This window comes from Lutjanus erythropterus, chromosome 19, assembly GCF_056507025.1.
Source record: "Lutjanus erythropterus isolate fLutEry1 chromosome 19, fLutEry1.hap2, whole genome shotgun sequence".
Taxonomy (NCBI): domain Eukaryota; kingdom Metazoa; phylum Chordata; class Actinopteri; order Lutjaniformes; family Lutjanidae; genus Lutjanus; species Lutjanus erythropterus.
The window spans coordinates 20,029,213-20,101,301 of NC_139335.1; the positions used below are offsets into that span (position 1 = coordinate 20,029,213).

Genomic DNA, 72,089 nt, shown 5'->3' on the forward strand with positions numbered 1-72,089 from the left:
CTCCTTTACATTCAGCACCAGATACCACTAAATCTTTTTATTTTATTTATTTATTTTTTTTAACTTTTTAATACCTTTAAGACCTGTGTGATCGATTGTTACACCTGATAATCTGGTCCAAACTAGTTTGTTGTGCGGTTATACTGTACTGTACTGTGAAGCAGTGTGTTCATGACCTGTTATAACGCTGCACTCCTCACATCAAGGAAACTCTCAACAACTTGGATCAGCGCAAATAGCTCTTGATTGATTTTCTACGAGACGACTTCTCGGTAACTTGAAGGCATTATGCTCGACGGCAGCAGCCTGTAAGCCTGTGTGTGTGTGTGTGTGTGTGTGTCTTAGAGACATGTGGACACAGCTGAGTGGTCCAAGTGGGCGGACCTGACAGTTTACAACAGAGGGAGCGCTTCATTTCAGCACCAAGGACAGAGAGACCAGGAGACACCGCACATTAAAGACCCGGACATCAGTCCTGCAAACTGCTCAACAAGAAGACATGTCCTCTCAAACATTTGGATGGATTTAGAGCTTCAAAATAAGGTTTCCACTGTTTGGGGTGAAATTCAAAGTGTTAAATACTCTATTCAAATCCGTTTTCTTCTTACACTTGTCTTCTTTTCTTTGCAGACTTGGAGAATCGATCCACCTGCTCATGACTCATGTGAGGAATATCAGTCTCATGTCTGGAGGACGGTCCGGTTTTGAGTGAAGAGGGGGAAGAAGAGCAAAAAGGGAGTCTGATTCTCAGTCGGAATACCGAGTTCTCCTAATCATGAATATCTATAATTTCTCCGGCATTAACTCCACCGATGAAGCACAAGCTTACCCGTACTCAATGACAATAGACGACCCTCTGTACAAGCAGTACAAGCCCCCAGTGAAGGACCTCATCGCTTTGCCAAAGGCGGTGGTGTATCTGCTCATGGCTGCGCTGGTGGTTGTTGGAGTTGCCTATGCCATTGTTGGACATCTCATCAAGGATCTGGCCATTGACATAGCAGGTATTTCCATCTGAATTATAATACATAACATAATTACAGATATTTTAGCCAACAAAACTATTTAATATACAGACTTAGAATGAAATGTATGGATTATGATTCCAGTTTCTCACGCAAAACTGCACAATAATAACGCAAGGGCATCATGAAGTATCCCTTCATCAACACCACCAGTTATGTCCCAAATGTGTCAGTATTTAGGTCGGAAGAGTTTGTATTCATACTACTAGTAGCCAAGGATGTGACTAAAACAAAAATGCGATAATGAGAGTGATAATAATGCCACGCTATGACTTTCACAATACGATATTTATCACAATATTAAAAAACAAAGACAAATGAGAACTTGAAAAAGTGCATTTTATTAAATAATCTGATGTGCAGCCTTCTGCATTTTTATTTGTATAAAATTACTTTCTTACTTTATTTCACCATTTATCCAATAATTAATTACATTTACATTTGCTTATTTATTACTTTTGGCTAATTAACATTACTTTACCCATTTAATTTGAGCTATTTCACCTTTTCATGAAATACTAAAGGATAACAATTTATGGCAAACGGTTTGTTTAAGCTAACTATATGAATAACTGATCCATAAATGGTATATTTCAATAACTATTTCAACCGTTTCAACCAGTAACTGTTTATTGTAACTGTAAATATTTAGCTAGCATTTTCCCCCAATTAATGTTAATTTTAACTAAGCTAACATTATTTTACCATTTATGCATATATGCTTTTAGCTTTTAACTTTTTCAGAGGAGCCGTTTTGACATGAAGCACAGGTGTTACCAGTTATATTAATTAAGGCACCATTCCATTCAGGTTGAACAGCTGGTTCACTGGAGAGGAAAACCATCATCTCTCCTTGACCTTAACCAAGTGTTTTCTGTCCCTGACCTCAGCCACATTTTAATTATAGGGTGGTCCCATTGTAAAACAATTTTTGTACGTTCACAATTAAGAAACAGCGTGTCAAATCTTATGAGAGTGTTTCACAAATCAAGGGTTCCCTTCTAGACAACAGCCACTTAATTACAAAGACCTTAATTAGTATCGTTTGTGTTTAACATCCCTCCTTTCATCTCAGTGAACAAGGTTTATTATTTGAACTATTCATTACTTTAGCTAACTATTTCATCTAACACTATTCATTTTGCTTACTTTTTCAACTTACTTTAATTTAGGCTATTTTACCATTTATTCAATTAACTATTTGAACTGATAATTTATTACTTGTCGCTATCTATTTCAACAATTCGCAGTTATTCATTACTTGAAGCCAACTATTTCAACCACTTAATTTGAGCTATTTGAACATGTATTCGGTACATTTCTTATTCTTCTCTTTAATTAGTCAAGCTATTTCACAGTCTTTACATATACTGCACCAGCAGAAGTAAGCTACTTTTGTGGTATTCAATTTTTAAACTCTGCCTCCCTTGTTAAGATTGTGTTTTGGGTCCGACCGGCGATGAGGACAACAACAAGGACAACAACCTTCAGCACATGGCCTCCAACCATCCTCCTCCACTGCATCCGTTTGCCCACAATGCCTTCCACGTGTGGGACCAGGACGACGTGGTTATCCCTCTGCCCCATGAGGAAAGCCCCCAGACCAGCCCGCTGCTGCTGGCCGCCATCCCGTACATCCCGTCTTTCTTCCCACACTTACACAGCCCAGCAAGTCACAGCTCGATGACTTTCTCAGCCAGCCCGGGGCCAACCAGAGATGTCAAGGACATCCCGAGGGAGATATGATCATGGACAAAGAACGTGATCATGAACAGCCTTGACAAAGAGCAACCAAGTGTTTGAACTCCAGCACACATAAAAACATGCAGACACGACTCTGATGTGTGTTTTGTGGCAAGTAAGACACTGTTGTCATGTGCAATGTGTAGAAACCCCAATGACTCCACTGTGCCGTCTTGTAAATGTTAAATTGTGTCTCAAAATTATGCAACATGACTCAAGACTGTTGTCTCTCTCACACATCATATAGACAGAAAAGTCAAAGCAAACACCGTGAGAAGAGGTTGCCCAAGGACCAAAGGGATTACCAGAGAAGATCACTGGATATTGTCTCTGTGTGCCTGAGCTTCAGAGAGAAGCTGTTTGACATGCTAGATTAAGTTTAGTAAACACTTCATGTTGGTTAACGCTGTCATGAGTACACTCTTAGAAATAAGGTTTCCAAAAGGGTTCTTCCCAGAACCATTTATCTCTGTAGAACCACTTTTTTTTTAAAAACATAAAGGTTTGTCAGTGGTTCTTTGTAAATCTGCAAGTTCCAATCAGAACCCTTTTTGGAAGAAAGAGTTCTTCAAAGATCATTTTCTGAAAGGTGTTAAAAGATGTTTTTTAAATATAAATAATGGAAATTGTAACAGATTGTTAACATGATGGACGGCCACAATATACGATCTATGAAATTCAATCATTTTTAGAATACGATATGGTTCTTCATAGGACCCTCAGAAGATGAAGTGAAACCCTTATAAAAATCAGTCACCCCGGGAATGTTGAGATCGCAGCTCTGTGAAATCTGCACAACCTTGAAATTTTGTCCAATCACCCAAAATCTTTCACAAATTTGACCAAGTATTTTTCCACCAACACATGTTCATCTCAATGAACCAACTCAAGTTTGTCACTGTTATTGACATTTATTAATACTGTATGCATTTTTATATCTTCTAAATTTACACTTGCTGTTTCTGTGTTTGAGCTCTTGACATATTTTGCTGCTTTGTGGAACCAAAAAAGGTTTCCCTATGGGGACGAGCCAAAGAACCCAGTATGGTTCTAGTTGGCACTTTTATTTCTAAAGAGTGGTACCTACTGTAGTTTTTCTTTGTGGATGAAATAAAGATTTTTTTCATCAAAGCTGAGCGAGTGGCTCTGAATATAAGCGTGGAGCTCTCAGTATACAGTGTGTCTTATGTGTGGAACTTTTATGTGTTCCTTATACTCTGCTAAGAGGCACAGGAGATCAGACTTTTGGCGGAGGTTACGACTGCACATTGTCTGTACTACTCGCATCGACAAAGCTGTTTCCAGCCTGTAAACTTACCAGCTGGCTGCCTCACACACACCAGTAAAACGTTATTTCAAGACACCGAGGGATTAGCTTAAGAGGGAGACTTAACGGAGTTCCTGCAATTCGACATGTACACAACACTACTTAATCCTACTGCTTTTATGGCAGGTGACGTACAGTCTGGTATGCAGAGCCCATCAGCGCAGCTTATAGCACAAAAGTGTACCGTGTGGCATGCTGGGAAAATGAGCTAATTTCCCATTTAAAACCAGCTCACAGCAGCTTCTATTCTTAGACACCAACCGGGGTGAAGATCGTATGAAATCACTTATTCTGCTGCTTTGTTTGGACTGTTTTACTCAGTTCAGGACTCAATTAAATTCAATTTTTAAAGCTGCAGACTGAACCAAGAAACTCATTTGTATTTACAATTCCCGTTCAGTTAATGGCATGTGGTGCATCGAGAGCTTAGTAAGTTAATTTGAGCTCTGAACTTTCTTTGAACTTGAGTCTGGACCAGTGAAATGAAGAAATCAGGGTCACAGGGTGCTTATACAAGTTGAACTGTATTCAATATGTGATTTAAGAATTTCAAGATTTGCAGATATAAGCATCACTGCAAGTGACAGCTACAAAAGTAATTACATGGGATGAAGGATTACATGATGCAGATAAAAATGTATTTCAACATATTTCCAGTCCAAAATCTGTTCACACATTCTTAGTAATGTCTATGAAGAAGCTTTTGTATGTTAACGCAGTCCCAAATATTGAAGTTAGGAATGAAACAATGTGTGTTATACATATGGGCATATACCCACAACCACTGTCCAGCAACACACAGTGGGCAGACACAGACACAGGGTTAACTTTAATACTACATCCTTGGAATTACAACCAGCCAAACTGTTCAAGCACATCCAAACACCACAAGCCTACTGGATATATAAATACCGAAGGCAATTCTTATTTATTTTGGCAGACAACAATTTAGCAACATGTGTAAAACATGTCTAAAATGTTGTTGAAATATTTTCACAAGCTCAGTTCATCAAAGTTGCTGTCTGAGCTTGAAGGAAGTCACCGTGTGTCTGCTGCAGTAGATGGAAACAGATAAAGTTAGAAACAGATCAATAAAATGTTCCTCAACCAGCAGCTACAAACCTGAATTTAAATTCCTACATTATTGACATTTTGGCCTTCATTTCTGCCAATGATTTTCAGTTGCAACAGACCTTTTTCACTGCAGACATTTTGACGCTCGGGTGTAATTTATAACATTAATAGGGCTGTAAAACAAAAAGTGGTGCTTTCTGGTGCATTTACAAACAGCTTGGATAAATCCTACGCATTATACCTTTAAGAAAGCCAGATGAAGCCATTTCTTGTTTATGACAACAAACACTTTTTATTGTACCATTGTTACATTCCAAAAGTAATATTTTTTCCTGTACATGATGTAAAAAACTGCTCTTAGTGTGTAACAAGCTCAAGACTTCCATTGATGTTTTGCATGGAAGCACAGTATCAAGTTCATACAATGGCTGCTCCTGTGTAGTAACAGTTTATTGTGATCTGTTGCCTTGACGATGGAGAAAATCAAACCCTCTTTCTGCTACAGTTGCTTTCAGACCAACTGGTTTTACTGGCCAAGCTTGAACTGGCAAGATTAAGTAGAGAGTGGAGCGCTTTCTCAAAGGAGACGTAGAAATTGTTGGTATAGGTAAGTAGGGTCCATCCAAAATAATAATGATGAAGGCTGGGTGAACCTCAGGACTCGAGTCGACAGATGGGACTGTCGTAGACCATCTGGAGGTTCACCTTGTGTCCCACCAGCTCTCTGATGTTGTTGATGCCGTATTTAATCATGGTGGGTCTGTGGGTGAGATGAGAGGGCTGGGTGAGTGACAATTCTTGTTACACAAAACGCAGCCACGACAGAGTACAAAGTATTTGTGTTGTGTGTAATTCCAGGTCTGATGGGTCAGGGACAAACAACAGAGGGTTGGGTGAAAGAGGGAGGATTACTCATCGTGGATTATGGAGCCTTTTCCCAGCCTGCTCGCTCCATGGTTATTAGCCACGATGGTTGTCCCCAGTTAAACCTCACTTTTAACTACATTTAAACCCAAAGTAGCAGTTTGATCAACAAATGAGCCAAAAGACCAAAGTTTAAAAAAACCACTTAAACCCCCAAAACAAGGAGTTTGGGGTTCAAGTAAAACTCATAGACCGGGTTTGAAAAGTGAAGCCAATGCAGAAGTGCTTTAATTGTATGTATTCTTTCTTTAAAATTATGTTTTAATGGCTTTTTAGCCTTTATTATCAGGCCAACATTAAACAGACAGAAGATTGGGGAGAGAGTAGAAGGGAAGAGACGCAGTAAAATGACTAATTCTCAATTGATTTATTACAACTTTATGGTCTCTATCACTAGTTTTAAGTCTTCTTCAGTTCAGTGTGATGTTCATTGTGAAAAATGATGGTCCCATTTAGAGTAATATAGACTATTAAGCAGGGTATGCTTTAAGGCAGGTCAGGTCATTCTCAGTCCAGTCAACACAGAGGGATCATAAAAACTCAGAACAAACCATCAAACTAGGCAGTGCTGATCAATTATGGATCAAGATTCTGTTACTACATTACCTATTTCTTGCTTAAATTGTTTTCAGAAACATACAAACCCCAATTCCAAAAAAGTTAGGACGCTGTGTAAAGCTTAACAATCATCAGGGGTAACTGTCACATTTGTGAAGGTCTCAGATTTTACAGAACTTATCAGCTTCTTTGGAATTGGAATTTTCTCTTTTACTGTACTCTTTAGGTGTAATACAAAAAATGTCAATTGTGATTTAAAACATGTATAAACCAGACAATAAACCTCAATATGTGAAATGTGGGTCAAACTTGAGCTCAGTGGCTACACAGCTACAGGACTGATGACGTCTATAGACGGACTGAATCTCTCTCAAAATCACAAATGGTAGATCTGAGAGATTATCGACAAGATAAAGTTTTCATTTTCTAAAGCTGACATGGCAGTAAAAAAATGCAGGTCACTTCTGATCTTTCAGAATCACTGGTGCCAGTTTGTATTTTCTTTGTACACAAACAAAAATTCATATTGTGTTTCTGCAGCTTCACGTGCCTGTCTGTGTGTGTGTGTGTGTGTGTGTGTGTGTGTGTGTGTGTGTGTGTGTGTGTGTGTTCACCTTTCCAGCGACAGCCCCCAAGCAATAACTGACACGTCCTCAGGCAGACCCATGGGCAGCAGCATCTCTGGTCTGAAGACCCCCGAGTTTCCCACTTCCACCCATTTTTTAAGTCCTGTGTGTGCAAAAAGAGAAATGACACACAATTGGTACAACAAACCAAAACCACAAAACAGAACCGTTCTACAAAAGGCAGGGAGCAGTAACTAGGTGGCATAACCTCACCAAACCACATGAATTCAACCAGAGTCAAAAGCTAAGATGGAACTTATGATTTGTGGAGCTGGTTATCATTAGAGGGAATTAACAAGATGTCATTCATTTTTCCTTGAAAGGAAATAAGTAAATTTAATTTTGGCTTTAGCTAAAGGTAACTGTGGTTCTCTCAAAGCAAGCTTTCACTTGATATAGATTTTAGAACATCAGATTTAGGTTTTAACTCATGTTGCCTTTTGTCTTTGTGCGGCAGAGAAAAGATATTTTATTTGTTTCTTAGGCATACCAACCCCCTGTTTATTGTATTAATTTTCTAGCACCTAGCAAAAAACAAAGAAAAGCCATGAGATGATTGAAACTAGCATACACTGACAAAAAAAAAATGTAGTCAGTTAAATAACAGAGCGTCAGTGGTAGTAAATTATCTAGAGCGGTTGAACTGTACCTTCATGGTAGCTGAACACTTCCATGCTGGGCTCTGTGTAGGGGTTGTAGGCAGGCTTGAAGCGGAGTTTGGTAATTCCTGGAAAAGAAACAGCAAAGGCTGGATTTATGTGGCTTGATAAACACATCTAACGGCAACAACAACAACAATCAGAACAACTTGTGTAAAAACACCGCAGAAAATGTTATTTGCAGGTATATGGTAGCTGCCTGCTTTGCACAAATGCAGTGTTTAAGACTTAAGAATTCACAGCTACCCCTCAGAGCGTTTGAACTTTAGCCACATTATGAAGGCCATAAACCTGCTGACCTAGTTTAGTGAAGAACTGGTGCAGGATGCCCATGAGATCTCCCAGTGTGAGTCCGTAGTCGGCCACCACGCCCTCTATCTGGTGGAACTCGGCCAGGTGGGTGGCATCTAAGGTCTCGTTCCTGAACACCCGGTCAATGGAGAAATACTTGACGGGGGTGAACTTCTCCTGGTGGATGGTTTGACATGTGGGTGACGAGACAGAGAGGAAGAAGAGCTTCATGGTCAGCGACAGTACAGGTGTAGCACATACACTGTATGGTCAAAAGTATATAGACACCTCAACTAGAGAGGTGAGAAACAGTGATCACATTCTCCACCATTTTCTGACAGTTTGCATGTCTATAGGTCCTGCACAAACAGGTCCTGCTGGTTTTATCACAAAAATGAGCTGAAACCTTCAAATACTATGACATAAAAAAAAAACTGAATATGTGTGTGTGAAACTCACCTGTTGTGCAAGTTTATACAACATGCGTGCGCTGACTGCTGTAGTGTGAGTGCGGAGGATGTTTTTCTGAGCCTCCTCTATCTTCCAGTCGTACTTGTACCTGACAGACAGCAAGATATCAGAGCACGTTGTCACAAGCTTCGTTTAAAGTTCATTAATGTTACCTGTGATCTGAATGTGTGATTATGTCTCACCCCTGTGAACCAAAGCCTCCCTCTGAGTGGACCTTCTTCACCCTCTCCAGGTAGTCCTGCGGGAACTCGTGAGCGAGCGCTGGGTCTGGACAATGACATTTGGAATTAACGAACATCAGAAATGACTAAGAGCGACAGCACTGAGACAGAGAAATGTATGACACGCACCAGACAGGAAGAAGGTGTCGTGCTGGTCTCTGGCCGGGTGCTGCTGGGGCTGGAACAGGGAGTCAAAGTTCCAGAAAGAGCTCTCTATGAAGTTGTTGGTCGGCATCTCTGTGAAGCTACAGAAAGCAGAGAGTCGATTTTATGTGCTTTTTATATGTGGGAAACGGCTTCTTTCACTGTGATGTTTACAGCAACTCACCCCATCTCCAGGAAGATCTGCCTGAACTGTGTTCGCACCTTCAACAGCGGGTGCAGGTGGCCACAGTCGGGGGCAACGCCCAGGGCCTCAAAGTTGTAGGGCTTGAATTTCTTCTCTTTCCAGCTGCCACTGAAACACAACACATACAGGCCTCAAAAGGAGCAGTCAAGAGGAGTCTGAAGACTGCAGCTTTCACTTATGCTGTACCAATTAACAACAGCATCCTGACTTCTTCATTAGTCAGCAGGTTTTCCACAGTCAGGTAACAAAGACATAGTATTTCTGCCAATTCATTTAATTCATCTGCAGCTTAGATAATCGAGAACATCAAATCTGTCATGAACAGTTTCACTGCAGAGAAGTAAAGCTGCATCAATTTGAATTTTGGGCATAGAAAGAAAAGAACATCTGGATGCTGCTTTTAGCTAAATCCTCTCTACGATACGATTACATGCAAACCTGAGACCAGGCATCATTTTAATGCCTTATCCTCATGAAAACTGTATAAGCTGTATTATGAGCATGCCCGTTATTTATTTATTTATTTATCCTTATTTTTTATTTCAAAGGATCTCACAGAAACAGCGAGTAATACAGGGTGCCTAAAAGTTTCATTAACATACATTATGCGAGTTTTGAAGGAAAGAAAGTAAGATAAAGAAGGAAAATCAGTTTTGTCAATGAAATATATGATAAATTAGCAGTTAGTTTGCATGACTTCTGATCAGAAAAGCAAAATAAAGATGTACAACTGGTTATTAGATAACAGTATTTCAGCAGTTTGAATCGTTTTGTTCTGCCCTGCCTTTAGGACAAAGTCCTCGTCTTTGGACTCATCCCCTTTTATGGACAGACGTCTCTCTGTGTCCCCTGTCTGAGGTCCTGCACCCCGTCACTGACAGACAGAGGAGGGCAGATGGGACACATTTTACAGTCTTATTAAGCAGAATTCATAAAACATACTTTAAATGAGACTGAAAGGGCTGCAACTGTACTCACTTGGCAATCATCTCAGGAGTGAGCTCCGTCTCCTGTTTAGTGATGGTGGTGCTGAAGGAACTGCCCTTAGAGATCCAGTATGACTTCACCGTCCTAAACACAGAAAATAACATGGGAGGACAGGAAAAGACATGATGAGTGGCTTAGTGTTAAATGTGATCCTCTTCATATACCTGACTTTTACATTACAAAGTAAAGGACTAGAAAGATTTTTCTAACTTGTTGTTGATTCAGCTGTACAGTAGTTTTTGGTGGTGCTGTATTTAAATGAATGACAGTGTTTCTAATATCTTTTAACATGAACATAAAAGACATTGAAGAAACACGTGACATGTTTGATGACTTAATAAACCTCACTACAGCTCAGTTAGTGTTTTATGCTCGGTGGTGAATATTTCCTCATAATATCTTCCCTCAGGAGAAAGATGCTCAGTTAGATCAGCTTAGTACTTCCGATATCTCGCTTCCAGTTTATGTAAGATTGCTCTCTGAGTAAGAGGATTTGATCATAACCTTGGTAACAATCCAGAGGATATTTCAGTGAGTTATCCAAAATGTCCTCGTCCATGTGCATTCTAATTTAAAGGTTATTCATTAGTTTTGCATCAACATACTGACCAACCGTGCCCGTGACATTTTATCCAACAGATTCATACAGATTTATCCAGCAGTTTATCTGCAAGGTGCCATTCATTTATGCAGATTGCAGGATATCTAAACGACAGACAAGTTCAGGACAATCTGTGGTAGCTAAGAAAGAAAACTCACAGAGAAGGACTCGGTAGTCAGGAGAGGATGTGAAATTTTGAGAAACTATCGATCTGTATGAGCTGGCTCCTTCGTCTTGGAATGACACAACATAGTGAAATACTTCTTATGTATAACCCCACACGATTACGACAACAACAGACTGTTTCAAACCTGTTGATCCCCGTACTGTAAATGTAATAATAGAACCTTCATTTACCCACTCCTGGAGCTTTTTGAGGTCTCAGCAGCATGTCACATGTAGCTACAGCCCTCAGTTTAATCTGCTAGCTATTTTAATTTAAGTATTTGAGTCAAATATAAGACTGTGTTACAAAATGGAAGGTCATTCACAAAGTATCTGCCACCATGCAAACTGGTAAAGAGCTACATAACGACTGCTGGCAACAGGAACAGGATGCATCAAAACAATTACAATTTGTTCCCAGCAGACTATTCAATGAAACTGTTGTTAGATAGAGACCATTAATAAAAATATAATTCCAACCTCATGCTGCCTTGTGACCACAACAAAGCTCCTACTGCCACCTACTGGTGGACAAAGGTACACAATCAACATTGACTGTGTTTAAAAAGTGTTTGGGGACTTACACTTCAGAGAGCAGTTTTCTCTTCTTCAGCTCGTTCTTTTCTTTCTCGTCCAGCTGAGTTGTGTCGCCCTGCTTAACAAGAAGCAGCTTCTCTCTGACCTGGTCTTCGATGCTCTCCACCTGAGGATCAACACGTAACCACACGTACGCACCTCGTTTAGAACAGGACTTCAGATCACACAGAGCCATAATAACAGGTTGATGTAAACTTGACACATACGGTCCTGAATATCCTCGGGCCGCCCTCGTGTGCCTTGTCCACTCTGATCCACTTGTTGGACATGGCTTTGCTGAAGCCGATCTTCCCAAAGGACAGTTTCTGCACAGGGGCAAACACAGAGGGAGCAGCAATGTCACTGAATATAATAAATAATATCATACAAGATAGAAAAAACGTAGAAATACAACAGTCTCTGCTGTCCACTCTGTGTTTATATCACTAAAAAAGCATTGAAGAGAAAATGCAACACAACATATTAAATAAATTCATGCATAAAAGTCAGAACTGATGCACAGATTGTCCATGCTTTACTTAGGTCAATACCTTGTACTGTAAAACAAAAAGAGTAGGATTAATTTTCAGAAGGTCTGTGAATGTTCCCCACTTCTTTTCTTATATTTTTCCTTTATTGTAGATGTTAAGTATTCAATTGATGAACTTGAAAGACCTTTTAACCACTGGCTAAGAGGTTTTAGTCTGTTCTATATTGCATTCGTATGTTTGGTGTATAGATAACAAAAATATCATTTTATTATATTCATTAAAGGTACTGCATGCATCATTTTTCAGTCTGATAAGTTAACTGAAGTAGAAGAACATGTGTAAAAACAGTCAGTGGATGTTGTTTTCTGTTTAATTGTTACCCAACAATGCATTTTCCAAATGTACATGTTCACTGGGCAAAATAAGAAAACTGATGATGAGAGTTTTTTTCTTTGTTCTCTACAAATTCATCATAATTCATTGGGATGACAGCTCTTACCACGGGCAATTAAATTTAAAGAGTTGATTAAATGTAATTTGGTGCTTCGTCACATGCCCAATGTTGAGCAATCGTCGCAAACAGCAACTCCGATATTTGTTTCAATTCATTAAAAAACCTCCACACCGCTGTCATACTTGCATAAAATGCCCATAATTAAAGTGTCATCACAATGGGCAGTAATCTCAGTTTTTTGAAGATGATGTTTCATTTCAAGGTTTTATCTGATGACACTGATGACATGCTGATAATACTACTGCTTCAAATGGCTTATTTTGGTTGACCAACAGTAAACACTTTTTGCTAAACAAAATACTCAAATAATCATTTAGTTATCAAAAATTGTTGTGATTAATGTTCTGTAAATCAACCAATGGATTAATTGACTGATTTACTGCTCAACATCAATTATTCCCTCATGACAGGGGTATTCAAAACTGGGGTTCCAGGGACTAAAAGGGGTCCTTTAATGGGTATGGGGGGCCCCAAGCAATTCATAGAAAACCTGTAATATACTTGGAGAGCTATTGAAAGAGCAGATATCCTTCCTCTCTGTGTTTATATCAGGATGAAAGTTCCCACTAGTTTCATTATGTCAGTTTCAGTCCTGCAGGTAAAGTGTCGCTGTGGACTGCAGACCTGACCGGTCCACCTGTAACACTCACCATGAGCTCACTCTGTGCCAGACCCTCCAGCGGGATGGAGCTGAACACCCGGGCTTCATGGCTACCCTGCTCGGCTATCTCCGTGCCCTCCGCCGTCAGCTCCCAGTGCTTGGAGGACCGCAGCTCGGCAGAGATTATCTGAGCAGCAAAAAAAGACACGTACCGTAAATATTCATCCTAACTGTCTCAGTGAACTGCGTTTCACTTCAATACATGACACACAATGCTGAGCCTGTCTGTTTGACAGTTCTCATCTCTTTAAACTTGACGTCCTGATTGCATCAGTCACACTCAATGAACACTGTTGACGGTGACAGACTGACTTCCGCCGCCGCTCAGTCCGGGACACTCACGTCTCCGAGGGCCTGCAGACTCTTCACGGCTCCGACGATGACCTGGTGGTCCACCTCGAGGCTGTTCGCCACTTGCAGGCTGTCCACGCCATCGTCCACCTTCTCAATCCGACGGAGAAGCGTCTCCACCACACCGGTGTCCGCCATGCTGTAGCCCTGCGAAGACCGAGAGAGACCGGAGATGACGTAGCGTTCCAAAAGGCCGAATGTATTAGAGTAGAGAGACGTCAAAAGGAGTACCGTAAATACTGTCATAGTATGGCAAGCCGTTTTAACATTTAATAGCTAGGCTGGATATGTATTGCAGATATCTGTAATTCATTTCTTCCTATTCAAAAATAACATTTCAGATATCCACAAAGTAATTCTTCCTATACACAATTATCATTTCAGATATCCACAAATGTAATTTTTTTTACTAGGACAAATGACGTCACTTTTCCCCCATTCATGTGTATGGGGTTTGTCATTACAGATATCCGTAATTAAATTGCAGATATCCACAACTCGCATTGCAGATATCTACATCTGAATTATGGATATCCCTAATTCCATTTAAAAGATATCTACATCTGAATTATGGATATCCCTAATTCCATTTAAAGATATCTCCAAATGCCCTTAATTCAAGATATCTGCTTTGTTTTTTTTTTTTTGTTTTTTTTTTGTTTTTTTCTCTTTTTTTTTTCGAGATATCTTAAAATGAGTTTTACCTAGCCAGAATTACATTATAGATATCTTGAGTTGGAACTACGACTAGTCAAAATTATGTTGCAGATTATGGCAAGCCGTTTTAACATTTAATAGCTAGGCTGGATATGTATTGCAGATATCTGTAATTCATTTCTTCCTATTCAAAAATAACATTTCAGATATCCACAAAGTAATTCTTCCTATACACAATTATCATTTCAGATATCCACAATGTAATTTTTACTAGGACAAATGACATCACTTTTCCCATTCATGTGTATGGGGTTTGTCATTACAGATATCCATAATTTAATTGCAGATATCCACAACTCACATTGCAGATATCTACATATGAATTATGGATATCCCTAATTCCATTTAAAGATATCTACATCTGAATTATGGATATCCCTAATTCCATTTAAAGATATCTCCAAATGCCCTTAATTCAAGATATCTGCTTTGTTTTTCGAGATATCTTAAAATGAGTTTTACCTAGCCAGAATTACATTATAGATATCTTGAGTTGGAATTACGACTAGTCAAAATTATGTTGTAGATATCTCTAGCTGGGATTATGGATAGTCATAATTCAGATGTAGATATCTATAATCGGGTTGTGGATATCTTGGAATGGATTTTGATTAGAGATATCTCGAATTGGAGATATCTTTTACCTGCAATCTACCTAGTCAGAATGTAATTGCAGATATCTTGTATTGGAGTTTTGACAAGGCGAAATGACATTGCAGATATCTGTAAAAGTGGGAGGCGGGAGCAAGTGGGTGGTAGGAGTGGCTTGCCATGTGTATGGCTATAGGGCTTCCTATTCAATCAATCAAAACCCTTCAAACCAAATTCCTTGGCGATAAACTTGTTCTATTTCGTGGCATTTTCTGACAACCTTGTTCACAACAGCAACCGCCATTTCTTCTACTTTTTCTTCTTCATGTGCATTTCTTCTTCTAACACTGTTCAATTGTTTTGTTTACTGAGCCAGTATCCAATGGAAAGCTTGCCATAATAATGAGCAAACGAATGGGAAGCCTTGCATGCGCAACGTCTTGCACAACAATTCTGACTAGTCATAATTACGTTTGAGATATCTTTAATTTTCATTCCGCCTAGTCAAAACTGAATTACAGATATCTGTAATTGTCATTTAGGATGTGTGACGAGTCGAGTGTCAGTTTAAGTGACGTCATTTCGGATATCTGCAATTCTGTTTTGACTAGTCAAAATTGAATTGCAGATATCTCTAAATGTACTTTTGACTAGTCAGAATGAAGTTATAGATATCTTCAATGAAAATATTTACTAGTCACAATATAATTACGACTAGTCAAAATGAAATTATTGATATCTATAATGTTAATTCCGGATAGTCATATTTAGCTATTAAATGTTAAAACGGCTTGCCATATGCAGATATCTCTAGCTGGGATTATGGATAGTCATAATTCAGATGTAGATATCTATAATGGGGTTGTGGATATCTTGGAATGGATTTTGATTAGAGATATCTCGAATTGGAGATATCCTTTACCTATGGCAAGCCGTTTTAACATTTAATAGCTAGGCCGGATATGTATTGCAGATATCTGTAATTCATTTCTTCCTATTCAAAAATAACATTTCAGATATCCACAAAGTAATTCTTCCTATACACAATTATCATTTCAGATATCCACAATGTAATTTTTACTAGGACAAATGACATCACTTTTTCCCATTCATGTGTATGGGGTTTGTCATTACAGATATCCATAATTTAATTGCAGATATCCACAACTCACATTGCAGATATCTACATCTGAATTATGGATATCCCTAATTCCATTTAAAGATATCTACATCTGAATTATGGATATCCCTAATTCCATTTAAAGATATCTCCAAATGCCCTTAATTCAAGATATCTGCTTTGTTTTTCGAGATATCTTAAAATGAGTTTTACCTAGCCAGAATTACATTATAGATATCTTGAGTTGGAATTACGACTAGTCAAAATTATGTTGTAGATATCTCTAGCTGGGATTATGGATAGTCATAATTCAGATGTAGATATCTATAATCGGGTTGTGGATATCTTGGAATGGATTTTGATTAGAGATATCTCGAATTGGAGATATCTTTTACCTGCAATCTACCTAGTCAGAATGTAATTGCAGATATCTTGTATTGGAGTTTTGACAAGGCGAAATGACATTGCAGATATCTGTAAAAGTGGGAGGCGGGAGCAAGTGGGTGGTAGGAGTGGCTTGCCATGTGTATGGCTATAGGGCTTCCTAGTCAATCAATCAAAACCCTTCAAACCAAATTCCTTGGCGATAAACTTGTTCTATTTCGTGGCATTTTCTGACAACCTTGTTCACAACAGCAACCGCCATTTCTTCTACTTTTTCTTCTTCATGTGCATTTCTTCTTCTAACACTGTTCAATTGTTTTGTTTACTGAGCCAGTATCCAATGGAAAGCTTGCCATAATAATGAGCAAACGAATGGGAAGCCTCGCATGCGCAACGTCTTGCACAACAATTCTGACTAGTCATAATTACGTTTGAGATATCTTTAATTTTCATTCCGCCTAGTCAAAACTGAATTACAGATATCTGTAATTGTCATTTAGGATGTGTGACGAGTCGAGTGTCGGTTTAAGTGACGTCATTTCGGATATCTGCAATTCTGTTTTTGTCTAGTCACAATTGAATTGCAGATATCTCTAAATGTACTTTTGACTAGTCAGAATGAAGTTATAGATATCTTCAATGAAAATACTTAATAGTCATAATATAATTACGACTAGTCAAAATGAAATTATTGATATCTATAATGTTAATTCCGGATAGTCAAATTTAGCTATTAAATGTTAAAACGGCTTGCCATATTTACCTGCAATCTACCTAGTCAGAATGTAATTGCAGATATCTTGTATTGGAGTTTTGACAAGGCGAAATGACATTGCAGATATCTGTAAAAGTGGGAGGCGGGAGCAAGTGGGTGGTAGGAGCGGCTTGCCATGTGTATGGCTATAGGGCTTCCTATTCAATCAATCAAAACCCTTCAAACCAAATTCCTTGGCGATAAACTTGTTCTATTTCGTGGCATTTTCTGACAACCTTGTCCAAAACAGCAACCGCCATTTCTTACTTTTTCTTCTTCATGTGCATTTCTTCTTCTAACACTGTTCAATTGTTTTCAACTGAGCCAGTATCCAATGGAAAGCTTGCCATAATAATGAGCAACGAATGGGAAGCCTTGCATGCGCAACGTCTTGCACAACAATTCTGACTAGTCATAATTACGTTTGAGATATCTTTAATTTTCATTCCGCCTAGTCAAAACTGAAGTACAGATATCTGTAATTGTCATTTAGGATGTGTGACGAGTCGAGTGTCGGTTTAAGTGACGTCATTTCGGATATCTGCAATTCTGTTTTGACTAGTCACAATTGAATTGCAGATATCTCTAAATGTACTTTTGACTAGTCAGAATGAAGTTATAGATATCTTCAATGAAAATACTTAATAGTCATAATATAATTACGACTAGTCAAAATGAAATTATTGATATCTATAATGTTAATTCCGGATAGTCAAATTTAGCTATTAAATGTTAATACTGTTTAAGTCCAGCCCTTTAAATGTTACTTTGGAGGCATGCAGTGACGGAAGAACATTTAGATTTCTTAAAAATCTAAAATGTAAAACTAGTAATACCACAGGGCAAACATTTGTCAGTTATATTTTAGAATTACACATTAAAATGCTCATTTAAGCAAAGGTACAAATGTGGCAGCATCAAATTATAAAGTATCCTTCATGCTGAATATATGGGGTTGTTATATTAGGATTATTTGGTCATCATATCATTAATATTTAAATATGTTGCAGTTGGTAAAATTGGGCAAATTTTAACTACATACACATAAGTGTTAGTCCATCCATCCATACAATATTTGCCCCCCTATTGTGGTGAAAACACTTACCACATTTTGTTTTAGGTTCCAAAATATACCAATTTATGAACAACCAAAGTATTATAATGAATGGGATAATGACCTCTGAAAATTTATATGGGAAGACAAAAATACCAAGAGTGAAATTAAAAAAAAAAATGAAGTTGTTGAAACACTGTGGAGGGTTGACATGGGCAGATCTGAGGAGATACTTTTATAATTCTCAGATTAAACACTTAATAATGTGGATGAGTTACAAAGAAGATCTGACTTAGAGGAATTGAAATTAATTAGCAGAATCACTGGGTTCAATAGTATTCAGTGGAAATAAGAACATTTTTGGTCGTTAAACTTGGAGAAGGCTTTCAAAGTTAATGATCATAAAGGAAGTTGAAATGATTTATTTAAAGGAAATTTCAGGAGATCCAGAAGTGAAACCAAATGCAACAGTATCTTTCATTCATGGGCTAAAATAGACTGTTTTTTGCAATTTTTCCCTGAATATGAGATTAATTCTTTTGAAAATAGTTCAAAATGTTATAACATACAAACTAATCAGTTTTATAGATATGGATAAGGCATACAGAATATTCAGATACTTCTTGACCCCTGAATTTATTTTTGAATACAAGTTTAAGCTTTCATCAATGCAAATTATTTACATATTTTTATATTTATGCAAATTATTAAATATATTTTGGTTAGAAGTTTTTAACTTTATAAAAGGTTTATTTAGAAAAATGGTCAACCAGGTTGTTAATTTCTCAGTTTATATTAATAGTATCGTAAGAACACATACCTGATATTTGAATCAAAACTGGACTTAAGACCTCTATTCAAAATAAAAATCATTTATTAATACAAACACAGTTTGTTATACATTAACAGGAACAAATCCAACCCAATCAAAAAAGCTAGACTGGGCAGAGACGTGGATATAACAGCAGAATGAAAATGTATTTTCCAGTAATCTCCAAAACCATTTATTAAAATAACTATTACACTATTACAAAATAAGCCAAAATTACAAGCGATGCAGAAAAGAATAAGCTATTCTGGTCTATCGAATTGTTACAAAAAATACAACAACCTTTGTAGTATAAACTACAAGAGTTTACTAGTTTCACATGAGAAAAAAAAGTCAACCACACAACGGTTTTATAAGAAAGGAAACCAGTCAGAGCTAGTGAGTGAGTAATTTATAGAATCAGCCTTCATATTTAGTGATGAGGATGAGGACTGGTAGCAGAGATGATAAAAAAAAAATACAATAACCGAAAAACACAAGACTAAGCACTGACCAGACCACTGAAACAGACCACTAAATTCAGCCAAAACTCAGCTCTGACACTTACAAGGTCCAGACATTTCATTTTGTGCCCACGTGTGCCACACAGAAACCCAAAAGCACAGAAGAAGCAAACATGGAAAAGGCAGAGAGCACAGGCAAGCCGTCTATCACTTTCTTTGGAGAAGGCTCGAGACACTGACGCAGGGTGCTTGGTGCCAAGGATTCACAGACGGAGCGACACAGTCTATCTGTACTGGTAGTTCATGCTGCTGTCTCCCCTGCCGTAGCCCACTGGATTGTGGTACTGAGAGTGGTTGGTGCCGAAGCCCTGGTTGTTGCCTCCTCCTCCACCTCCTCCCTGTGAGTTGTAGTTGGACTGGTTGTTGAAACCTACAAGTAAATGATTGTTAGTGGAACAAATTTCTAAAAGAAAGGTGTTACAAAATTTCAATAAATTATTTTTTTGGCTACTAGGTAGCAGAGGAAATCAGCTGTGAACAATATATAACCTCTTTAGTTATGATATTAAGTTGATGTGATGGACTACAGTTCCCTCTTTACACTTTCAGCAGTTAGCGAGCAACATTATCATTGATTTGGAGTCGTGTTTCTATCTACCTGATGATTTTAAGTCCAATACTCACTCTCTTTTGTTCTTGTCCAAGCCCCGAGGGAAATATCCAACGTTAGGCACTTAACTGTATGTATCAAAATCACTGTATCCAATTCTGAGTACTATACATTCACCACCACTTCCCCCCCTTAATTGAAGGATCGGTGTGTAGGATTTAGTGACATCTAGCAGTGAGCCTGCGGTTCGAAAACACCTCATGTCACCCTCCACTTCCAAGCATGTAAAAACACCAACACTGGCTGCAAAAAAACCAAAAAAAAAAAGGAGAAAGGACCCATCTAAAGCCACTATTTGGTTTGTCCATTCTGGGCTCCTTGCAAGAGGAGCTGTGTCTTCTGTAGATATAAATGGCTGAGTCTAAGGTAATGAAAACATGATTTTAGTTTCAGGTGATTACAGAATAATTGAAACAAATATTCTGTTAAATTTCTGCCATATTGTGTCAATAAATCCCTGACTATTGGGTTTTTAACAAAAGATACATCGTCTGTTTCTTTGTATTTTTTTTTGCGATATTTGGTATATGTGATTTGTATCAAAAAGATTTCAGAACTGATCATTTTCATTCTCACCTTCATAACTGTAGTCTTGGCTCCCTCCAGCACCCCCCGTCACCTGGCTCGGATAGGCTGTGCTGTACGAGTATCCACCACCCGTCCCCCCCTGGTTCTGGTTGAAATTCTTCTTTCCCTGCCCATAGCCCTGGCCATACTGGTTATAGGAGCCCTGCCCTTGGGGGCTGCTGGACTGGTACCCCCCTGCAGATCCAGTGTTCGTCCCTGGGGGACCTGCAAAGGGTGGCTTCCCTCCCTTGTGCATGGGGGGTTTCTTTTTTGGGGTTTTGGCAGAAGAAGTGGCAGTGTAGGTTCCATCATTCTGGTAGTATGAACCATAGGAGCCCTGTGCTGATCCTGGTGCTGTGCTGGCTGGAGGGCCGCCTGACGGGCTGCTTGATGCCCCAGCTCCTCCATTTGTACCACCATTGTTGTAGTAATCTGGGAAATAACAGCATGGCACAGTCTTAACATGAGTAGAACTTGATGTGTTTTAACAGCTACTGCTCCGTGCAACTAATTCTCATGTACACTGTAAAAAAGGTTGAGAAAACTTAAAATATAAAGCCAGCTGCCTGACTTGCCATTTTGTGGTAGCTTGAAAATTAAATGGTTGTATTTGAAAATATAAAGCAAAAAAGGATATAGTACTTCTTTCTGGCTTTCTATAACTCTAAGATTCAAATTTATTTTATGAAGTGGGACTACAATTAACGATTTTCATTGGTGATTAATCAGTTAGTTATTTTGTCTATAAAATGTCAGAAAATCCAAAGATATTCAGTTTACTGTCATAAAAATTGATTAATTTAATGATCCATTAATTGTTGCAGCTCTATAAAGAAGAAAAGTAAATTATCTCAACAAAACAGTATTTTACAAAACTTTTTCAAAGTGTTTGAGTTTAGGCTCCACACTCAAAAATCTACTGAAGTAAGATGTCTTAATTTTGTGTTTTTCTCAACTTTTTTATTTTTACAGTGTATTCAGAAATTAATTCAGACCCTGGAGTAACACAGTGATGAATGGTGATGTCACATTTATTAAAAAAACAAAAGCATTAAAAAATCAGCTAGAGCAAGAAGTCATCCCATCCCAAACATACATCAAATTTCCTGTTTCAACCAGTCTGTGTGCGCGAACGTAGTGCCAACAGCCTCAGTTCAATGCCTAATGCTGTTACAGATGGGATACTGCATTTCTAAACAAAAGTAAGACCATCATGCATTCAGTGTAGCCGTGACTTAACAGTGTTGCTGATATGACACAGAAACAGCAGATTCAACATAAACAATGCGGCCATTTCTCAAAAACAAAACAAAAATTTAAAAAAAAGAAAAAAAAAACAGCTCAATCATGACTGGGAGTGACAGAAAGGCATTAGAACGAATAAAAACAGATTTCTCAGTATTGTTGAAGTAAACAGTATGGAGACAGAGAGAGAGAGACCAGGCTGTTGCAGTCTTGACAATAATCCAAAAGGAAGAACGTTGGTCCATTTCCCACAGGCCTTCACTTAATCATGATCCAAATGAACAGAAACAAAGCCCTGTCCCCCTGGTCCGACACATGGCGGCAATCTACAGTAAATCAGCCCTGTGGTTTGGGGAGCTCCAGGTGTTCAGGTACGTCCACGGAAGGTGACTTATGGCTACATGCATGCAGTGGCAGATCGTCTCCCCGAGGTGTCAGGACATGACATGTGGATTGGCAAGACAGGGTGGAGGGGTTGTTGTCACTTTATTCCCAGGGTTGTGGACTTGATGGTGAAGGGAGTTCATGATGCTGCTGGAACACTACTGAGTATTTTGTCCACTTTTATCCTCTCTACAGGACTGTTTTTGATTTTCTAAAGACTGGGGGAAGATCTATGTCGCAAACTCGTGGTAGCCATAGCAGTCTGAGACAAAGTCACCTAAAGAGTGAGACAGGGCAGAGAAGGAAAAAAAAATATCAAAATTAGATGTATTTGGATTTTTTCTGCCGTAAAAGTGGCAGTTAAATGATTCATTTGGTCAGATTGCCTTTAAACTGAGTTGTTGGGTTTTGTATTTTTTATTTTTTTTTTTAGATTTCTCTGCTCCTGTCACGCTCAGGTAGGTCAGTCCTCAGAACAGGCTGCCAGAGGGAAGAAAAGGGGTTCTCATAAGAGGGGGGGCTTGTCAAAACCAGATTGAATTCCTGTGGCTTAAAGCAGAGAAATGTAAAATCATTGAACTGGGAACAGCCCAACATGTTTTATCATTATGTGGTCTTGTTTGCCGTTTGCTCTGGAATGAAATAGTTCTCTATAATTTCCTAGTTTTGTACCAGTAACACAGGTAAGAAGTGATAAAAGCTGTTTTTTTTCACAGCCCTGGCCAGATGCACCATGCTGACTTTTATGTTGACAAACCGGCTGAGACATTTGCTTGGACTTCTCACATAGTAAATGAAAGCTTAACTGCAGCCCAGACAAAGAGTAAATACACAGTCAAACTGGGACTAATGGGTGAAATGAATACTCACTGTATCCAGAGTTGGCATTGTTCCCATAACCGTAAGTTCCAAATCCACCTGGGAGGATGACACACGGTTAGTATGGCGATGACACACCTTGTCAATCATGTGTACTAACGTTTTACCAAGAAATACAGCATGTTTGCAACAGAAGGGGTGTGTTTTTACCTCCTTGGCCGTAGCCTCCTCCATTATTGAAGCCCCTGCCCCTTCCACGACCTCTTCCTCCTCTACCCCTGCCCCTCGGCGAAGCCCCGTCTCCAACTCCAGAGGCTCCCATCATGCCGAAGCCTGGAGTGTGCTAAAGACAAAAAAAAGATTTAGCTGAACTGTAAATTTCCTTTTCATGACATGAAGCCTGAAATAATGATCAGAAAATGACATTTTTTTTAAGTTTAGTATTTATTGAACCTATTGACAAAAACACAAAAACTTACATGAATTTAATTCTGGATTATCTTTGATTAATTGCTCAATTATTTCAATTAATTGTCCTCTACTGTATTAAAAAAAACATAAAAAAGGTTCATGTACACTGGTAATGGATATTGCACCATACACAGCTTTTTAATCTTAATTTATGGTACAGTTTTTTTTTGTTTTTTTATCGTTTGCTAAAAATCTGTCGTTCCCACCAATTCTGATAGGTTATCCATATATAGCTATAAAAATATGAAAATACATTTCCACATTTTCACTCTGTGAATTTTTAAACTCATTTGAATATTTGTAATCTAATTTTAATCTCTAATTGGTTTAAAGAAATAATTTCAATTGGAAATGAAGAACTATTTTGTTCTGTTTCACTGGGTGCTCACCATGGGTGGTCCCTTTTTCTTTTTTGCAGCCTCGGCCACAGAGCCCTCAGGGAAGAGCCGCTCCAAAGCAGCCAAGGCAGCGTAAGCCTTGGCCACCTTCTTATTGGATCCTGTCCCCTGGAACTTCTGGCCGTCAATCTCCACCTCCATGACGAAGCGTTTGTCGTGGCTGCCACCAGTCTCAGAGATGAGCTCATACTTCAGTCCACGGCGCTTCTCGTTCAGCTCCATCACAGGATTCTTGCCGTGTTTAGTCAGGATTGGTCCTTGTTGGCGAGCAGTCTGAGATGAAAGACATATTGTCAGTAAAATTAGAGCAAAAAAGGAGGGGGCTCAACTTAACACACAGAGTAACTTTGTACCTCTACAGCATCAGTGGCGTCTGCATTAGCTGCTCCTGTGGCAGCGCTAGTTTCAACGGGCGTGACTACTGGCCTCATTTCTTCCACAGAGGCAGCCACCACAGCTTCCTCTGATTTTACTGGATCAGCAGTCTTTAGTTCCACTCCTGTGGGCAGACCCATGTCCTGGAGGACCTGCAATCATCCAGAGAGACTCATTGTGGTTTAAACAACAAAGGAAAATGTCAAAAGAAAAAAAAAGAAAAAGAATCAGTTGCAGGGGGAAAAAATGGGGTTTGAAGTGTTATCAAAAAGTAACATCTACTTCAGATGTTCCCTGTGAATGCTGTGCTCACCTTTACAGCTACATGCAGCTTGGCAGTGCGTTTGGATGGACCAGAAGCCTCAAAGGTTGTACCGTCTACTTCTACAGCCATAGTGAAGACGGGAACATGAACTGGGCCCGTCTGAGACACCAGTTTGTACTGTAGACCTGGCTTCAGCTGATTGAGCCTCATCAGAGCGTTCATAGCCTGGGGAGGCTCAGCCTTCTCCTCTGGAGCTGGTGGAACAGTGTGACATACAGTAAGAAGCAGATTTACATTATTGCAGGGCTCCAAATATAAATTAATCTGTTGATCTTTTTCCTTCAATCATTTGGTTAATCTTACAGTCTAATGCAGTGTCAAAAAGTTTGTTTTGCCAAAACCAAAAGTTATTCATTTTACAATTATTATCCAAAAAGTTATTTTCTGCAAATTCCCTAACCAATAGACAGGCTAATCAAGTTTTTTTTTTTTCTAACAAGCTCATTATACAGTTCATTTTGATGTAGGAATGATAGATAACATGTGAGTTTAAACAAATACAAAAGTTGGAAGAGCTCTTACATTTCTTCTGCAGCTTTTTCTTCTTCTTATTTGGACTCTTGTCATCCATTCCCTCCTCTTCCTCAATGGGCCTTTTCATTGGTGGGGCGTACGCCGTGCTGGGTGGGATTTGCACTGCGGCACAGACACACACAGCATTTTGCCATAGGAACATACAGGACACCTTACTGCATTGTTATCTATAAAAATCTAAAAAAAAAAAAAAAAAAAAAAAAGTAACCACCAGTCTCTAGTGTGATGATTGTGGATGACTTGACTATCAGTGGTTTAGCTAGTTTGGTTTATTTACCTGTGTAATCAATAGGAGTCTCACTACGAGGTTTCTTGGGCATCTTAGAGGGAAGGGGATCCATTCCAAGCACTTTGTGAAGCTGTCCAAAAGCTGACAGCCTTAAGGCATGCTGAAGATACAAGAGACTGTGTCAATTTCATCACTACTAAATTGTGAATACGCACACACGTACTTGTATCATACTCACTTGTGCACTCGCTGTGATGTCTTCTCTCTGCTGCTGGTCCAAATGTCCGATGGCGTCTGTGGGCTCCTTTTCACATGGATCAGAGATTCCAGCACCATCTACACCAGGATATTACAGTTTAATTTTAACCTTAGAAAATAGAAAATAAGCTATAACACTTCAAATGAAAAAAGTGTAGCGCAAATAAAACTCTGCACACACCTGCCATGAGGATTCCTGAAGCCAGACACTCTAAAACCCTCCGCAGAGCTTCTCCTGCCCCCATGGGCCGGTTCCCTGTGCCAATGGCTTTCTCACAGATCAGCTCCAGTGGCTGCAAAGCAAGAGAGGGAGGGTGACTCTTTGTTTGAGGATGCTATTTTTAATCTCGGTCACTAACACAGAGAGATTTTAGGTCACTGCATTAGATAGTATCTCTGCAATTTAACAATTGGGGTGGTGGTGCTTTTCTTTTTTGTATCCAGGCAGAGAAAGCCTTAGCAGAGAAAATTTGAATGTCAAAGAGAGCTTTGTGGTTTTAAAGAGCCAGCTTAAGAAAACTACATTCTAAATATTTAACAGTTCTCAAAGGCCACAATCACCAGAGCTTCGAGAGGAGTTTGGTATATCAAGGCTCCCACTCACCCAGCCACGAAGCGGGGCCCATGTAGGCACGCGGGCACACAGGTCCCTTAGGATCCGGATGACGATGACACAGGAGCGCAACCCGTTGGCCCTGGCCTGGGGACACAAGCAGGGAGGGGGGGAGGGGAGGGGCACGAGGAGGACAAGCAGCCTTAGTCAACACGGAAAACTATGTGAAGCATGAAGCAACATTAACATCCAAATAAATGAAAGGAAAAAATGAAGCCACACAAACTATAACAGCTCAGCTTTGTCATTATGGAAATATTGGATGATTGAATAATGTTTGATCACTGTTTGTTGGAAGAGCCTACGTATGATCATGGCTGTAAGTCAATAGCCAACATGATTGATGGTGTAGTTATCACACATAAAACATTTCTGTTTGTGGGGAAAAACATGCATATGAATTAAATTCAGGAAGAAACGTGGAAATAAAGCCACCTTAAACTTAATACCAGCTCTAATGTGACGACCAAGTGAACTGCTTAAAAAAGGATGTGCATTGTCATTGAATGATGTGATGGTTAAGTCAGTGACAGAATTTTAAAAAGCGACTCGAGGTGCAATATTCCTGTTGGTTTTGTGGCACACAGAGTAACAGAAACAGCCAGAGAGCAGGAAAAGTTGAGGCCACATACTCTACAAAAGCTGCAGAGATGGAGGACCAATTTTTATAGTGTGAAAGCCAAAGATGACACAGGCCACAATACTATAATGAATTATTATTAACACGGTTCACTACAGAAAACATTTTCTCATCAAAACTACAGAATGGGGCAGCAGAAAGTGTTCTACATGTAGCATAAATGTGAAAATAACAACAACTCACTCACACCAACACTGACATAGAAATATTGCACCTGGATACATGGTGTATTAGTCACAGATTTATTTTTTGCTGATTGAGTTAAGCAGCTGTGAGGGAGACTAATGAACATAGGGACTAAAAGCAGCATTGAACTTCTGCAGTAGAACCTGTTAAGTGAGCAAAGCAACTCTACAACAGTGTAATGACAAAGGTTTCCTAAGAAACAAACATCCAGATCATCAAGTATTACTACAGGAATTACACTTCAAAAGAGTAAATGAAGAAAAAAAAAACACACATGGAACGCCCAAATAAAAGACAAAAGAACATACAGCATAAAACCAAACTCAAAACTACTTCTGTTTTAGAGACAAATAAAGACAAGATCCAAACCTGGAACCACTTAGCGTGGCGGAGAGACGCCAAGGCAGTTAGGCATTTCTGCCTGTCCAGAACATCCGGGGGATCGATGACTGAAAGCGATTCTATTGGCAGGTGGAATAAGAAGACAAGGTACAGTTTGACCAAGGGGAGTTCTGTCAGGCGGCCAGGGGGAACACAGGCAGCCTTCCCAAACCACAGGCAGGAGGGGGAAGGGGAGGGGGACCCCTCCACTGCAGAACCATCAAACGCTCTCAACCTCCCAGTTAATATGGGTTTGCGCGGACCGGCATACATGATTAGACTCAAAACCCACCAGAACGACAGTATTGTGAAGTGGGTCATAACTTGACTTAGTAAAAATAAAAATCAATAAAAAGTCCCTGACATAAATGTGTATTTAATGATGGATAATTTGTTGTATCAAATGGGAGGTTGTCTCTACAACATAAATGGATGATTCAGGGCTTAGAAAAGGTCTGCTTTTCTTTTTTTGTGGCGTTAAAAGGAGGTAGAGCCCCTCCCCTTAGCCCCTATACTGGGTACACTGCACTTTGCCCCTTCCGAGACAGAGAGCGGCCAGTTGGTCAAAGGTCCAGCGTCCCTAAAAATTGACAAACTAGAAGGCTTGACAGAGAGAATCAGAATTGGAACCACAGGCAGAAGTTATCAGATGCACAAAAAGTGGGTATCAAAACAAGTCCACACTGCAGCAAAACTGATGGCTTAAAAAAGACCCAAACTGGGCATCACTGTTAGCACGAGGCTACAGATAAGGTCAAGGTTCAACACCTGTTTAAACTGAGATCCTCACTACAGTGGAGTGCTCTCAAAAGAATGTCAACTACTGGAAATTTTAATTTGTTCTTATATAGCTAAAATTTAACTTAATGAATATTAATATTTCATCATGCCAGAGTTTTTCTCTATCTAAAAACTGGGGCCGATCCCCTTGATATTGAGTGTAGTTGGACATACGTGCAGAATCCAAGTGTTCCTCGTCGTTATCTGTGAGCCCGAGCCTTCCCTGCTAAGGAACATCAAGGACAGTCAATAGCCCACTGTTGGGTCTAACAACCAAGGACAGTTTCACCACATGTTTTGCTACTCATTTTTGCTGCAATGCAAACCGTTCATCATCAATGATAAAACACATGCAAACAAAGTGGTCTCTCTTTTTGTATTTGGTTAAATTCTCAGTAAGCCTTCATTTCGTTGGTGACCTTGATCATTAAGGGGGGGAGAGAAAGCCATGTCTTCAGCAGTCAGTAAACTACCTGCCCTATACTGTATATTGGGCCATCAAAAATGTACAATTACATTACATGGAACTACGAGAGTGTCTAGAGAGCTATAAGCATAGCGCAGTTTCATTATGTGACTGTGCATTCTTGTCCCCTAGCTCCATTGAAGGCCCAATAAACAATATCTGTCTAGCCTGGTTGCCTGCCTGGCCTCCCTGCTGGAGGAGGGGCGCCACTAAAAACACTTGACGCCCCCCTTGTAGGAGCTTACCTCCAGCAGCAGCCCTCTCTATCTCCTCACGAACCAGAGGGGAGGTCAGGTGAATGGTGAGGGTGAGAGGGGGCTCCTTGGTGTTCTTGATGACAATACTGGCGTCACGAATGTGCTGGGTCACCACATACTTGTCTTCAGTTGCCTGAGGAAGAGAAAAGGATTTAAGAAACAGAAAAGACAAGGCCACTGCTGATTTGTCTAATATTTTTTGTTGAGAGCAGAAGATTATTATTTTTCGCAATTAATCAACTGTTTGGCTGACAATCGTAAAACATTCAGATATTCAGATGAGAGAATCAATCCACTATAAATGAAAAAAAGACTATGGGGGAAAAAGAACAATATTTATATGTGAGTACTTGGAACCAGCTTTTTTGCTCATTAATATTTTGAAACCTGTTTTCCATCCTGGCATTGTGACCCCTTGTAGTATGAAACTACACTGCCTGGCCAAAAAAAGTCACACACATACACAAACACTATTATTTAGTTGACCTGCCTTTAGCTTTGATGGCATCATTTTGATAAGGTTATGCAATGTCACAACATTTATTTCTGTCCATAGTTGCATTAATTTTTCACAAGGATCTTGTGTTAATGATGGGAGAGTTGGACCGCTGCGTAAAGTCTTCTCCAGCACATCCCAAAGATTCTCAGTGGGGTTAAGGTCTGGACTCTGTGGTGGCCAATCCATTTTTGAAAATAATGTTTCACAATTTGAGTCCAATGAATCCTGGCATTGTCTTCTTGGAATATGGCCGTGCCATCAGGGAAGAAAAAAATCCACTGATGGAAAAACACGGTCATTCAGTATATTCAGGTAGTGAGCTAACCTCATTTTTGGCCACATAACATTGCCGAACTTCAACCTGACCAACTGAAGCAACCCCAGATCTTAACACTGCCCCCAACAGGCCTTTATGGTAGGCACTAGGCATGATGGGGCCTCAGTTCATCCACTTCTCTTCTTACCCTGATGTGCTCATCACTCGAGAACAGGGTAAATCTGGACTCATCAGACCACACAACCTTTTTCCATTGCTCCACAGTCCAATCTTCACACTCCCTAGCAAATTGAAGCCTTTTTTCAATAAGCCACACGAATTTGGTGGTTTTCTTAAGGCTACGCAGCTGTTTAGTCTCAATCCCTCCAGTTCTCATTATTGTGCATGTAGAGATGCTCTTACTTTCACTATTAAACCTAACTGTGAGTTCTACTGTTGATTTTTTAACGATTTGATTTCACCAAACGTTTAAGTGATCTCCGGCCACCATTATTAAAGATTTTTTTTTCGACCACATTTCTTCCTCAAGGATGATGGTTCTCCACTATCCTTCCAGGTTTTAATAATGCGTTGGACAGCTCTTAACCCAATTTTAGTAGCTTCACCAATCTTCTTAGTTTTCTATGCTTGCTGCAGGCCAATAATTTTTTTCCACCACCACAGGATACGTCTTCTGACATGCTTGTCTAAGAAATGAGAAGCTACTCATTGAATCAGTCAGGGTTAAATAACTTGTTGCCTGCTGAAACATATTAATCACTGCAGTAATTATCCAATGGAAAGCTCTTACCCATTTGCTTAGTTAAATCCAGGTAATTACTTTTTTTGGTCAAGCAGTGTTTGACCTTATAGCTAACACCTGCAGCAACATCTAGCCCCACAAGCCACAATTCCTTGTCTTCTAAAATCCAAATATGTGGGTTACTTTTTAGGTCATGTGTTAAAAGATAGTGGCCAATATATTGTTTTTTATACTATGAAATATCTGTGTATCCTACATACTAAGCTTTGGATGAGCTCTAATGAAATGTTACGGCATTATTCAGTGCACTGAATTAGCTATGCTGTGTTCTTACCTTGAGCTGTGTAACAAGATTTTCAGACACTTTCTTCAACAGACCAATGGTAGGCTTGTCTTTGCAGAGGAGCACCAGCTCCAGGTCCAGATCACCCTTCAGGAGCAGGCCCTTGGCAACCAGGCCCACCCTCATTACGCCACGTAGAGAGCGGGTGGCCTGATCTTTGTGCTCACTATCACAAGACACAGGAGATACAGGGGAGAAGTGCAACAAAGACATAAGTAAGAGGTGGCTACAGAAGGAGAATTAAACAATTTCTTACTGACATTTCCTCACCTTTCCTTATCAATGTCTGAGCCATCAGAGTCAGACTTGGAGACTCCCTTCTCTTGCTTGTCCAGCCAGTCAGACACAGCCTTGAGAGCCCGCTCTGTGTGGGATACCATGTTCTGTACACTTTCCAGTTCCTCCTGGGTCGGGTAGATGACAGAGTGTTTGGCCATGACATGGCGGTCATCATTCATGAACACGCGCATGGAGCGGTGGCGCATTGGGGGAGGCTAAGGGTTAAAGAACACAAGATTGTAAATAAAGATGAAAAACCAAGGAGTCTCATGCTAACTAACCTGTTGTAACTAAAAAAACAAAAACTTTTTACCACAAAACACACCCATAATTGTGACAACATGGTCTTAGTGAATGACAGAAGCACTCAGTGGGGATGTTATCAAAGCTACTACAAGGAGTTTTTTAACTACTTATGAAACCAACTTCATTTATTAACTACATCTGTGAGACACAATTCTTCTTGATGCCTGCCACCAGGTAGGATTCTCTGTGAAATCTGATAAAGCAAGTCTATGTATACATTGTCCCAGGGAAAGCTGCAAGGAGTAGTATGTTTGCCAGTTAAAATTAAGCAGAAGGGGATTTTTATTTAGATAATTTTATTTTTGACATTATATTTTGTAGCTATTATGGTGGAAACATGACTACTTTGTCCAAAGGGGCCTACTTTTGATAATGCATTAACACCTTTCAGTGAGTTGGGTAGGAAAATTAAAACAACCGATTATATTACTACTAATATGACTGAGGCCTATCACACAAAGCATTACTGCAAAGGATTACTGAGTTACCTAGATAACTGGGCCAAATAAGCGGAGCAGATCATTACATCTTAAGAGCTGAAAATGTTCTAAGCTTTAATTAGAAGAGTTTTTCAACTAAAGTTGTTAATCTTGCTTTATAGGGCAGACTCTAGGTGATCCTGGAACAAGCTAATCTTGTCAAGATAAGACCCACTTTCTCTGTCACTCACTTGTCTTTGATTAATTACAAAAAACTTAACAACGTCTCATGTCCAGGCCAAGCTTCTAACACCAGTGATTACACAAGCTGAATGTGCGCACAGACAGCCAGAGCCAATTTAGAGGAGAGCAGTGATGTGGAAGCTGCAGCATGTGTTCCTAAAGCCCCAGGCAGACTGGAGCAACAAAAGCTGGCACCAGTCCTGTGACTTAAATTAGATGTGACACATTTATTTGTCCTGTTAACAGTGACATTTAACAAAAAGGCCAGTGTGCCCTGTGCTTTGGCTGCCTGCCTGTTGTCAGATACAAACACACAAAGAGATGCATAATTTCAAATAAAGTAAAGACTGAAATAAAATCATTACCATTGTTATTCTCGAGGCCGTGGTGACTCCTGTGTTCAGTGAATGACAGTGTTAAAAAAAGGGCTTCTCTGCAGCAGATGGCAATGTTGCAGTCCGTCTCTATAAGGGGGGGGAAACAAGCACACATTTTAACATCACTTGATAGCAAGCTAGAATTCAAACATTGCCACATGCTTACCTGCAGCCAACAAAAAATAAGCATGACCACAGCAGATGGCTGGAATGCACACATTTGATTTGATGAAATATGTTCAATAAGTAATTCTGAACACAATCACACTGAACAGGCTTAAAAAAAAAAAGAAATCACACTCAGTCACTGGGGACTGATATACAGTGGTCACCAGGTGCAGGAGGGACTTAATGCAACCTACATTCACATGAAAAAATGCGGTTCATAATAGTCTTTAAGCACAAGGGCTTGTTTATGTGTGCATTCATATTTATAGCAGGCAAAAGCCTGATTTCAAAATGTGCTTTCTTGCTGAACAGGCAGGCGGATATGGGCAGTGCTACTAGAAATAATTGATCTGAGTAAATTTCACCCCCATGATTGACTGTTCATCTGTGATGCCTTCAGTAATCTAAGTGTGAGGGCGACAGTGTAACTACATACAAAGAAATGATGTGACAATGGTTAAATTGTGGGGTTGAGTGGGCAAGACTATTCATTCATTAACCTTGACACGCCCACGGCACTCACATACTCTTAACTTAAACTTTTTAAGAAACATAAGATTGAAAAAGGATAGTATAGTTTCCAGTCAAGGCAAATGTGGTAACTATAACGAGCACCGACAATGCGGCTTTTTTTGTTTGACTCAACAGGTACACAAATCATAGACTTACAAATTACTGTTACACCTGTTAAACCTGAAATTACGCAAAACCATTACTTCAGGAGTAAGGGTGAGATATGAAGAAGTGGTCAAGCAGTTATGGAACCGAGACCCTAGAGCTCCATCTGAGGAATTTTAAAACAGACGCCATTTTATTTCAATGGCGACGGCAGCTAGCGTTAGCTAGCAACCCCCACAAAACCCGGATCACCCATCCTTTAACGCCTCCTCGTACATAATGTTCACCGAGCTAGAAAACACAAAAACATCGCATACCCGTGATGTTTGTCAACTGAACAACTAAATACAAGTGTTCGGAAATGTATGGTTGTATTTAGAAATTGGCCTGTTGCCTCTCAGACACCAAAATGGTCGAGGAGACAAGATCGAGACCCCATTGAATGTTCATCCACAGTAAGCACTTAGCACGTTAGCTTAGCCGAACAAAGCCAAGTTGATCAATTTCTGAGCTGCGTACAAATAAACAAACTAGAATACACTAACACGCTTTATAACCTCCTTCGGCGTCCAGCTGTCACCTAATATCAATATTCTGTCATTGTTAAGGGCTGAAATCCTACATTTTTTTCCTTACTCACCGTGTTATCGTTAATGCTAATGGACGGTACTGCACGTTAGCTCCCCGGTCTCGGCAGCAGCAGAGCAGATGGAAACGCCCACGACATGAAACTCTACTGCGCGACACGAAAATCGACAAAGCCCATTGGACAGAAGTTTCACGTGACTGCAACTGTAGCCAATTGGAAAATAGAGAGCACTGAATCAGGGGCGTGGTTAGTAATGCTGGCTTTGAATTGAATTGTCTGGTCTCAACAGCTGGTTGACTTATTCATTGTTCTTTGGGGCTTTGCCTTGCAGATGAAGTCGATTGAAATAATATCAGGACGCTGGTTTACCAAACAGGCTATTCTCATTCGAAATTATACAGTTTACTGTGCGGATCCTCCAGTTTGTTTCCCAGGAAAGATGACACTTAATGGTGGAATGACCACTTGCTCAGAAAATCCTGTATGGAAATTCATTGGGACAGTCAGAATACATTGTCTTTAAACTGAGTCCTGATTCAGAACAGACAGACAGACAGACAGACAGACAGTAAGACAGACAGACAGATAGATAGATAGATAGATAGATAGATAGATAGATAGATAGATAGATAGATAGATAGATATTCTTCACATATATTGTTTTGTCCACAATCCAAAAATATATACTAAAAACACTCACGTTTGTGAAATAAGAAAGTTTTGACTTTTTTTTTTCTCAGAAAATTACATAAAACAGTAACTGGATTATGAAAATAGTTGGTGACGAGCTTAAGAGTGTCATTAAACTGAATGATTAGTTGACTAATCATTGCAGCTTTATGTCATTTTCATTGTCCCATTTGTGATCAGATAGCCTTCTTGGCAACAAAAATAGATATTGATTGAAGTTATACTCAGTGCTCAATTATGATTTTAAAGGTAACTAAGTAGATCATTTAGTGTAATGCATACTTAAGTAAAATTACAGACTTGAAAAAATACTCATGAAAGTATATGTTTTTTTTGTGTTGACCAAAAATTTTGCACACTGGTTTTTGAATGGAATAAAGCACGCTATAACTTTTAATTGACAAGCTTTAGAGGTGTCTGTTGGTGAAAAGACAGGTTGTCACCTGTGGACAGAGCCAGACTAACTGTTTCCCCTGGTTTCCATTCTTTGTACTGAGCTAACCAACAGTCTAGACACAAGAGTGCCTTGTCTTACTCAGTCAGGCCATAGGTGAATATTGGAATATTATATCCTATCAAAGTTGTAAAAATATGACATCAATCATAAACCAGAATGAGATGAATCATGAACAGATAACAGTTTATTATGCAATCTTACATTCCTTTTTCTTAACAGTACACATCCTATTAGCTTTAGCAACACTTTACTTCAGTCCCCACACACTCGGGGAAAATACTGTAGATACATTCACAAACATTCACATTCATGTCACAGCACTACATTGGACACACATGGGGTGTTTTTTTCACATCTTAAAGCTGAGGTAAAAGCACAGCCTTTTCTTTTGCTCCCTTATGTGAGCATTTACACAAGTCATTGACTTTTACATTATGTCAGAGAAGAAATCAGACAAAACATTTGAGTTGAGATGTTTGCTTTAAGACTAGAAACAGTCTTCACTTCAACAAAAAGTCAACACATTATGATACTCCAACTGAAAAGACTTTTTTATCTGCTCTCATAGAGGACAGACCATCATGCAAACAGGTCCTGAATATGGGCCATAGTGTATTCTGATAAACACTATTAGCAGTTTATTATGAGTTAACACTCATACATATAACAGCCCAAGACTTTATCACAGGGATACTCAACTTGCTTTGCACAGGGGCCACATGTGAAAATTGACAGGAGGCCAGTGGCCAGTTAATAAACAGACAATATTATTTATTAGCTAAAATTTAAATAAAATCTTCTTGCAGTGCTCCCGCTGTACTGAAGCCAGCATGTTTTGACTAATCATGATGCCTGATATTAGAGCCTTACATTATGTAATACTTGATTTGGCAGACTGGTTTAGGATTGGTATAAGGGGACAAAATAAAGGCATATTCCATATTTGCTGCCCTCACTCATCTTTGCTAAGTGACAAATCTGACCACAGCAACCCTGTGAAAAGTGGCGTACTACAAAGCGAGATTAATTAGTTAGCAAGGTATGTTGAGTCCAAAGCCAGGGTTTTCAGTGACATGAAGGTGGTTCTCTTTCTAACCTGGCTAGATCGACTTGGTAACTTGTGCTGAACTCATAACCTGGACCAGAGGAGATTTATGAAAAATAGAGTGAATCAATTTATATTCATTGTTCATTTAAAATGATCGGACAACCACCCAGCACTCTAATGTGGGCCAGTTTCTGCCCATGGGCCGCAAGTTGAGTATCCCATCTTATCATTAGCCAGTCTTTTGTTTTTTTCCAAATCTGGAACATGTTTTTTTTTTGTTTTTTTTACCACTTTGGATCTCAACTCAGAACACTTCATATACATAAATCAGGGTCATTCTCATTCCCTCAAGCCAGGAGAGAAACCTCTTTTCATTGGGACCTTTTCACACTGAATTATGATCCAGATGTTGGATGCTGGGCTCAGTGATGATCCCGCTGTGCAGGTGACAGAGCAACCCTTAAAAAGTAATAGTTTATACTTCCCTTTCCTTCCTCTATAAGTCCCATTAAATCTTATTACCACTGCTTTTCTCAGAGCTCTGAAAGGAGCTGAGATCCCAGCGAACAGAGCGGAACATGCTCCCCTTGACGCTGGCCTGCCTTTTAGTGATGCGGTAGATCTTCCTGAGGATGGCGCGTCGCAGCAGGATGTAGACCCACGGGTCCAGGATCTGGTTCCAGGTTGCCATCCTGACACCTGTCACCATCAGTCCCCTATAAGTGTCTCTGTCACCGGCCAGGGAGCCACTGTAGGACCGTGTGGCTGACATCAGTGCAAAGACCTGAAAACAAAGAAAGAGACCATATTAGACTCACTTTGTACCAGCTAATGAACTAATACTCACAAATATGATTATTACATTATACATATATATTCTACAAGAGTTTTTAGAGCGGTTAAAAAAGAGAACTACAACTTAATCTTGTCATACAACCCTGTGCTGTATAATGATACCAACATGCTATTATTGCATCACCTGAAGATTCTAGGATATGCGTTGTGATATGACATGACAGAGCTCACAATATATGGAAACAAATGTGGCTGTATCTATAGTTAAAGAACCTAAAAGTAACCCTTCTTTTCCTTTGTGTGAAAAAAGTTCAATCAAAAACATCAAAACACAATAATAGCTATTGGGTTAGTCATTACAAACTCATGCTCTGCAGCCTAATGTTGTTCAATCCCACAGAACTTTATTTGATATTCTGCTGAATTCTTAAGTTTTTAAAGATAGCAAACATAAACATCTGCTCAGGCAAAAAGGCCTGTGGATTATCTAGAGTAACAGGGCCGTGATTTCTGGAATGAGACATTGCTGGTGAGTTTTTCAAATGTATATTTTGCAACTTTGAGCACCACCAGCTGAGCGCCGTGTGGTTGCGTTATATTGGCAAACAGACAAACAGTACACACATATATACATATATACAGATACATACATATATATAAGCAGCTGCACAAGTTAAAGCACAAGTTAAATCTGATCAGGTAATGCGAATTGAAATAATTTTCTGCCAGACTGCAGTGACATGTCATGCCATTATAAATGAGTGGCATAAACTCATTTATGATTGGTCAGTTACAGCGTAAGGTCAAATATTTCTGTATAGCAGACTGTTGTTAAGAAGAACAGACTGTAATAGACTCTGGAGGCTCATTTTAGATGAATATTTTATGTCCCCTTTTTATTTCTTTTTAGTTAATATCTGTGTAATAAGTGGATAATGTATAGTGAGCGCATCATTATTGCAAAATTAAATCACAAATTACAATAATGATCTGCTCACTGCACATTATGCCTCACATATATAATGACATTTGATCAAATTCAGATATGTCTTTTAAATAATGTTTCGATGTCTGTTAGGTAATTTACCCAACACTCACCAGCAGAGGGCTCCAGCAGATGCATGAGGTGACCATGATGCCAACCAACTGGACGACCATCTCGGTGTCATGAGACCTGGCTGAGCGGCGATGGGAGCATGACCTTTTCTTTAGCCGGGCTCTCACCAGCGTGATCCCACTGATGGTGTTGCACACAAAGGCCGAGGCCAGAGAGCTCAGAGCCAGTCCAGAGAACAGCATCACAAAGGCCAGATCTGAGGCTGTGGTGCCCTCCATAACCCTGATGAAGCACCACGTCCCTGGGTACTGGTAAGTGTAGGCACCCAGGTGGAAGAAGGGTAAAAAGGCCACACATAAAGCCAGTAGCCAGATCATGGTCAGTGCCATCTTTGTCCGTGCTGTGGTCACCAGATGGGCGTGAAGCAGAGGCTTGGTGACACCCAGGCAACGCTCAGCAGCCATGGCGCAGCCCAGGAAGAGGGGGCAGAGGCCAAAGAACACCATGCAGCCTCCCAGGAACAGACAAGAGCCATCCGGAATCACAGAGTCACCTTGAAAGCGGGAAGCAGGATCAGCCGTGGACCCTGTGCCCTCTGAGTATCTCTTCAACACAAGGGCCCCGTTAATGGCGTGTCCAGCCAGATCTGTTGCCACCAGAGAGCTGGCAAAGAGCAGAAAAGTGGCTTTTGACCGTCGACGGAAGCGGTTGTAAGCCTTGGCGAGAATGATGAGGGCCACCACATTGAACAGGATGCCCAGGGTCATGGTGAGGCCCGCAGATGCGGGATTGTTCGGCGGACGGGTGACATTACGTGGTACGGCCTCCACCTCGGGCTCCTGCACCATGGTGGTGTGGTTAGAGATGGGGAAGGGGGCAGTAATGCCCGAGGAGTTGTAGTGCTGCATCGCCAGCATCACCGCTGGGCTCTGGGCCTGATGTGGTTCCTCTGGTTGAGAAGATACTGAGAAGGAAAAAGAGACTGGATCAACATGCTGATTGATAAGGGGCTGTGTGAAAATTACTGGAGTGGGGAGGGGGCTTGATTCTTTTATTTCACTTTTTTAAAAAAGTTATATTTTCTGTGGAACCTCCCCTTAACTTAAAAAAAATGTCCCAACAAAACTGACCTGATAAATTGTGTATACTAATTCTAACCCGTAATATCTTTTTAAGGTGTTAAAGGAGCAATATGTAACAACTGTGCAATCAAAAAATGAGTTCAGCAAGTTGGAGCCACATACAGTATATCAAATAGATTGAAATCCAATTTAATATACAGTCTATAGTTGAGGCGAATTGTTTCCCTCTGCCCTCTCCTCCCCAGACTCTGGAAAGCTCAGGCAGGTTGTAAGAACACTGCAGGAGTGCAAAATGAGTGCAACATTGTTATTTGACAATAACATGAGGACGATTAGTCCTACACAGTGAGCTGATCATGTGTTTATAACTGACTCTAACTTCTAAAATATTATTAATGATTTCTTCTGACTCATTAACAGATACAAACTCATGCGGCAAGAATTCATTTATTCTCTAATTCACATGAAATGGACAAACAAAAACATAAGCTATAACTGTTAAGACTGTAACATCTGACATCAGACACATCCCTGATGACAACATGATCATTTTATGATTTATTATAGTACAGTTTTCACCTTTAATATTTTTACCCAACTCAGATTTCCATTTTAAAAACAAAAATTAATGAAATCAGATGGCATGATAGTTTACATATAAGATGAGTTTTATGTCCAGACCGTTCTCATTTTTCATCTCATTTTGCGATTCATGATCCCTGTGCTCACGACGGGGTCCTGCACCATCCTGTTGTTTTGCAATAATGACCCACACACTGTTCATTATCCCTTTCATGAAGCAGACAGACACACACACACCTTTAGGCGTGTATACAGTATATTTTACCAACACTGTGTCATCTCGTCACGTGATCAAACACAGACTTGAACTCCTTGAACGCACATGTATTTCCAAGGTGGCAATCTGAATCACTCTCACGGGCTCATTCTCCACTAAGACGTGTGACGGTGACGTCGGTGTTTGATGACCTGGGATGACAGCGGGTTGTAATGTCTGGTGATCTGTCACAGAATGATGACAGACAATGATGTAGTTGTTTATGTAACTATTGGCTGTATCAAAGGCTGGCTAAAATAAAATATAAAATCGGGGTGAAAAAACAATAGATCCCCAAAACCTTCCCTATTGTTACAAAACTTAGAATAAAATAATAATATAACTGAAACCCTCACAGGTTTTCAAAGTTGAGAAAACTAAAAATTACAAGGCAACTTACTTAAATAGAATTGTGAGTTTTGAGCCCAAATACGTTTTACTAACTATGTTAAAATTTACTTATAAATTTGAATCTTCAAGTTGTAGAAACCCAAAATATTGTTTGTTTCAAAAATTGTTGAGTTGACTAAACTCATTAAAGAGAAAGTGAATAATGGTTAATAAGTTGATTAAATGTTATCTAAAGAGGAAAAGTAAATTATTGCAACAAAAGATTATACATCTGCAAAACTAAGCGATTCAAAACTCAAAAATCTAGTAAAGGCAGCTGCCTTGAAATTATGAGTTATCTCAACTTGTTTCTTTTTACAGTGTGCTCGGGGAACAACTTGAAATAAGTTATTTCATTTTTTTTTTCCATTTGATTTTCTATCAGGCAGGCAAAACAGCTCAGGATAAAGTAAGCCGAGTTCAAACTAAGTTCTCAGCCTCCTCTGACGTTTAGGTGCAAACAGCTTCACTTCTCTTCTCTTCGCACGCGGCAACACGGAAAGTCTGAACAAGTTCTGACAGTCTCTGTTGACAGTGAACACATTCCTCTAAAAGTACTGTTACCACACAGCAGCAACAGTAATGAAAGCACTCAACAAGTCAACAAGTACATGCAAACATGCGAAGCAGTCAGACGGTTGTAGTATCTGAAACAACACGGTCAATACTGCTGTTGTTGGAACAGATCAGACTTGACCAGCTGGAACCGTGACTTGTTGTTGATCATCATCAGTGGAGAGAAACATATGGGACTTCTCTGAGAGCCAACAATGACGGATCAAACATCATGACTGGATTATGCCGAGTTCCTTGTATGTGTTCATTTCTTTTCTCTTCTCTATCACTTGTCTATCTCTTTTTTTAATTTTCCCAAACCTGTCATTTTTTTTATTCTTAAAAATGCAATCTCTATTTTAATTACATTTATTTATTATTCAGAAAATGTAGTTTGATAATTAATAAATCAATTATTAAATGGTCACAAGTATGACAAAAACTTGATGAATGAGTTACAAAAGCACATACTGGTGTTAATTCAGTAGCTTTTCCCTTAAATCGGGTACATTTTTGTAGTTTTTATCAGCATTCTCCAAATTTGTGGGCATTTCTTCTGACCACAAATGGTTTCAATTAATCCAAACTGTAAAATGTTAGTATTGTTTCAACCAAAGTAACATTTCAACACAAGACAACTGAACGTGGAATGACAGCCTCGAGGCACACCTTTTGTCCTTTGTATTTACCTTTACATGAGAGATATTCAGCCTTACCTTTGGAATAAGAAATCCATGGAGATGATCAGGATCACTCTGACAATTAGTCATAGCTGAAGCTACTTAAAATGAAATAATCCAAATTGCCCTTGATGTCCTCTTGTGCTGTACAAAAATAAGTGCACTTCTTCACCTGAAGTATTTCCTCATTCTGCAGTTATGTTGAAGCTCCTCTCTCAGAGCGAGCAGCCTCCCTGTTTCATTGCACAAGCATGTCCTCTGTTAATCTGCCTGTGGCTGGCTGCTTTTATACAGCGGAGGTGCAGCACGATCACTCGCTGCACCACGCTCACATCGCCTCTGGGTGTCTCAGTGTCACTCAGTGAGAACCAGTAATTTCCTCCAGCAGCAGCAGCAGCAGCAGCAGTGACTCCCTGGAGTGGACGGAGTGAGTGTGCCATTCAGAGAAACCCCTGTGTAAAATATGGACATTTAAAATCCAACTGCCTCCACATCAACAAACAATCATGACATGTAGAGGCATAAATACTAAGCCTATAATAAAACAACCTCTAGATTTCAGGCAGACCTGTCAGGAAATAGCTCCTTTTAAGTGTTACTTTTATGAGCAGTGATGTAGTTTTTCACTAAAACAAGCATGACTTCATATCACTGCAGCTTAAACAAAAAATTACTCATACTCTATACTGATTATTTCCAGATTAGACTCCTTCAAGTCAAAGCTTTAGGTTGAACTTGCATGACATACTGTTGCTTTCCCCTTGTTAATTCAACAGATATGAAAACACTCCCCTGCTCTGCTGAGCCTCATCTGAACAACCTCAACAGCCCCGTGGTCAGCTCACATCGATGTAAACCAGCTGTGCTCCTGCCACTACAAACATCTCTGTCACAGTCTGTTACTGCAGCTGGGACTGAAAATGATTTTCCAGCTCTCCATTAAGACCGACCACACTGCTGCCGGGGAAATTAGGGTTTAATGCTCCAGGCCGCGCCTCAGGGAGGAAACCTACATCGTACATTTCATACTGGTGAAATCCCAGTATTGTTTCATGACAAGCATGCAGGAGGTATATTCAAACGAGGGCTGAAACTAAGGATTATTTTCATTATTGACGATTATTTTCAAGAATACTTGCTTCCTCTCTACAGCTGGCCTCATCAACTAGGCCGGAGACCCCCACTGACACTGACTGTCCCTCCCCCTCCAATCTCTACACGTTACACTGATATAATGTACTGTCACCACACTTTATCTTGCACACTGAAAGTGAATCCTGAATAAGTCTGTACAACTCCTTCCCTCAAGTAATGTCATATTTGTACATACTGTTTCTACTGTTGATATTTTTATATATTTTTTGTATGTTGACATTTTCTGTTTGCAGCGCTTAATCTATTTTTTTAGATATTTAGTTTTATTCACTGTATGTGAAAGCCTACTTAGTAATAAAACTGATTCTGATTAACAAATTATATTACTGGTCAGGCATCATAATGTAAAAACCATTCCCAGTGGAACATATAGCCACATTTCCCATCATGCCTAGTGCTGGACTGAGTAGTTTGTTAAGTTTGATATGTTGTGTTACAAAATGCAAATCTTACATTTTGTTCGGCTTGTGTGTAAGGTTTACCAGTACTGACAGATTTGAACCCAAAAGCACAGCAGTGAGGCTGTAGAGTTATGTGGAAAGTCTAGTTTATTTAACAGTTGAGGCAGCGTCAAAACCAGGAAATCAGTCACACGGGCAAACCTGACAAACCCATGATATGTCAAAAACAGGCGGATCAAGAAAAACAAGGAAAAATAATTCTAGATGACTTAGCAAAAAATGCACAAGACAATCTGGCAGAGGGGAAGAGAAAGTGGACAAGTATACTGTAGATACTGAGGAGATGGGAAACCTGGTGAAGGTAATTTGGTTGAGATTTGTTGAGAAATCCTGGTTTAGTCTAAAAATCGATCCTTTCATCCAACCAATAGTCCTAAACCCAAAGACTCTTCATTTCATAAATAACAAAGAAAAGAAGCAAATCCTTACATTTAAAAGGCTGGAACCAGCAAATATTTGAGATTTTTGCTTGAGAAGTTACTGAACAATTTAATCGATTAGTTGTTGCAGCTCTAACGTAACCCACATAGAGTAGAATCAGTAGGAACTGTCAGAGCTGCTTGTGAAAAAGTTGATTGTAGAGTCTTGTTCCCAGGACTTTAAGGTTAAAAGTCCTCAGCACAGCAAAATAATGAGATAATAAGGGAAATACAGGCAGAGGGCTGCAGGATCTCTGCAGATCCAGACCCATCCACACACCTCTACCGGTCATAAGTGGTGACTGAAAGGGATCATGTTCATATGAGTCTATACATTGAACAAAAAGGCTATATATTATGCCTTTGAGGCTGCAGTGTCAAATGAAGAAAAGACAGAATCTGGAGCTTCTCAGGTTTCTGTCATCACCAGTCAGACGTCTGACATTCCTCCTCCAGTGGGAGGTAATTTCGCTGTCATCTTATGTCAAAACAGTAGAAGAATTCTGCTGTAAAATGATGTGCCGATGTATGCAGCTCTTTGTTCATATATACATTGTAGCTGTGTGTTGAAAAATGTGCTCTTTGCCTGGCAGTGCAATGAGGTGAGGACTGGAACCTGTGTCCATGTAGTCATGACATAAAAAAATTGGATTGCCACCTTGCAGTTGTATACCTCCAGCAACCAGACAAGTTTCAGTTTAGATCCGTGTCTGTATAACATAAGTAGGAAAGACTTTGATGAACTTAAATAAAAGGTATTAAGTGTATTTATTATCACTATATTGACATTAATGATTCCAGTGAATAATTTCCAGTGAGAAACATGCTGTCTTCCCTCGGAGGGGACTGATAAAGAGCTGAACATTATGATGTGACAGTGAAATTGACTTTTGACTGTATGGGTATGAAATGTTATCACCTCATCATTTTAAATATTTGTGTGGCATTTTGTCATAATTAGCACATGACTTCTTGAGTTATGGACAAAAACATGTTTAATGAGGTCACAATGAACTTGAACTTTGAACTTAGACCACCAAAATTGAATCCGTTCATTCTTGAGTTCAAGTGGACATATTTGCCATTCTGAAGAAATTAGGATCGAGCTAACGAGGACAGGACGGACTGACAACCCGAACCCTAATGCTGTCGTCTGTGCAGAGGCATAAAGGCACATATCTGGCACTAAATTGCACATTGCCCATGCATGTCTGCGTGCAATGTCAGGTATGTCAGGCCTGCCAAAGAGTCAGACGGCATGCCATTAGAGACAGGTGCAGCCGCAGTAGTTGTAGCTGAGGTTAATGCATTCTTGTCCGTCTGTTAGTAGTTAGTCTTAATGAATGGAATGGAGCCTGAGAGAAGGGAGTGATCAGCTGAGAGGATGGGTCAGGAAGCAGGTCTGCCCTGCAACGAGCAAAACAAAATAAGGACCACAGGCCGTTTTGTAACGCAGCTAAAGCAAAAGCAGCAAAAAACTTCATTTTAGTTGGTGTCACAATATCAGGTTTTCAAAACATTAATGTCGTTGCTAAAAGGATTCATGGCAATGATGTTAATAGTACAGGTATATCAGGACACCCCTAGTAGTAACAAAAAAGCTGTGACAGCAGATGTGCTTTTTGAGGCTACAGGAATAGCTTGTTGTATTTAAAGTAGAAGCAAAGTAGCAAAGAAAAATCTGTTTCACTTGACCACAAAAGGAGTTCGTTTCAGGTCAATATTTTTAGACAGTTTCCATAAAAATGCACAATGAACTTGTTTAAATTAAAGTAAAATGGTGAAAATGTTTAGTGAAGGTTTTATAACCTCTGCCACAAAACGTCTGACTCACTTGGCTTTGAAGAACTTTTTCCACTTCTGTGAGTATATCTGCATTGTCTGTAGATATAATCATGGAAAGAGGATCACCAGCTCACTCAAAAGAGAAAGTGTCCTTCGAGATTTCCATTCTTTGCTGCTGTATCTTAACTCCACATGGATGCTATTTACTTGTGTAGCCACGTTGATTGCATTTTTTTTATTTGCACCAAAGGGACACACCATAAAACAGAAAACCACATGCCAAAACAGCTGTAAATAAGCTTTACGAGTGGTTTTGTGTTGCACGCTGCAGTGGACAACCATTTACATCAATTCAACAATACTTCTAATGCTATAACTTTTTACTATAACTGAAAACCACCCCACCTGATTAAGACGCTAACAACAGCTTGTCCAGGGTTGTGTTTTGGGCTTTTGTATGCCCAAAGCCAGCAGATTCCCACAGGAATCTGCTGGCTGAATGGCAGTGTCCTGGACCGAGTAAAAACAGAAACACCAGCTGTGTGTTCCCGAGTGTCAATGTGTTTCACTCAATTTCAACATTTCATGTGTCTGTCCAAAGGGCAGTGCCCTCATTTTCACTTTTCACTTTTTTTTTCATCCATATATCTGCGTCAAACTGTTACTTGTCAAACATAACAATGACTGGCCTTCAGCTACAATCGCCACACATTGCATGCCGGATAGATTTGTGTCTGACTTGGGCCCAACAACAAAAGCCTGGCTGTCCCCTGATCAATGAGCTGACAGGCTCTGATTGGTTATAATCTGTTCACAAGTATATATTTCGTGGCTAATAATAATAATAATAATAATAATAATGATAAAGGATGAATATACTTATCAAACAAGCAATTACAAAGTGCTTTTTTTCAATGAAAGGACTGAGGACTGTGTAACTTCACCAGTGATCAAGAATACTTTTTATTTCTTCAGCTATGAATGTGGACCACAGACTACAAGTAGCTTACAGATGATCTAACGAGATGTGAATATCACTTCTTGGCTGCTGTGGTTGCTTGATCTTGTCTACTTTCTAGGTGAAGCGCAGTTCATCTTGAACATGTCTGTTGTCACTCTGCAGACTCCCTCCCCAGTGGTCTGGGAGTGGCAGGAGAAAGCAAAGACCTGCAATGGGCCTGGTCCTGGATGTGCCTAAAAGCAAGGCCTCCCTCAAAATTAAAAAATGTAGTTTTATTACGATGTTATTGTTACGACCCCAAGTTGGGCTAGGGGATGAGGGGTGCAACATTAAATGAATATAACTGGGGGAAAAACAAAGGAAGGAGAACTGAGACAAAAGTGTAAACAAAAGGTTCTTTTATTAACAAATGTGTCAAATTAAGTTAACTAATTAAGCTAACATAATGGTTAACTTAACATACTAAATCAAACAACAAATACATACAAGACAAGTGTCCATGCTAGCCAAAATGGCTGACAAAGACACATGGACAAAGACAAAGACAACAAAATGCAGACCTCCATCTGCCGAAGGGCCCACTGGCCCCGAAGTGCAGACTATGTCCACCAAATGGCCCACTGGCCCTGACTGGCTGCACTCTCCAGGCTTTTAAGCACCAGGTCCTGATTGCAGAGCAGCTGCACCTGATGCTAATCACTGCAATCTGCAAGGGGTGAGTGGGGGGGGCAGAACCTGGGCACAGGAGAGCACAGCACCACACAGACACTGTGGCACGTAACAGTTATTATCAGCCAGTCTCTGTCACAGATGTTAGCACAGGCATTTGCTACCTGCTGGGTGCTGCTGCCTGTCGCACCTCTGCTGGTGCCTTTGGACCAGCTGCAAGGTCGTCAGCTGGGAGCCACCATTCACAGATGTTTTGCCCTTTTTGTCCCAGAACGTGGTGGGGCAGTGGTACAGACGTCTCCCCTGCCTGATGAAGAGTATCTGTGGTTGGGATGGTGACTGGCCGGAACTATTTGCTTCTCTGCGTGCTGCCTGTATTCGCTCTGGTTCAAAGCTGGCTTGCAGCCAAATTTCTGAGCCCTACCAGAGATGTATATTTGTTTGACTTGGGAGTACATCACTACAACTATGACTATGATTTATCAGCTACTCAGTGCAGACTCTCCTTGTTGTTTGTCTACCAGATCACCAGTAAGATTAAAGCGTCCATCTGGGAGCTAACCCAGAGCCTGCTGGACGCCTGGTCAGGATGGGCGGTGATGCTGCTCATTGAACCCCTCAGGTCAGTCATGAGGGAAGATCATACACCACACCATTTCCGGAAAAGATCCTACTCATTAGCTCTTCCCTACACTGTGGCAGAGACAGTACAGAACCTTTTCCACACTGCAGCCTGATCAGATACGACTGGCTGCTGTTAGTTTGTCACATCATTCTCTGCATTTCTGAAAAAACAGCCACTGAAATTCCAGGATTTATTTGTTGAAAACCTCATAATTACCATGCTTTTACTCCATGCATGACATTTTTTGGTATAATTATGCAGGTCATGCTCATTGGTTTTTATATACAATTTGTCCACTGGCTCAGAGAAAATGTGTTTTAGTGCTAAACATGACAATGGGTTGAGATGACTGTTATTTCCCCTTGTTGCAGAGTCTCTGGGATTTCACCTTAAAATTATCTATCTTTATAGGCCCAGCTGGATAACAAGTTTGGTACTTGTGTGTCTTAGAGAGATCTTGTCTTTTCATTTGGAAGGGGAAACCTTATGTAAAGCAGGGCTGCATACACTAAGTAATGAATTCAAATAATTCTCCCAATCCCCCTGCCTACACAGTCCTGCAAAGGCTCATCACCCCTCTGACCACACACTGTGAAAGCATGCCCTTCTGGAACATCTTATAAGCAGAGAAAACATACATTTGCTGAACAATTGTGTGCGGCCAAAGGGTCATTTCACTGGAACGAGTGCAAATTAGCTTCTAAAACATCCCTTCTCTTTTATTTGTCCTTTTTTGGTATATCAGCAGTGCATATTTGCAATTTGGGAGCTTACCAAAACATCCAGGCACCATGTAACTATTTTTTGGGTCAAACTACCTCATCAAGGTAACTACAAGGAAAATATTAGCAAAAATAAATCTGGGTTAATAAGTGACTGTAAAAGAGTATTGGGCTGGGGAGGGGTCTGAATCGTTCAACATTTAGAAAATGAATATTAATTGCCTCAAATAACATGGGAGCTCATGTAAAGTGAGTTGCGTCTAAACGTCTGTTATGTAACCAGCACAATGCCTGAGTCGCATAACTCAAATATACGGTAGCTATTTCTAAAACCATTATCTACACTTTATTAAAGTTCCCATGAAGTCAAAGTTGATGTTTGTTTTGTCCCATATTATCCCTATTGTGATATATGTCACCTAGAGACCAGTATGTGGCCAAACGATGACAACAAAATTGTTATGTAGATATTCTTGCGTATTTGTAATAGTATTTAAGAGTTTGTTTTTCCCTCTAAAGCAATTCAAAACTGTTGATGACTCATCCTGCATTCTGGGGGCGTACACTTAATTTTTCGTCCGATTAAATGGTTTCTCGCTTATGATGCTGCTTGATTCTGGACAGCAGGTCTCACTGTACAAAAGCACAACTTTATAATTTTATTCATTTGTTGATAGCTACCATTAGCAGGTTACAGAACAGCGAACATGGTTGGTCCTTAGGATGAACACGGCCTCTGAGACCAGCAGATGATACAATACTGAGGTTATTTACAGAGCTTACTGATGGAAATGTAACCTTACTTGCTGTTAAACTAACCTAGCTAACCACTAACTGCTGCTAGCTTGGTTAGTCAAAAAAAGAAAACTAAAATAGCCTCCCCCTTTTCTGAACCATAGCCCCTTGACCCCTCATAATTTGTTGCTTCAACTCTAAAATCATCCATCTTTTAAATCTGGACTGCTAATTCCGTTGCAATGTACTTTTGCACGTACATAAACCACAAAATAAAAAAATAATCACAAAGCCTTCCTCTGAAATTCATGAACAAAACAGCTGCAAAGTAGCTCGTCCAGGGGGCTGCAGGCTGCTCGGGCACATGGGGAGTTGAATTAAACACAGGGGATATTCAAGACGTGCTCCACAAGTGACTAATAAACCGCAGCTTCCTCACTACTGTTTGTCTCAGGAGCATGGGAACTCACAATAACACTCGCCCTGCACATGATTTGCCCATACAATACTGTATCGCATGCACACTCTCTCACACACACACTTGGCCAGCAGCCTGGGGGTTAGTTTGTATCACAGTGAAAAAAACTTGTATTTACTTCTCAGCTCATGCACCGTACTGAATAAGGCTACTGTAATCAAAGTAAAGTGTGTTGACGCTTATTATGGGTGATTATTTCACGTTCACAGAGCTTGAATGAAGACTGAATTTACACACAGATGATTTTTCCAACCTTAAAGCTGCTCTAAAAATATTTTACAACTATATAAATAATTTATCTCATGATTATGTGTAAAATGAAAAGGATCACTTGTGTGATGAACCCACTTACAATTATTACCCAGCTTTGCAGTTCCCCTCAGCTCTAAGCTTCTAGCTTTTGGTTTTTAGCATCTCTTGGTGTCTTTTAGCTTCTTGATTTGGTTTCATGGCTTGTAAATTTAGTCTTCTGATTTACACTCATCACTCTCGGGCCTGTGTCCAGCAGCAGACATCTTTTTCTGGTGAAAATACTGTTCACAACCTGCCCTGCACAAAACAGCAGACTGACACAGTTAGTCACTGGCTGGTGAACTGTGTGCAGAAGTTATCAGCTAAAAAGACACATATTTTCCCAGGAGTTGGTGGATGCTGAAAATGGAACTAAACAGAAAGTGAAAATGACCATGTGGCCTGAAAAAACAATCCCAAATGAATAATAATCGATGTGATAATGTCGCTCTGTATCTGCCGGATGTATAAAACAACTGTTATCTGTTTATATAGCTTGTGCTCTCCCCAGGTGGCCAAAAACTCAGTTAAAACCGTTTTTAGATTGTTAGTCTCCATTATATTTTACCATTTTTTTGCTGACACATTAGCCACAACAGCTTTACAGTATAATAGATAATATGTCAGTGTGTCTGCAGGTTGTGGCACTTTGAGTTGTCCAAAAACTGTTACCATGCTTTGAACACACAACATGTAGTTTGTTGACACTGTGAACTGGCGCAGGATCATGGGAGTTATCTGTTAAGGAACCATTATAGCTGATGAAAATCTATGTGGCATGACTCAGGCAGAAATCACGTTCATGGATGAGGTCAGTAGCGGATTAAGGTGGTTATGGGCCGCTAGGCAATTCTTTTTCTGCCAACAGAAATTGTGGTGTGTTGAACACCCTGTTGTGTATTTTACTTTAGTGAGGCTTTATAGATTTGGTTTGTTTCTGATTCAAGAAGATTCAAAGTCCCTCAGCTGTCCTCTCTGTCTGGCTCCTTCTTCAATGCGTCATCACTGCAGTCATTGCAGAATTAAATTTCTGTCATTATTCACTGCACGGTGACGCACTTACTGTATAAATATTGGCATATCCATCAATGCATGGTACATACTCTAAGATGAGAAACATTCATGACTTCTATTCTCTTGTCCATCATGCATGGCCGGCTACACCTAAATAATCTCCACCGCTTGGATGAACGGTAATCACTGAGCTGCTCACATTATCATTCCTGTCTTTCACCAAGTGTACGTAATGAATGGGCACTTCCTTGACTCACTGAAGTGTGAAATGGCCACAGAGCAAGACACTTAGCATGCAGTTACTGTATAAATCAAATGAAAAGTCCATTAGTGAATATGATGAAAAAAAAAACAGGCTCTAGCCAGTGTGTCAGTGACTGCATCACTCCACAAAGGTCAGCTGTGAAGTCTGTGATTATGTAATAGTAAACCTGTAGGATATGTGCATCATAATGGATGAGTCTGGTGCAATGACTCTGTCCTGCTCTGACACACAAAGTTCAAGTTTACTGAAAGCCAATCAGGTCTCAGTGCAGCAGATTATTTATTTAATCTCTAAATCACCGTTAAATGCTCAAAAGTCAACTTTCACAGTAAAAGCTCACTGATCGATAGTGAGTCCATATTCATCAGTGTTTTCGCCCTTTTACAGTCCATTGTTCCTTCAGAGTAGAGAAACACTGGGTTTTCTCACAGCTTCTTTTCCCTTTCTAAAACACGCTGACATGTGGTGAGTAGTCTGAGCTATTTTAAACCTCACTGCTGGTCTCCCAGCCTCAGACTGTGCTCTAGGATGTGACATTAATCTTGTTCCTGCTTGTCCTTGCCCGTAACTGTCTTCACATTGCACTGAATGGTAGGCGTGGGATGGTGTTTAAATTATCCCAGTGTCTCTTCTGGTATGAATAGATGTAGAGTACAGCAGAAAAACAACTTTTAATTACCAGAGCTTTTTCATGATAAGTCACGTCACAGGACATTATGACTTGTTTGGTTGATTAATTGTAAAACGCTGTGTAACTCTCTTTTTGTGATGCATATTTATTATGTTTTTCTTGTTTTATTATCTCAATAATGGAGCTGGATCAAAGCAGGGACTCAGTAAACTGAATGAATTACCTACAATCCTACAAATGTATTAAAGCTTCATTTAGTTTTGAATGCAGTTCAAAAAGTTGACATAATACCATCTTTTATATTTGGCATGGCAAATGTGTTTGCAAACGGTTGCTTGCCGAGGAACATTGGCATTCATTTAGCTTCATGTCACACTCCAGCTGATCGATATCAGTCAAATATTCACTTTACTTTTGGCTCAGGTTTGGTCTCCACTAACTCAAAACTCACTAAAAACAACCTATTATTACTTTAAATGACCCTGGTGAGAGTGGAGAGAGTGAACCTCAACAATTAAGTGTCGCCCCGCAAAACCAAAACAATGAGCTGAAAGATGCTAAAATGTTTTGTGTCACTGAGGGGAAAGAAAGGGACAGAGACAGTAATAATGGACTCTTCGTTAAGGTCTGGCTGGTTGACCATCTTAAGATCCGCTGCATTTAATCCCTCTGCTTCAATTTTCCCACACTGCACACGAGTGTATTTATGTTGTCTATATACATATATGTGTTGTATTTGACAAACCAGTGTTTGCTGGAATGTAAGCTTTGAACCTATTATTAGCATATTTAGGAGCCTCTGACAGGACTCTCGTTGTAAAATGTGTCCAATGGAAACATTTCACAGACCTCTCTGCTGATTCATGGAATTTAAGGATTAGTATTAGCTTACATTAGCCAGCTACTCTTACAACATCTGCTGGCAAGAATAATCATTTTCGCTTACAAAATCCATGTTCACCAACCAGAAATAAGAAGCTGCTTTTGTTAACTTCTCTGTGGAACAGAAGACTTAGTGATTCAAAAGTTACTGCCAAATTTGGTGATAAATCTGCCACCGTTATCCCTGTAAACTGCAGATATGCAGCGTGAGAATGGAAAGCTTGACAGGCGTAGCAACAGTAACTAGGGAAGCCTAGTGAAGGGTCAATTCTCTGTGAGTTTATTGCTACCAGTGATCCTTTTAATATCACACATAACATTTTATCCATTGATCAGAGCAGCTTTAAAGTTTTTCCAGTTTGGAAATATCTTGTTGCCTTCCTGGTTAAGTATTCCGTTTCCCGTAAAAAGAGGAAAACAAGTTACAAAACAACAAGCAATATAAAGTGTATTAGCTTCTACATCTCCATGTCTGATCCCCTGATTATGCTGGCATTTCTCGTCAGACTTAGCATCACAGCTGAAAAGAGACCTTTAGGAAATCATGGGAAGACTTTCACTCAAGTGTTAAGCCCAAATTGTCTGTCCTGTGCAATCATAGTTTTTACTCTGCCCTCAGTTTTTCCACAGAGGAGTCGAGTCACTTTCTGGTGATCAGAGCTCCAAAACATGTCAACAGAAGTCAAACATAATGTTAAAGCATGCCAACAGAGCAAAGGGAAAGTTTAGGTAAGCTCTCATTGGACCAGGTGTTGCATTGTGTAAGACCCAAATATCTTCTGTGGTCCCCATACATGTGTTATAATTATGGCCATTCATTGACATTAATACAACTTTACATTGTGCAGGGAAATGATTTGTTGCCCCTTCTGGTTCTGTGTTCAACATAACAGAAGCTACCAACCATGCAACATAACAAAAAATGCAATGAGTACTGCAAAGACAGCGAAGTAGAATAGATAATAATTTATTTTGCATTGGCCCAGTCTTTGCAAATTAAATCCAGAAACAATATAAATTGTAATCTCACAGATTATTATTTTAAAATGTCTTTGAAGTCACTATCTATTCCCAAATGCGGTAACTCAGTGGTGATGAAGCCTATGACCCACGAAAATGGGTATCTGTGGTGATATTGCTGGAAAATATGCTGTATTAAATTATTGCTAATGCAAACCAAATGTTTCTTTATCTACTTTTTCATGCAATTCAGAAATTAAATGAGTGATTCCAAAGCTGAATCAGAAAACTTGTTTCTGAAAAAGCATTTTGGTTGCAATACATTTTTCTCATATTTCAGCACGTTGGCTTCTTGCTACTGTAAAATTGTGTAATAGTGTGAACCTCTGTTTTAAAACTGTACATAAATTCTTCTGGCTGTCGTGTTCTCAGTACTTGCCAAAGGTCCCTCTGTTTGGCCCTGAGATCAATCTGGTCTTTCATGTTCGATGGAAACACACTTAGCTTGTCCCGTACAGTAAACCTCACCCAGTGACGGCTGCGGCTCACAGACACACCTTGTTAAATGGTGGAGCTTTTGCACAGAGCCACAGTGCTCCATGTTCTGCCTATCGACTCTTAAATAGTTGTTTTGACTAAACATCAGAACTGCTAGGAAACTGCAAAAGTCAGTGCCCCGTCTTTGCCCCACATCATTACGCTTAATGGGTAGAAATTTCACAACAACACATCCACAGTTTGTCCCATAAACTGAGTTCATACTTTTGATTCACAAGATGCATCGTATGTTTCAGGCCTGACAGTACTATTTCTGTCTATTTATTGGAAATTTCCACTGTTTTTGCATGTTTACAGGTCACTCCCCACAAGTCGCATATACTTAACAATCCTGCCAACCATTTTCCAAACACATCAGTGTTTTGAATTTTTGAAAAAAAAACAAAAAAACTTTTCTTTCTGTGCCTCCTAAGTCTTTTACTCAACCCTGGAAGTCAGGAGGAACACAATAAAAATGTGCAGCAGAAGTTGAGAAACAGAGACAGTAAAGGTAACATAATTTACACTGTATATGCATTTTCACTCTATTGTTAATTATACACCTCAGCAGTGGCCAGGAGGTAAACTGGCACTTCTCCACTACCAGTCCACATTCTGTACTGTGGTCTGTGCTGGACTCGAACTGGCCGAGTTGCAAAACCAAGTCCTTGTGGACTGAGCAGCTGCTGCCCCTAAAGGGTTTATTGCATACACAAATGTTTTTGTATTGTTTCAACACAAATGTTTTATTTGTTTGTGTCAATAAAAGATAGATCTATCTGGAATAAACCTATTTTCTCACAAAAAAAGTGAAATTGCACCCTTTCTTTCTTATGTCTGGACATCTGAACCACATATACTTGATCTGGATGAATTAGAAGGGTGTAAAAACGATGACAAATGAACAAGAGGGGATTTGCAGGAATGAAAATATTAGAGAAGCTGATGTCGATGAGCTTTTAAACAGAGGTTCAGTCAGTATGATTTGTTGTTCCAGTTTTCCTGGCAGGACGAGGCGCTTGTGTTTTTATTCAAGCAAAACATCTCACCAAAGTCCAAATAACAGTCACAGCAAAGCACTGTCGCTGTGTCCACACTGCACCGTAAATCAAGCTAATGAAGTAAGTTGTGTAATTATCTACTTTACAGTTAGTCTATAAATTCCTTGTTATTAGCTCATGTGTTTGCTGCTCTACCATTACATCCAGTGAGTTTCGTGCACACACCCTGGACAGCAAAGCATACAACCCAGTGCTTTTACTTTATGATTTTCATCATTACAGTCATGCTGAGGGAAAACACAGTACCTTGGAGACCACACATTGTCTCCTGAATTTTTTGAGTCATGTAAATTCTATTCTGAAAAACACGCTAATCAAGAACCACATGATTTCCTGGAGCAGAAGTTCTGGTAAAGCAGTTATGATTTTCCATCGAGGTTATCACAACATTTTATTTTTAACACTGAATTACAAAAACAAAAACACTAAAGATAAATATACATTATGAGTCAGTGAGTCAAAAATATGAGATAATGCATCAGTATTAATCGAGGGGTGTGCTATTCTAATCCAATACACTTTTTGTCAAATTCAAGGAATATCTCTTCCCTTTTCTGTGGGTGCGCTGCAGAAAAAAAGGGCAATGTTTCTACACAGCCCTGGATCTGCAAATGGGAAACAAAAAGTATCCTAGGCCAAACCTCACAACACTATTCCAGCTGATCAGCAACAGGTCATGTTTGTGTCTGTTGAGGAGGAGCGAAAGAGACAGTAAATCTTCTGAAGGAGGACTGAAGGAGGATTTATTTGGCTGTTTAGTTAAAACATAAACATCTTTCTCCAGAATCGCATTCCCCACCTTCAATGAGTTAGTAAGTAAATCATAACGTTGCCCTGAAACGCGTGACCCCGAAACTCAAAATGCTGAATTATAATCCTGACTTTAAAATAGTTTAAATAATGAAACTTGAAGCAGAAATCTGTAATATATTTACCGTAATAAATAATAAAATGACCATGATATGTCATAAGAGTTTAAGGAAACATAAGCTGAAACACTCACCTCTGACAACAAGGCTACAGCCGCAGCGTAACTTGTGTTCCTGTTTCCCCTTAATTAAAGCTCAAATTCTTCTTGCATGTTCACCGAGTGAGTAAGTGTCTGCTTATGAGTAAGAAATCATAATAATCTTTTAGAAGATTTAGACATTTATTACAGATAAATTGAGCAATATGTTAATGGAGTTTGTCAGGCAGTGAGACAGGCAGCCAATGAACTCCATCTCCATTTATCCATGTATTTTCAGAGCGGTGGGCTTTTTGTTTTCAGGACAGACAGCTGACAGTTATAAACAGCTGATCAGCTTACAGTGTGCCACTTGTCAGTGCTTGTTATTGTCAAATTACAGTGTGCCCTCGTCTTGCGCTCCTGCGTTGCTTCTGAGAGGTGATGGAGAAGACTCACTTCCATCGTAGATTGTATATCAAATAGCTTAATATATCGTCTATGGCTCCAACTCACTATTCTGGTTCATGCCACAAAAACCCAATGGGATTTTTCTGTTGGATTTAAGATTATTGCAGAAAATATGCTCTGTGGCGAACAAAAGTTTATGATACTTGCACATTTTGCAATCATCAGAAAGAAAAAAATGACGTTCGGCTAGAAATGAACTACACCAGAGTTTTATTTCACCACCACTAAGTGACTAGTGTTCGACTTGATGACATTTAATGTTCTCAACAACCTCTGTAGTCTCATTTAGCCACCTGTTAGCAGGTTAGACATGAAAAAGCTTCGGAATTTAAGAGTGGGATATTTACTTGTACATATTTTATGAAAAATGCAAAAGCTTCTGTCAACCACAGACCTTCTTTCAGGCATCTAACCAAAAACCCATTCAAAAAACTCATTGACTCAGAGATGAGTGAACCGTAAGGGCAAAAATGCTAACTCATTTCCAGGTTTTTGGACTCCTTCCTGCAGCACTGTATAATTAAGCTAGTTAAACACTGTTTATTTTTGATTTTTTTATATATTTAAGAAGTAAGTCTCTTTGAGATTAATATTTTGGTATGCACTGGCTGCAAAGTCTGGAGGAAAAGTTTGTAGCCAGTAGACTTTGCTGAGACAGCGAGGTGGTGTGAAAAGAAAACATAATCACACATCAAACGGGAGGGTTTTAGTGCCGGTCTGCTCAAAAGAAACATCTTTTTATGCTAAATTTTAAACAAAAACAGTAGCATCCTGTGCTGATTTTGTATATTGAGGTAAACCACGTTAATTTTACAGAGATGATCCCTCTGAGGCAAGTTCTTCACTAAATATACACTGGAATGTTGTTGCATGAGCCGCACTCACTCACCTACCTAAATGTTTGAATATGTGTGGCAGCATGACATGTTCATGGCCAAAAACTAATTTAAATGTCAGAGTGTGGCTCATACTGGCTGTTTTTTGTTCACAGAGTTGTGTCCAAACCGCTCATAAAGGCCTCATTCACAAAGTGCCAGCCAAAGAGGTCTATCTCTCCTGTGGCCTCCTCGATTGAGACCAGATGCTGCAGCACATCAGCCCAACACAGCCCACTATCTGTTCTACCAGTTCCTGTTGTAGAATCCTCAGATTAACAACTGCTTTTCGCTTGATGTGTGGTATTTCAATGAATCGGATGAAATCCATCCAAATACTGCATGTTGCACCGAAAACAAGACAAAGTCTGAAAACAAGACTAACTTAAGACTGAAAGACTGCAACTTTCTGAATTTTAAACACACAATATGTAAATTCTGCCTCTAAGGGTCTCGCTCACATTAAAACAATAACAAAAAGGCATAGTTTGATGCCGTCATGTAGTTGGGTGGGTTCATGGGAACTGTTATCTTCACTTCAAACAGATGAAAAGCTACTGGATATGAATCACGTTCATGGACGATTGAGTTTATGGCATCTAGTGGCCAGCTAGAAAAAATATACACATGGATTTTTGGGTGTTTGAACATTGTTGTAATGTTCGAATCATGGGATAGTGAAGTACTCAACTCTATAAAATATACAACATATGTCTCGATTTTTTAAATACGTTTTAATATAGAAATCTTACATATTATAGCTACAGCTTTTATCAGCTGTAGCTAGCTAGCTAGTTAATGAAGCTAACATTAACTCCATGAGTTTGCTGAAAATGCTCCACATTTCCAACTGACTCATTCTAAAAAGAGGAAGTATCTTAACCCTCTACATTTTTGGCTCTTTACACTGGCACATTACATCCTGAATAATTGAGCATTACTTAAAAAAACAAGCAGGAGCTAATAGCACTGTTTTGATTTGCCACATGACTCTCTGGAGGTCATGCAGGTCCCTTTTCTGCAGCCTTACGCACATAATTCAGCTCCATCATTTCTCTCCACAAAAACCCCAACCCTTTCTTGTAATGCAATGTAATAATTGTACTCAAATAAATTACTTTTAGCATTTTCTTTAGCCATATTTTTTGGCAGTGTGATCTGTTCTTTTCAGAAATTGTTTCCCATCAGCAAACTTTACTGAGAAAAGCTATTAACAGATATACTGAAATATTTTATCAAAGGATTCAACCTACCCAATGTACAACCACAGTTGTACAGGCCAGTTTGTATAGAAACTCACATGACAAATGGCTGCAGTCATGTGACGTCATTCTTTGTCCAAATGTGGCACAGAGTCCCTGATGGAGCAAATAAAACAATAACACCATTGAAAGATACTATCTCTCCTCGTTCCTCTTACATTCCTTGAAACGTCAAACAGTTTGATTTGCAGTCATTCCCATTTCTGTAGCATTCAACCAATCACCTGCTGCAGTTTCCTCTTGACCTCCAAATATAATGGGCCCTCCTCAGGGGAGTGCTCAAGTGCTCAAGCAGCATGGTCAACTCAATGATTTGGGACACTTCCCGGATGTCCTATTTGCTTAGTTTTATTTACAGAAAGCCCAGACAGGCTCTGCTGTTGATGTGTTAGTATCTGTTGATCTGTGCAGCAGCGGAGTAGAGTCAGTCGCCCAGAGCTGAAATACTCACAGACTGAGTACTTGTTGTTCCAGTTTAGGACGCTGCTAAAAACAAGGTTGTCTCCAGCTGCAGGGACTTGATTTGTCGCTCGTGTTTTTAAACCTTACAGTGTAGATGTGAATGGCAAGACAGGACAGTATAGCAATCTAATGTTTGGAGAAATGATGTAGTAAATAAGATGGATAATTGCATTCCATCCACTGATAAGATGCCTTGTTTGTTTCCCTTTGGCTCAGTTACAGGTTTGCACTTCAGCACTAAAAGCTTCTGCTGTCTCTGCACCTCATGCATACAGTATGGCCTTTAAAACTTTTGGTCTCGTGCGGCAGAAATCGCAAACATATTTACTGTAATAAATCATAAAATGACCTTGATACGTCATCAGAGATTAAAGAAACTAAGTTTAACTACTGGTTACTCCGACAACTCTGCAACAGCCAGCATGTCCTCCTTTGAAATTTCCATTCCAGTCCAGAACGTCTGTTGATTGTCCATTTCACATTTATTTTTTTCAAATATTTACATTTTTATATCAATATAGATATACAAAAAAGACACAATTACACACAACAACCACAACAGTAACAGTTTAATTTCATGCCAAATGTACACTGAATGAGTAAGTGTCTGTAGATGAGTCATACAAAATAATCAGCAATCTTTTAGAAGGAGTAAATGTTCAATTGTTCAATTAAGCAACACGTTAACGGGGTCTGGCAGGCAGTAAGACAGGCAGTCACTGAACTCCAACAGGAGTGTGGATTTTCAGAGCAGTGGGCTTTTGTTTTCACTATGTGGAGTCATTTTTGAATGCCTGGGTTTTATATATCCCACAGATCTAATAATGGTAGGCCTATTTTATACATCTTGTTGATTCCTCTACATTATCCTGAATGTTTCCAACAATACTTGAAAAAAAACAAAATTTGGAACTTATTGAAGATCATTGTGTTTCCTTCTCACCACTAGTTGCTTTAACTTCCATAAAAACACGGGATATGTTGGGAAGGTCAGAAACTTAGAAAGGAAGTCAGCAAGCATGACAAAACATAACATGAATATTTCATCACCTCGTTCACGAACATGATCTCTGCCTGAGTCATGTCAGATCAGTAATGGCGGTAATTTAACGATGAAGAACAGCCTCTCATGAGCACATGCTACTTCAGATATCATCAAACTACATTCAATTACCCAGTAAATTTTAGATTGGATAAAAGATAAAAGACATGTAATCAGGATTCAGTGTGCTAACATGCTCACAGTGACAATGCTAACATGAAAATCATCACTATCTTATACAGTTTTTACACCACATTAGCTTTGTCAAAATACCAGAATTTTAAACTCCAATACGATACTACTATTTAAAAAAATCTGCACAGAGTGCTGGTACAGAAAAAGTCATTGAACACTTTGTTTTTTCTGCAAGTCAAATGTCATGCAGGACAGTAAAGACTGAACTGAAGTCTTGTTCTTGAATGAACATGGAAATAATTTTTTATAGTTCAGGTACCTTCAATATCAAATGTTAGTATTGTAGGCCTATTATTATTATTTGAAAGTACTGATACTTTGATACTTTTGACAACTTTACACCACAAAGGCAACTGACTCCTTCCCCACTGCCAGGAGACAATGAGCATGAATGGAACAAAAATCCATGGCAATATATGGGATAGTTGCTGAGATATTTCAGTCATCCATAGAGCCACGCCGCTGGTATGACTGAAAACATGACATCCCTTTTAAAAACCTGACTCTCACTCAGATTTAATTAAGGCCTCCAGATGGTGAAGCTGAGTGTCGGACTGTTGGTGGTGTTGGAGTCCCCCGTTAAAAACACATGTTAAGTTATTAAGTTTCAGCAGAGAATGTGGACTTTCAGTCAACTGTGACAAACCCAGTCTGAAAAAAACACGTCATTGCATTAGCGGCTTCCAGTCCCAAAGGAGAACTGGTTGTAGCCTCCAGATATTTGGGCATTTACTGGCAAATAAGCACATCCACTCATTCACCAACTGTCAGAGGCTATCAGGGTGTGAATGAGGTAATTTGCCCAGTGTCTTTTAGATGAGGTAATGTTTTCTGATTCAAGCTGCCACATCCTCACACACCAGAGGAAATCACTGCCATGATGATTTATCGATCAAGCAAATGGTGTTTCAGGAAGGACTGCTGTGATAATTCTACTCGAAAGATGGGAAGAACAAGAGCTCAGAGTCAAATATGAGAAAACAATTTCCATGTAATGATTTTTAACACAATGGTTCATTTCCAAAGAAATTACCCCTTACCTAGAAACCAGACAGAGAGAAATCTTAAAGTGGAAACTGGAAAAAAAAAACACATTCAAACAAATAAATCACAGTCCTACTGGAAACATGAACATGACTTGACTTGAAAAAGACACTCCAGAGGAATTCTGCACAAACGGGGGTCGTGGAAGGGAGATTTCCATCCATCTTGGTCCTCACACCCTGGAATCTAAACAAAGGTAAATACTGAGCTTTTTCAACTATGATTAGGCCCAGCCCGAAGCCTGAAATACGGATTTGTTTCACATTCAGTTGTATCAGTCCCATATTTTAGCCAAGACGTCTCGCTGCGTCATAATTTTGAACAGAGGGAGAGACTTGCAGTTCTGGTTGTCTCCAGCTATTTCTGCTGTCAACACGCTGAGTAATATGTGTCACTTAAAGTTTGTCATTACAAAATAAATCATGCTTTTTCAGGAATGTCAGATTACATTCTCACACGGCTCGACACCAAGTCTTTTCTTACTGATATGAGAAACAGACCAAAAACAATACTGATTACCTCATATGCATGTTATTGCTTTCTAAATAAAAAAACATTAAAAAAGAGCTACAACAAGGAGTTTTTAACTGTCTATAAAATAGTCTCAATTTAATACTGATGCCTCTATGTGACCCAAATCTGCAATAAGATTGACAGTTTCTATATAATTATTCTTAATGCCTGCCACTGGGTCAGATTCTCTGTGAAATCAGATGAAACAAGCCTGTGTTTACCGGAGATGTTTTTTAAGTTAATTTTTTATCGACATTATATTTTGTGCTTATTATTTTGTGGTTGTTACTCTAGAGAAGCTGCAGCTTTTGTCCACTTTCTGTCCTCCGAAATCAACAAATATGTAAGTTCCTTGTAGTAGCTTTAAGTTGCTGTTATTAGACACGTGTCCAGTAAATTCTTAAGTGGTATAACCTCATCTTATGAACCCAGAGGAAGCAGATAACAGAGGCAAATTTATGCTTCATTATGTTAGGACAATAACCACTTAAGATAGTGGTTATTGTCCTAACATTGCCCTGCGTTGCCAGCTCACTTCATGGTTTTCTTTTTCTTTGTGCAGAACAATAGCTCAGGGTTAGTAACAGGACTTCTAGTGGGAGCCTCACTCCCAGATATGAGCAGAGATAAACAAGGGAGGGTCTGAGCTGTCACTCAGTAGCTCTTTTCTTTGGCTACTGTGGAACTTGATGAGGGATCCGTGCTCCACAGCCTCAGGCCAAGGATCACAGCAAGGTTAGACATGTGCAAATAAAGTATTTTTGAGGGAAAAAAATGTAGGGCACAATACGACTGGCAAAAAAGCAGTGTACATGCAAATACATGTATCTGCTCTACCATAAAATGCAAACAGCAGTATGCAGCTAACCGGCTCTCTATTTACAGCTGTAACCAGCTGTTGGTTCAGACCAAGAATATATAACTACAGTAAATTATCTTTGAGGGCCACAAGTTCATGACCATTCACTGGTTAGTATTTCCAGACAGTGCGATACACTCAACGTCAGGGTTCACAGCAAGCCTCCCCCTGTACTGTTTGCGCATGGCGCTCTCCTCTGTTACACTATGAGCGTCCCCACAAAACAATGGCAGGTAGGAACTGAACTTGAAGAAGCTACTTGAATACCGCACATGAAAATATGTAAGAAAATAATATTTAAAGTTCTGTAATGGTAACAACACAATAATGTATTTAACAGTAACTTAATTTTGCAAGTGCATAATAACGTGGAAATATTCCCATAATTACACAGTAAACTGCACAACTTATTACATAACACAAAATTTGCATAATTAGTAATGCAAATAAAATGACCCAAAAATATATTGTGCGCATTAAAGGGCTACAGTCATATAGAAAATACTGATTAGTACAGCTTTAACATACAAATAACACACTCTGGAGCTTCACTTTTATGTTGTTTTTTGTCTTAAACCGATAAAAAATGAAGAAATCAAAACTAATGTTGACTCTGGTTTAACTTAGACAACAAGCTTTTCTGTGGTAATCAGTCACTAAATATCTAATTTCTCTGTAATTCTACAAATAATGATTCAAAGACGGAGGGCCTCTGAGGAAAGCACACAGCTGAATAATCGAAGCGTAGATATGATAAAAGTTTTTGAAATGAAGCGCCTCTGCACAGTGTCAGGAGTTCAATACATCAGTGTGATAAGGATACGATTACTGAAGCCCAAACATGACTAGCTGCATGTGCAGCGAGCTACAGTGTTCATTATACAGGCCTGACTTCGTGCTGCCTGAACAATCTTCTCTCTCGCTCTCTTGAATTTACTGTGCGACTGTGTGAGTCCCTGCTGTATTTTTCCTTTTGTGGTCAGGCTGCGGCCCCCGTGTTAATCCACACAGCTGTGGCGCCTCACTGAAGGCTGCCCCCGCCTCTCCTCCAGTATATAAAAAAAATGTAATGAAGTGAGGGACAAAGGGTTTTGCATCTCTCCAAACCAGACTCTTGTAGTCTGAAGGAATGAGGATAGAATTTGTTTACTGGCGTCATATATTTCCTCTTTGCCTTTTTTGGAGGGTATCTTTTCATCACGCTGTAATAGTCAGGGCGAGACCTGGATCAGGAATGACAGGATAATGACATGTAATGAGGGTCCCTAAACTGTCCGAATGTACCTCTACAAACCGAGAAGTTCAGTCTACTTTGTTTCTAAGCGTTTATAATGTAAATAGATTATGAAATATCAAAGTAAAAATTAATTTATGATTTTCCTTTCGTTCAAACAGTAATGTTTGCCAGGAGGCTGTTAATGTTAACATTAGCTGTTGTTTCATTGTACTTAATGGATTATCAAATATATTAATTTAGCGTGAAATATGGTCCAATAGCCCAAACATTTAGGACGGGAAGCTCAAATGTTGTATTGTTGTATTCCTGATCATATAAATGTACCATACCTGACAAATCATTATCATTTCACTGATTGATCACCAACTGAAAGACAATGGATGGTGAAAATCAGGAAGGACGTAGTTCCGGGTTTGGGAAGTAACAGATTACATGGAAGGACATTCCAGAATCTGGATACAAAAAAGGTAAATGTATTCCATTTCAATTACAGATTTTTAAAAAATGTGAACAGATACATGTAGTAAAAATTGGGATTATTAGCCAGACTACAATTTTAGAACACATTTTAAAATAAAGAATAATATATTACCATGCACACAAATATTTTCAAATCACTTTACTAGTCTCACAACACAACCACAGCTAATCTTACAGCTGGCGATTCATTATCATGGCATCTAGTGAAAAAATGCTTTCGCTGGGTGGAAATGTCAACTTTTTGGTCTTTAAATCAATCAATCAATTGTGCACAGCAAGGAAAGGAATAGCGGGACAAACTGATAACCCTAACAACCAGAAAACATTATATTAAGCTAAACAATTTCATCGTATTTCACATTGAGGTAATCCGAAAGTAACAGAAAGTAATCAAGCTAAATTACTCTGGTATTGTGATACTTGGATTTAGGTTACTGACTACATTTTTAAAGAGGTAATTAGTAACTATATCACAATAAATTTTTTAATTAATTCTCCAAACCTTGTATATTTTGATCCAAAATAACATATTTGTCAGCCCCTAGGCAACAGTTCCATTTGACAGTGTTACATGATATGATGGGAAAAGAGTGAATTAATTTTGAAACATCAGTGCACATCTTGGATACATTTTACATAAAAAACACTGTGCTTGCATGTTAACTGTCCTGCTGTCTCATGTCCAAGTATGAAAGCTAAATTTCTAAAACAGGATAATTAGAACTAAATAACAGCATGACCTTATATTTTTCCTTATTTCCATACATATAACACTTTTGTGTTTGTAGTCTGTATGCAAAATATATGAACACTACACAGTGAGCATAATGGCACGTAACATCACTGAATTAATCTAATTAAGGTTGAACATAAGGTTGATGAAACATCAGTTTGTCACACAGTACTACAGTACGTATTCCTTGCATGTCCGCGGCCCCTGTCAGCCCTGGAATATTCTCATTTTTCAACGCTCCTGGAAATGGACAAACCTTTGAATTTGGGTTACGTAATAACCCTGGTGGGACACTATGAATATGAGGTGTGCTAAATTTAACTTAGCTTGTGTGGCACCACCACCCAAGTAATTAGGTCGGAGACATATCCGGTGGCAACTGTAGGTTCATACAGTATCCTGTTTGCTCGCATTGTTGCACTGATATGTGTCTGCCAATGGATCCTAATCAGGACCCATATTTTACCAACGTTTAAGAGACCATGTAGCGATATGGATCAAGGAATAAACATGATATCCCACAAGTAAACAAAAAACATTTTTCTCCTTCTCTATCATTGACCACAAATTCAGTTAACTATTATTATTCATAGCTTGAAGCATGTTACGAGGTTTAGATTACAATCTTTGGTCTGTGGGTTTTTTCTGTAGAAACATAATTATTATTATTCATATTCATGGAATCACTCTGCCCTTGAGTTGATATTTAATTTGCATTTCAACTGTGTGTGATTGTTGATAAGTTTATGAATAATCCAAATGAATCCTCTCCATGCAAGTGATTGCTTTCCTCTCTGATGTGATGGTCTGTTACATGTCAGCGAATGAACAACATTTGCTTTAATATCTCATCAGTCAGAATAAAACAGCCTGGAGAAATCTCATGTTTATCTCTTGACCAGGGGTGGATTTGATCATTTAGGGGCCAAAGGCAAACACAGGGATGGTTCCCTCTACATCCCTTGTTCTCTAGGTTGGTACGTAGCACTTTATTTATCCCTGTGGAGAAATTTCAGTCTCACAGCAACAGAGATATGAAGGAAGAGAAAAAAGAAAGTACAGCAAATAAGGGGAAAAAACAACAGTACAATAAAAAGTGTGAAGACACTACTCAACAATATTTATGCTAATGTGAGAACATGGTATATCAAGAAGTATGGTAGTACATAAAGTAAAATATTAAAAGTTTAAAAGATAAAAAAAAAACATACAAAAGTGCAATAGGCAGCATGCATCAATAAAATAAAAGGTGTAAAATGTGCAAAACAATGCAAAAGCGTCAGTCCTTGAATCCCTGTTCTGTTGTCTCGTGGCACAGCAGTGGATACTTCTGTATCTCTTGCCAGACAGCAGCAGGTGCTTCTTCCTTTTTTCAGCACTGCTGGGGCAGCTGTTAGGGCTGGGGTCGATTAATCTGCCAATTATTTTATCAATTAATTGACTAGTTGTTTGGTCCAAGTCGAGAGTATTTGTTTTACGCAAGTTGGCTACTGTCCTCCTGAGTCATTTCTGCACATTTACAGTAAGACCATGTAACTGTTGAGCAACAGTTATAAGAACAGTTCTAAGAGTGGGTGTGATAGATGCGTGTGCCGTTTTACAGCTTCAAAAAATATAAACAACCCCAAAATATACTCTGACACTTGCAGCATCACCACTTCTGCTAGTGTTATTTATATTCTTTCCCTCCGTTGGTGTTTAAAATTGAAAAGTCCTGTTCAAAATCACATCAGTGGCATCTGCTATGTCCCTCATCGCAAGGTAGAAAGGATCCATTACGGAGCCATTAGTTTATGTAATTTGTTATTCCCAGCAATCCTCACAATCTTGCCTCTGTTAGTCCCTTCCGCTCTTAGAGGAAAAAGTGCAGGTCAAGCAGGGATAGTGGGCAGGCTAAACAGTGCATGCTGAAAATACCGAGTCTAAATGAGCCATTACATTGAAAAAAACAACAAATTTAATTCTTTGTCTAACACATGAGATAAGATGTTTAATTTTCTTCACATCTCAGGACTCCTGTCACAATGACGTGTCAAAGTTGCTCCACTTCTGATTAAATTTAAACATCCTTTTGTTTGAGGAAGCGCTGGTTATATCCTCCATTCCTATTTAAAGGTTAGCGGAGGTGTTAGGAGTGCATAAAAAAATGATTTCCTAAAGAGGCCTAATGGCTCGCCAATCTTTAAAGGGGTTAGGAGGGAGCTGCAGTGCGGGAATGGGAGTTCAGAAATCCTCAGAGTATGACTCACTACTCTCACTGACAAAACACAAACATCTGGAAGCTGGAATCACATCTAAATAAAGTTAGATCAAACAACGTTCAAATATCAGACAGACATGATGTCAACTGTCTGGGAAAGACTTGTCGATGATGATGATGATGATAGATGGCATTCTCATAATTCTCAGGGTGGAATTTGGTGTCGAAAGAAAACAATCAAAAATTATTCCGCCGTGATGACTCAGCAGTCCGATACGCTGCAGAATTACTCACCTCAACGCTTTTATTGATGAGATGCATGTTGGCCAAGAAGTGACAAGCATGTTGTGTTGTTGCTCCAAGCAGACTTTCTCTGGTTTGACTGTGTTGCGCTCAAAGAATAAAATGTCACAGTGACGGACAGACGTGGGATAAAAAGTTTTAGTGATTACAGCATTAAACAATACCAGAAACTTCAGCCAGTAACAAATAATGTCCAATAATGCTGTCAGCATGTTTGGACTTTAACCAAGCTGGATGCAAACCAGCCTCCATATTATTTTCCAACACCTGTGCTTTCATTTGGCAGAGAGGAAATCTCAATAACTGAGCCCATGAAACACGCTTGGACCAGTTTTAAAAAGTTTTTCCTGTAACCAGCCGTTGACGACTTTAAAAAAATCCAAATAAAAAAAAATTATGCGTGGAAATCAATATGCAGTAAAAGAAATGGAGCCTGTGAGTGAGAAGAGAGGAACGCAGCAAGAATATATTACAATCATTTCATGTTTGTACAATGAGCGTTAATTCTTTCAAACAAAAGAAAGCACATTTTAGTAAGAAGATTCACTGGACACTGGATTGTGTTGAATTGCACTTTGAAATAACTTTATAATATACACAGAATAAACCATAAAAATGGAAATAAATATTTGTATTTGTCGAGAAATGAACTTTACAACCCTACAGCTGATAAAATCTCAGTTGGCACAAATAAAAGAAAAAAAATACACAGTTGAGTTTGAATAACAGTTCTGCAGACTGACTTCTTATCACGGAAAAAGGAGGTTCTCATGATCCTGAAGTAGGCCAAACAGGAAAACAGCGGGCGAGCGATCAAATTCAGTCAGTCCCAGGCTTTCCCAGAGTGAGGAGGCAGAAGGACTATTTTCTGTGTTTTAGAGGGATAAATCAGGCATGTTTAAGTCTGTATACATATTCATGTACAGAGTGATCTCCTTGATCTCTTGCTCTGCACCTGTTACTGAGATAAACAGTTTTGCTTATGTACAAATGCACAGTGGAGGCTAATCTCAAACTCCTGTGTTCTGTCACTCGGTGTTTTGCTGAAATGCATACGAGCATTAGAGTTTTAGAAAAACAGTAATGAACTAGAAGAGTGCAATCAGTAGAGCGCAGATCTCTGCCAGGTAACCTGAGAAGACTATTAGGATGTTAGTAATTACCCTACAGCATTGCAAGTGTACTATTAGGCATTTGTGTGAATGTTTGTCATAATTAGCTTTTGAATTCTTGACTTATGGCCAAAAGGTGTTTCAAGAGGTCACAGTAACTTTGACCTTTGACCTTGGACCACAAAAATCTAAGGAGTTCATCCTTCATTTCAAGTGACTGTTCCGACAATTACCAACTCAGGTTTGGCTGAAATTCACGCCAGACGCCAGACGGCAGCAGACAGTGTTGTCAACATCCTGGATAAAGAAGCTCTGCCAGTGTGCTGACTTACAACTGAGCCAAAATCTGATGATAACACAAGTCTTACTAGTAAAATATATAGTACTGGTGCAGGCTGATGTAGGAATTGTTGAATGTTCCTGTGTAATGGCCATTTGCAGCAACCATTTGATCGAGTAAACACACAGTTTAATCCACTACTCGCACGTTTGCTCTTGTGCTTGTGGTTTTTTAGAAAAGATAAAAAAAGAAACCACTATCCAAACTCTTTATATCCAGGATGTCTCTTGTACCACAGCCCCATGCAAACTGTCTCAGCAAACTGAGAAATCCACCACTGAGAGGCCTGCAATTACAGCCAATTACTAAAGTTTCTGTTGTAAACATCTATCACAGTGTACAGACCATCTTCCCAGTGTCAGTAATTGTAACATACAGTTTTCCCGTGCAACGAGAGATTATTTACATTTTTTGCACTGACCTTTGCTTTAACATTAGGTTATTTAGATAATATCAGTAAATTGTTGGCTTGTTTACAACATTGCTTTTAGTACACTATTATCATTATTCATAGAAAAATTGGCCAAAATAAGTCAATAATTAATGAAAGCTTGACTATGTTGACTTTTTCTAAAGAAGATCAGTAGTTACTTTTAATGGTCTTATTTCTAAGTAGTTGGCATATTGTTGGTTTTGTGATGTTAGCCATGCAATAAAGTTGCGCAACAACCATTTAAGTATGAATTATGTATTTGTGTTAGCAGTTAAAGGCCCACTCAAACATGTGAGGAACCGCAGTAACAGGAAACTTTCCACCACAATATTCATCACTTTACCTAAATTAGTGTTTCAGTAGAGTGTCACTTCTATAATTACACACTCTATTCATCAGAAATTGATGAGCTGATGATCTTGTTTCTTCCTTACAGCTTTCTGGTGCCTAATTAACATTTCACTGTGTTTGCTTTTCATCCATGGAGTGGCTCTGGGACCGTTCCTCTTCTTAATGCATCCCCAGACTTCAGAGAGCATCTACGCGGATCAATATCGTCTTGCAGATCTGAGAGCTTGTTGTTAGATACAGGTCCGTAAATAACATGGAAATAGCTTTCATCCCACTCATTTCGCCCACGCTGTTGAAACTGGATGAGCTCCAGTGTGTCAGTGTAAGATGGCTCTCAGCCTCAGGCCTAATCGTGTCTCGTAAAGCATTTGCTCCACTGAATGTTTTACAGAAAATAACGGCCGGTGTCCAACAGGCCACCAGTGAGGTACGAAGAATTCATGTTTAGGAACCTTCCACAGAATGTCTCTATTTTTAGGAGATGAGGATGGAACTGACGCTGACACTGGTGTGGTCCATCACAGACCTCTATTTAATGGACATTGTCAAGTCTTTATTGAGATTTATATTATCACATTTGTAAATGTATCAGTAGATAAACATCAGTGTTGTCACCTAGATAATGTTACTGTTTGTTTCAAATCAATTATGCCTCTCAAGTTTCACTGTTACTGAACCAATGTTACAGCAGTTTTGACTTTTCAAAGCATGACATTTTGACCTTTAATTATTGCATTTACAAGTCCAATATGCATAATTTTCAAAATGTCAGCGCACAGAGTCGAAATGCAGGATCCCTGCAGATTGTATGAAACATCAGACTCAAGTTTAAAATTCGGCCTTTTGTTACAACAGATCATCTGTTAAATATCATATGTTAATCAGCCCCAGACTGTGACAGACAAAACAATAAAACTCAACCACAACATAAGCACTGCGAGTGAAACCCAGCTGGGCAAAGAGGCAGCCGGGGACATAATGATTTGAAATTTCCAATCCTGAATCCAGAAAGTCGTCTGGTGCTTGAAATAGCGCTCACAGTAATGGGACATCTCCAGCTGACGATCCCAACCTCATCTACATGGGAGCAGGGGCCACATGGTGACTCATAGTTACGAGAAAGCCATGCAGCTCTTGACGGAACAAGTGACATTAACGGAGCCATTTAAAAAGCAGGCAATGAGATGCTAATGTGTTGCTCCACAGATCATAGACTTTGGATCTTTATGAGCTGCGGTCAATCAGCGTTCACCTCCCCAGATGGTGGTTATTACCTCAGCAACCTGGCAACCTACTGAGCTGAACTAAAAGAGAACATAATTTCTCCATGTGGGGGCACAAGCCTAAGTGGCGACACAGTCGAAATGGTGCTGTAATGCTGAATTTACCTTCCAGGAGAGACTGAATCTCCTGGTAATGTGGCATGTTATGCAGAAAGTAGCTTTAGATTAGAACAATTATGGCTCAGTCAAAAAAACATGTTCCATTATTACTGCCTGTTTTTTTTTAATTGATTGAAAGGTCGGCTTTAGCTTTTCACATCAGTGTACGTGTGTATGTGCACAACAGTGTCACTACCATCCAGACAATAAAAACCTGCAATAATCTTGTCTGTGAACTTGAATATCTGTGCACATACAAAAGCACAAAAGCTCCTAAGCACTTTTCAGCTTGCTGCAGTGATGTAAAAGAGTACTTTTAGGGCGTGTCAGTACACTGTGATATCACTGTTATGTGTGGTTACTGATGCAACAAGAGGTGAAACAGATACAAAATATTTAACCATAGAAGAAACACTCCTCCTCAGCCTGATGTTACTTTAAATTAAGTTATAATCCTTGTGAGACTGGCGGACCCTGCCACTAACAAAACTACTATAATGGAAGATAATAACAGAATGTAAAACCGATAAATGGTTATTGCAAAGAGAATGCTGACCATAATTAGTTTAAAAAAAAGGAGTTTACTAAATTGCATTTAGAATTATAACTTTAAGGCTCCCATATTGTGTGGGTCCTGTGTAT

At 39.3% G+C, this 72,089-nt stretch overlaps 4 protein-coding genes across 5 annotated transcripts; 1 reads left to right on the forward strand and 3 right to left on the reverse strand.

The window, feature by feature from the left end:
* Positions 1–702: 702 nt before the first annotated feature.
* Positions 703–2,971, forward strand: LOC146309701 (uncharacterized). Its single transcript, XM_084744372.1, has 2 exons — positions 703–1,004; positions 2,461–2,971. Exons 1-2 carry the CDS (start codon positions 776–778, stop codon positions 2,769–2,771), a joined length of 540 nt encoding a protein of 179 aa, XP_084600498.1. The 5' UTR covers positions 703–775; the 3' UTR covers positions 2,772–2,971.
* A 2,463-nt stretch (positions 2,972–5,434) lies between these two features.
* Positions 5,435–13,792, reverse strand: farsa (phenylalanyl-tRNA synthetase subunit alpha). The gene is made up of 13 exons (XM_084744550.1): positions 13,606–13,792; positions 13,253–13,390; positions 11,825–11,923; positions 11,606–11,724; positions 10,247–10,339; positions 9,248–9,376; positions 9,049–9,164; positions 8,881–8,965; positions 8,687–8,786; positions 8,236–8,404; positions 7,927–8,004; positions 7,266–7,380; positions 5,435–5,929 (listed from the first exon to the last, which is right to left on the reverse strand). The coding sequence occupies exons 1-13, from the start codon at positions 13,750–13,752 to the stop codon at positions 5,824–5,826; spliced, it is 1,494 nt and encodes a 497-aa protein (XP_084600676.1). The 5' UTR covers positions 13,753–13,792; the 3' UTR covers positions 5,435–5,823.
* Positions 13,793–19,090: 5,298 nt separating this feature from the next.
* ilf3b (interleukin enhancer binding factor 3b) lies at positions 19,091–34,100 on the reverse strand. 2 transcript variants are annotated; one of them, XM_084743399.1, is made up of 18 exons: positions 34,016–34,100; positions 32,578–32,676; positions 31,236–31,459; positions 30,957–31,131; positions 29,093–29,237; positions 27,590–27,681; positions 26,386–26,481; positions 25,963–26,074; positions 25,762–25,859; positions 25,572–25,683; positions 25,283–25,396; positions 24,749–24,954; positions 24,414–24,587; positions 24,052–24,333; positions 23,402–23,534; positions 23,243–23,290; positions 20,753–21,175; positions 19,091–19,936 (listed from the first exon to the last, which is right to left on the reverse strand). In XM_084743399.1, the coding sequence occupies exons 2-18, from the start codon at positions 32,578–32,580 to the stop codon at positions 19,791–19,793; spliced, it is 2,583 nt and encodes an 860-aa protein (XP_084599525.1). In that variant the 5' UTR covers positions 32,581–32,676; positions 34,016–34,100; the 3' UTR covers positions 19,091–19,790. The 2 variants fall into 2 exon arrangements, with proteins under 2 accessions (XP_084599525.1, XP_084599526.1); XM_084743400.1 differs by lacking the exons at positions 19,091–19,936; positions 20,753–21,175 and adding an exon at positions 21,757–22,649.
* A 2,083-nt stretch (positions 34,101–36,183) lies between these two features.
* LOC146309704 (prostaglandin E2 receptor EP1 subtype-like) lies at positions 36,184–41,907 on the reverse strand. The gene is made up of 3 exons (XM_084745004.1): positions 41,593–41,907; positions 38,053–38,975; positions 36,184–36,943 (listed from the first exon to the last, which is right to left on the reverse strand). The coding sequence occupies exons 2-3, from the start codon at positions 38,926–38,928 to the stop codon at positions 36,668–36,670; spliced, it is 1,152 nt and encodes a 383-aa protein (XP_084601130.1). The 5' UTR covers positions 38,929–38,975; positions 41,593–41,907; the 3' UTR covers positions 36,184–36,667.
* Between the last annotated feature and the right edge of the window lie 30,182 nt (positions 41,908–72,089).

Coding starts and splice junctions, on each gene's coding strand:
- LOC146309701 (XM_084744372.1), top strand. CDS start 776: ATGAATATCTATAATTTCTCCGGCATTAACTCCACCGATGAAGCACAA. Junction 1,005..2,460: donor TCTGGCCATTGACATAGCAG/GTATTTCCATCT, acceptor TCCCTTGTTAAG/ATTGTGTTTTGGGTCCGACC.
- farsa (XM_084744550.1), bottom strand. CDS start 13,752: ATGGCGGACACCGGTGTGGTGGAGACGCTTCTCCGTCGGATTGAGAAG. Junction 13,391..13,605: donor GTCTGCAGGCCCTCGGAGAC/GTGAGTGTCCCG, acceptor TTTGCTGCTCAG/ATAATCTCTGCCGAGCTGCG. Junction 8,966..9,048: donor CGACACCTTCTTCCTGTCTG/GTGCGTGTCATA, acceptor GTCATTGTCCAG/ACCCAGCGCTCGCTCACGAG.
- ilf3b (XM_084743399.1), bottom strand. Junction 25,397..25,571: donor GACTCCTATTGATTACACAG/GTAAATAAACCA, acceptor TCTGTGCCGCAG/TGCAAATCCCACCCAGCACG. Junction 19,937..20,752: donor CCAAGACTACAGTTATGAAG/GTGAGAATGAAA, acceptor ATTTACTTGTAG/GTTTCAACAACCAGTCCAAC.
- LOC146309704 (XM_084745004.1), bottom strand. CDS start 38,928: ATGCTGGCGATGCAGCACTACAACTCCTCGGGCATTACTGCCCCCTTC. Junction 36,944..38,052: donor TCTGCTGGAGCCCTCTGCTG/GTGAGTGTTGGG, acceptor CTTTGTTTTCAG/GTCTTTGCACTGATGTCAGC.